This window comes from Nicotiana tabacum, chromosome 16, assembly GCF_000715075.1.
Source record: "Nicotiana tabacum cultivar K326 chromosome 16, ASM71507v2, whole genome shotgun sequence".
NCBI classification, from domain to species: domain Eukaryota; kingdom Viridiplantae; phylum Streptophyta; class Magnoliopsida; order Solanales; family Solanaceae; genus Nicotiana; species Nicotiana tabacum.
In genome coordinates this window covers 147,575,284-147,647,186 of record NC_134095.1, presented here as the reverse complement: position 1 = coordinate 147,647,186, position 71,903 = coordinate 147,575,284, and the positions used below count along the sequence as shown (strand labels likewise).

The window sequence follows — 71,903 nt, the reverse complement described above, 5'->3', positions numbered from 1 at the left end:
ATATGAATAATAAATTTACAATATTATAACGAAAAATTATAATACGAGGTAAAATTATTATATAAAAAGATAGGATAATTGATAAGATAAATTATTTAATAATATTAAAAGATGAGAGGAGAGAAAAAGACGAGGAAATAATGCGACCACACTAACTAGGTCGCTACATAAAATAACTCATTTTACTGATTTAACGATACAATATAATAAAATTTAAATAATAATCAAAACAAATATCGTATTTAAAGTTGTGACGACCCGGTCAGTCGTCTCATGAGTTACCGCTCCGTTTTCCCCATTTCTGCTTCTTTATGCTTTGTTTATCCGTGCTATGTGATATCGGGTTGGTCGGATCGAATCCGGAAGGAATTTGGTAAGGTTTGAGACATCTAGTCTCTTTTAAGGAAGTTTAAGTTGAAAAAGTCAATCGGATGTTGACTTATGTGTTAGAGGGATCGGATGTGAGTTCTGATGGTTCGGTTATCTTCGGAAGGTGATTTGTGGCTTAGGAGCGCGATCGGAATAAATTTTGGAGGTCCGTAGTAGATTTAGGCTTGAATTGGCGAAGTTGATATTTTGGCGATTTCCGGTTAATAGGAGAGATTTTGATAAAGGGGTCGTAATGGAATTCCGAGAGTTGCAATAGTTCTGTTGTGTTATTTGGGATGTGCATGCAAAATTTCAGATCATTCGGTCAAGGTTTGGTTGGGTTTCTGATCGAAAACGCAATTTGGAAGATTTTAGAAAGTTTGGCTTGAATCCGATGTGTTTTGGTTGATTGTTGTTGTTTGAAGTGTTTCGATGATTGGAACAAGTTTGAATAAGGTATTGGGTCATGTTGGTACTTTTGGTTGAGGTCCTGGGGGCCTCGGGATGATTTCGAGTGGTTAACGGGAAGGTTTGAGACTGTGAAATTTCAGAAACTTTGTTGTTTCTGGTGTTTTCGCACCTGCGGTTTGGGGATCGCAGGTGCGGCACCGCACGTGCGGAAGAGGAGCCACAGAAGTGGTTATTCAAGGGATTCGTCAGGAGCCGCAGATGCGGTTGATGAGCCGCAGATGCAAAGCTGCAGTGCAGAAGATTTACCGCAAATGCGGATTTGGGCCTTTTAAGAGATTTCCGCAAAAGTGGATAAATGACCGCAGAAGCGGTGGAATGGTCGCAGATGCGAAAATTCCTGGACAGAAGGTATATATTGCTTTCTTCGCGAATTTTATAAAGAACTCCATTTTTGAAGATGGAGCAAGCCTATTAAGTCAAGTAAGCTAGGTCAGTACTTAAGTTGGCCATCACTGGCTAGACCTCCGGGAGGACGCCCGTCTTTTTCTCTTCTATGTTTATTGTATATATATTGCTTCCTTCGCAAATTTTTGCAAAGAACTCCATTTTTGAAGACAGGAAAGAGGCTAAGGCATAGGATCTCAAGAGGAATCAAAGGATATCGGTTGGGTAAGTTCCCTAAGCTTAATTACTTGGGTTAAGATCATTTTTCCACTGTTTAATCATGATTTTTAAAGGAATTAAAGGGCTAAAAATGGAGGATTAGGGCTTGAGTTTAAGAGGCCTTTAAAGGAGGATTTGAGGGGTCATTTGGACTCTGATTTTAGTGTTCTTGATATGTCTAGACTCGTGGGGAGACGAGGAATCTATTGATATAAAAATTTCTAAATTTCAAGACGTGGGCCCGGGGGTCGGGTTTTGGTAATTTTGGGATTTTTGGTATTTTTCGATTGTTTTCGCTTGGGCTTTGTTCCCTTGGCATATTTTGACGTCCTCGTTCTGATTTTGGATAGATTCGATGCGCGTGGAAACTGATTCGAAGGGCAAAGGCGTTGCGGAGTAGTATTTCACCGGTCTGAGGTAAGTAGCCATTGTAAATATAGAATTGAGGGTACAAAACCCCGTTATTTGACTTGTCTTGATAAACGCTGTGACACATATGCTAGGTGACGAGAGTGTGGGCGTGCACCGATAGGGATTGTGACTTGGTCTGTCCCGTAGCGACTATTAAGCTGTGTATTTGATTTGGAAACGTTATATTATTCCGTATTTTGGATATTTATACTGTATTATGGGTTGTATGCCATGTTTGGGGCCTTTTGCCAACCTGTAGAAACACTTAGGGACATTTTGACTATTTTTCCTCACTATTAGTTGCTAAAAACATATCCTCAGTCATGTCTTACCTGTTTAAATGTTTAAAATTGGTTTTATCTATCCACTTCTAATTGTGAGGACTGTTTGGGCTGAGTTCCCTAATTTCTATTTTTGTGCCCGAGAGGCTGTGAGGTTAATGATTGAGAGAGGTTGAGAACCTAATAGTGAGGATATGATATGCATATATTATGGATCGGGCTGCACGCAGCATCGATACTTATATGGATCATGTTGCACGCCGTAGCGATATATATACTGGATCGGGTTGCACGCCGCAGCGATATGTATATTGGATCGGGCTACGCGCCGCAGTAATGTGACGCTTGGACTGTAGGAGCCCCTCCGAAGTCTGTATACCCCCAGCGAGCGTAGTCGACTATAAATTACGGATCGGGCTGCACGCCGCAGCGGTTACTATGATTTCTATTATTATGAGATACTAATGAGCCGAGTGCTGAGAGTGAGTACTGTGTGATGAGAGTCGAGTCAGAGTGACTGAGAGGTTACCCGAGGGGCCATATTCTGAGTGATCCCTCGTACGAGAGGCCTTGTTATGATGTTTTCACTGATTTCACTCTTCTCTTAAATAAGCCTCTGTTTGATATACCGCTAAGTATTTGATTCCAAATGTTTAAACTGGAAATGTGATTTTAGAACGAAAACTGATTTTTAAACTGTAAAGATGACCTGATATTCTGTTGATTATCCAGTTATGTATTTCTGAACTGCTTTCATTCCTTATTTACTCTAGTTACTTACTGAGTTGGCGTACTCACGTTACTCCTTACACCTTGTGCGCAGATCCAGGTGCCCAAGCGGGCGAGTGAGGGCTTTCAGATGTTTCAGTATTTGACGGAGACTTCGAGGTAGCTGCATGGCATCCGCAGCCCTGTTCTCTCCCTCTTATCTTATTATCTTTTCGCATTTCCTAGACTATCGATGTATTAGGTATTCAGACTTGTATTAGAGGCTCTAGACTCGTGACACCAGATTGTTGGGGCTGTGTAGTTATTATTATTTTGACCTTCCGCATATTCTGTTGTTTTAACGCTTATAATGACTTCAGTATTTAAAACCTGTGTTAGAATATGGCTTAAATGTAAAAGGAAAATGAGTCGTGGTTAGTTGATTGGTTGGCTTGCCTAGTAATGTGATAGGCAATATCACGACTGGTATTTGGGGCCGTAACAAGTTGGTATCAGAGCCTAGGTTACATAGGTCTCGCGAGTCATGAGTCGGTTTACTAGAGTCTCGCGGATCGGTACGGAGACGTCTGTATTTATCCTCGTGAGGCTGCGGAACCTTTAGGAAAAACTTCATATTCTTGAAATTCTTGTCGTGCGAACTTGCTGATCCGAGTACTAAACTTCTGTTATTCCATTCTCTCACAGATGGTGAGGACACGTGCTACCGGGCGGGGTGGTCGACCACCAGTTCCACCAGTTCCACCAGCTAGGGCCACTAGAGGCTGCGGTTGTGGGCGAGACCATGGTAGGGGCGGAGCAGCTAGAACAGCACCGGCAGATCCATCAGCTGCTGTCACACCTCCTTTTTCCGCACCCGGGGGGCGCAGGGGAGTTTTTCCAATTAAAGGACAATCGAAACGGGATTTGTTTATTTATTTCAGAGTCGCCACTTGGGAGATTTAGGGTGTCCCAAGTCACCAATTTTAATCCCGAATCGAGGAAAAGAATGACTCCATATTACAGTCTGCGTACCAAAAATCCGGATAAGGAATTCTGTTAACCCGGGAGAAGGTGTTAGGCATTCCCGAGTTCCGTGGTTCTAGCACGGTCGCTCAATTGTTATATTCGGCTTGATTATCTGATTTTATACAAGTATGAACTTATGTGCAAATTTTAACTTTTAACCGCTTTATTATTATTGTTTTTACAAGAATGTGAACATCGCTTAAAACACGTCTTTGGACTGCGTCACATGAAATGCACCCACAATCCGGAATGCATTTTATTTGATGTTTTGAGATTTGGATTTGGGTCACATAAATGTGCACCCGAGTTTAAGAAAGTAGATTATTAAATACGCGCCTAAAGAGACTATTGCGTTATTATTTTGGGAAGGCCACGAAGTTCGCTAAGCGGCCCTCCTGAATTCTAAGTATTTTAATATATATATCTAGAGGGCCCCGCAGCTTGTGCATTTTTGTTTGTCGAGGCTCGTCTCATTCATTATTTTTTAAAGAATTTGCAACGTCATGGAAATGCATCTCGGGCCATGCCACAATCAATGCGCCCGTGACTAGAGACATATTTCGACTCCGTTGAGATTTGGATTTGGGTCACATAAATGCGCACCCGAGTTTAAGGAGAATAAATTATTGAAGGCGCGCCTAAAGTAACTAGCGCGTTATTATTTTTGGGTAGGGACGTGAAATTTACTAAACGGCCCGTCCCGGAATCTAAGTATTTAATACACATATTTTATGAAGGCTCCGCAATCTTTATATTTTTTTTTTTGGCGAAGCTAGTCTCGTTTTTTGTTTATTTATTTATTTTTTCTCTTTTTTTTTCTTTTAGGAAAAGGACAAGACTAAAACAACTACGTTTTTCGCTACTTCACTAGATCATGGGTTATAAATTGAACTCATTTGATGAAGCGGTTTTTTTCCTGCGGAATTAAAATTGCTACTAAAATTTTAACGTTACTACCACATGTATAAACAACTATTAAGACAAACTAAGTAATTAGCACCTTTCAGAATAGGAAATCCGATATTCAACAAATCTGATACACAAACAGTGCGTAGGAAATCCATATCATTTCATTCCAATTAAGCAAATATAACAAGTTTAAAAATGCGCATGCACCTGTTTGAAGCAAGAACAACAACCAACTGGACCGACAACTGTCGGACACCTCTCCAATAACGGAATGACGGAACTTTGACGTCAAGCTCAACGTACCGGACCTCGACAAACCAAAGACGACCAAAGACGACCTCGATGGAAATAAAAAGCTTGGACCAAAACTGTTGCTACTGCTGGATTTTGCGACGCAGCAAGCTAGCTCGAGGACATGCCACAGAAAGGGGTCGTTTGGATGCGAGTAAGGAACTGGGTTGGGTGGTTGTCGACCGGAAAATGATGATGAGGGGGACTGGTGTCGTCGGGGCAAGCATTCGACAGTAGGGTCGAGAGGCGGAGAGGGAGCTGGGGCGACAATGGTTTTGGGTTCGTTGATGGTGGGTTTGGGGTGGTTGACGATGGCTGCTGGGTTCCGACGTGAGGGAGTAGAGGTTATGGCGTCGTGGGTGTTCGTCAAGCTGGTGGAGGGGGAGCTCGTTCTTTTCTTTTTTCAGTAGGTTTTTTTTCTTCTTCTTCTTCATGAAGAAGAAGATGTACAGTACTCCCCTTTTTAAAATTCCAAAAGTTCCCCCTTTTGTCCGTTCAAGTCTCGTGCATTTGTAGCTTTGGCCAAGACAAATGAGCCCCACGCGTGGTGGGGTTCAAGGTTTATGTCCCCCACGCGTGGTGGGGTTCCCCATGTGTCCTGGACACGGTTTATTATGGGCTAGGTCCGGAATTAGGCCTAAAACCGGGTAGTTTGAACCCGAATATTATTCTTTTGTCCGGACTCGAGAAATAGGAACACGCCGTTGCTTAACTAATTATGTAAGAAAAATAGCTACTAAATAAGACTAATTATTTAAAACAAAACTATATTGTTATTTTCTTAATATTTTCGAGATTAAAATAGCTACAAAATATTAATAAAACTATTTTTGTAATTTTCGTTTTTTAAATATTAAGATAAAATATGAAGTAATATTTTTGTATTTTTCAAAGTTAAAATGACTATAGAATATTAATAAAACTATTTTTGTAATTTTTGTTTTTTTAATAAAGACAAAAATGTGAAGTAATATTTTTGTATTTTTCAAAATTATAATGACTGCAAACATTAATAGAACTATATATTTTTGCAATTTTCGAATTTATATAAAGTACAAAAATAAAGTGCAATTTTTGTATTTTCAAGTTTATGAGAGATACATAAACTAATATATATATATATTTTTTGAAATTTTATTTTTGCAACGAAATAAAGTAAAAATAGTTAAAATGGCTATATTAGACCTAATTTCACATATTCACGCTAAAAATGTGAAAATTCTCGGGGAGGGTCAAAAATCACGTGCTTACAGCTGCCCCAGTTCCCGATCAGGTCCTAGTTGTGGATGCTACAACAACACCAGCCCAGGCACCAGCTGTGCCTATTGTGATTCGAAGCCTTCAGGAGGCTTTAGCTCAGATCTTATCAGCGTGTACCGGTTTGGCTCAGGCGGTTTCAGTTACTACGGCCGCAACTACTTCTTAGACCGGGGGAGGCACCCAGACTCCCGTTGCTTGCACACCTAAGTAGGTTATGCAGGTACTCCAGATACCGGGGGCACCTCCAGCCTAGCCTGTTGCACCAGCTCAGGAGTTCGTGGTACTAGTTATGCCGGATGATGAGCAACATCGATTTGAGAGATTTGGTAGACTCTAGCCTCCAACATTTAGCGGTGCAGAGGGCGAGGATGCCAGGGTTTCTTGGAAAAGTGCTAGAGGATGCTTCGTACAACAGGGATTCTTGAGACCAGTGGTATGGCATTTACTACCTTTCAGTTTTTTGGGGTCGCCTTCACTTGGTGGGAGGCATATGAGAGGCGTAGGCCTATTGGTGCAGTGCCCCTTACTTGGCAGCAGTTCTTTGTTCTCTTTCTAGAGAAGTATATACCATAGTCATGCCGAGATAAGCTGCATCAGGGGGATATGACGATGACATAGTATGAGATGAGGTTCTCTGAGTTAGCCCATCATGCGGTTTGGATGGTTCCCACAGATCGAGAGAGGATCAGGAGGTTTGTTGATGGCCTCACGTACCAGCTTCGGATTCTCATGACTAGGGAGAGGGTGACATGTGCTACCTTCAAGGAGGTTGTTGATATCGCCGGTGAGATTGAGTCAGTTCGCCGACAGGAGCGAGAGGAGAGGGAGGCCAAGAGGTCTTGGGGATTTGGTAGCTTTAGCAGTGCTCCTTCGAGGGGTCAGTTCCAGTAGGGCAAAGGTTGTTCATTCAGGCAGGCTCATTCAGCTCGCCCAAGTTACCATGGAGCATCATCAGGTCATGGCTTTCATAGTTCTTATTAGGGCCACTCATCACTTAGTGCCCTTCCAGCTCAGAGCTCGTCTCGTGCTCCATCAGTCTAGGGTTCTTCCATGCCAGGTCTTTCTACTGGTCATTTCGGTGCCAGGGGTTCCCTTCAGTCCCTATCTCCAGCACCGGGAGTTGTTATGAGTGTGGAGAGTTTGGACATATGAGGAGGCAGTGTCCTCGTCTTCATGATGGTCAGTCTCAGCAGAGGGGTCAACCCTTGACTTCTGATCTAGTTACTTCATCACCCGCCCAACCAGCTAGGGGTGGAGGTCAGGCAATCAGGGGCCGCCCTAGAGGGGGGTTGATCAGGTGGTAGACAGGATCATTTCTATGCCCTCCCAGGCAGACCAGATGTTGCCGCTTCAGATGTCGTGATTTCAGGTATTGTTTCAGTCTGCCACAGAGATGCCTCTGTATTATTTGACCCTGGTTCCACCTTTTCTTATGTGTCATCATATTTTGCCCATTATTTGGATATACCCCGTGAGTCTCTTGTTTCACCTATTCATGTATCTACTCCGGTGGGCAATACTGTTGTTGTAGACCGTGTGTATCAATCGTGTGTGGTGACTATTGGGGGTCTAGAGACCCGAGTGGATCTTTTACTATTATGTATAGTGGATTTTGATATCATTTTCGGCATGGATTAGTTATCTCTGTGTCATGCTAAGACAGTCACATTGGCTATATAGGGTGTGGCATGGATTGAGTGGCGAGGCCTGACCGATTAGGTTCCAGCAGAGTGATTTCATTCTTGAAGGCCCAGTGTATGGTTGGGAAGGGATGCCTTTCGTATCTAGCCTTCGTGAGGGATGTTGGAGTTGAGGCTCCCAGTATTGATTATGTCCCAGTTGTGAGGGATTTTCCAGATGTGTTTCCTGCAGACCTGTCGGGCATGACACCGGATATGGATATTGATTTCGGTATTGATCTGGTGCCGGGCACTCAGCCCATTTCTATTCCGCCGTATCATATGGCACCAGCGGAGTTGAAGGAGTTAAAGGAGCAGCTTCAGGAACTCCTTTATAAGGGGTTTATTCGGCCTAGTGTGTCACCTTGGGGTGCGCCGGTTCTATTTGTGAAAAAGAAAGATAGCACTATGAGAATGTGCATTGATTATAGGCAATTGAACAAAGTAACAATTAAGAACAAGTATCATTTGCCTCGTATTGATGATTTATTCGACCAGCTTTAGGGAGAGAGAGTGTTCTCCAAGATTGATCTCTGTTCGGGCTATCACTAGTTGAATATCAGGGATTCACATATTCTTAAGACGGCTTTCAGGACCCGATATGGTCATTATAAGTTCTTGGTGATGTCTTTTGGGTTGACCAATGCCCCAGTAGTGTTCATGCATTTGATGAACAGCGTGTTTCGGTCTTGTCTTGATTCGTTTGTCATAGTCTTCATTGATGATATTCTAGTGTATTCGTGTAGTTAGGAGGAGCATACGGAGCATTTGAGAGTTGTGTTACAGAGATTTACGGAGGAGAAGCTTTATGGAAAATTCTCCAAATGTGAGTTTTGGCTCAGTTCAGTGGCTTTCTTGGGGAACGTGGTGTCCAGCGAGGGTATTTAGGTTGATCCGAAGAAGATAAAGGCAGTTCAGAGTTGGCCCAGACCGTCCTCAACTACAGAGATTCGCAGCTTTCTTAGTTTGGCAGGCTATTTTCGCCAGTTTGTTCAGGGATTCTCATCTATAGCATCGCCCTTGACCAAGTTGACTCAGAAGGGTGCTTCATTTGTATGGTCGGACGAGTGTGAGGAGAGCTTTCAGAAGCTCAAGACAACTTTGACCACAACTCCAGTGTTAGTTTTGCCATCAGCTTTGGGTTCATATACCGTGTATTGTGATGCTTTGAGAGTTGGGATTTGTTGTGTGTTGATGCAAAAGGGTAGAGTTATTGCTTATGCTTCTCGTCAGTTGAAGCCCCATGAGAAGAACTACCTCGTTCATGATTTGGAGTTGGCTGCCATAGTTCACGCATTGAATATTTGGAGGCATTACTTGTATGGCGTATCTTGTGAGATATTCACTGATCATCGCAGTCTTCAGCATTTGTTCAAGCAAAAGGATCTTAATTTGAGGCAGCGAAGATGGTTGGAGTTGCTTAAAGATTATGATATCACTATATTGTACCATCCGGGAAAGGCCAATATGGTGGCCGATGCTTTGAGCCGAAAGGCAGTGAGTATGGGGAGTTTGACATATATCTCAGTTGGGGAGAGACCTCTTGCAGTTGATATTCAGGCATTGGCCAATCGGTTCGTGAGGTTAGATATTTCGGAGCCTAGTCGGGTATTGGCTTGCGTGGTTTCTCCGTCTTCCTTATATGACCGCATCAGAGAGCGCCAGTATGATGATCTGTATTTGCTGGTCCTTAAGGACAGAGTTCAGTATGATGATGCTAGAGATGTGACTATTGATGATGATGGGGTATTGAGGATGCAGAGCCGGATTTGTGTGCCCAATGTGGATGGGCTTCGGGAGTTGATTCTGGAGGAGGCCCACAGCTCGCGGTATTCCATTCATCCGGATGCCGCGAAGATGTATCAAGATTTGAGGCAGCACTATTGGTGGAGAGGAATGAAGAAAGACATTGTGGTATTTGTAGCTTAGTGTCTTAATTGTCAGCAGGTGAAATATGAGCATCAGAGACCGTGTGGCTTGCTTCAGCAGATGGTTATTACCGAGTGGAAGTGGGAGAGGATCACTATGGACTTTGTTGTTGGACTTCCACGGACTTTGAAGAAGTTCGATGCTATTTGGGTGATTGTGGATCGGCTGACCAAGTCTGCACACTTCATTCTCGTGTGTACTACCTATTCTTTAGAGCGGTTGGCAGGGATCTATATCCGGGAGATCGTTCGTTTATATGGTGTCCCAGTTTCTAACATTTCAGATAGGCGCACTCAGTTTACTTTGCAGTTTTGGAGGTCTGTGCGGCAAGAGTTGGGTACTCAGGTTGAGTTGAGCAAGCTTTTCACCCTCAGACGGACGGACAGTCGGAGAGCACTATTCAGATATTGGAGGACATGTTGCGTGCTTGTGTCATTGATTTTGGAGAGTCATGGGATCAGTTTCTACTACTTGCTGAGTTTGCTTATAACAACAACTACTAGTCGAGTATTCAGATGGCTCCATATGAGGCTTTGTATGGGATCCGGTGTAGATCTCCAGTTGGTTGGTTTGAGCCCGATAAGGCTAGGCTATTGGGGACTGATTTGGTGCAGGATGCTTTGGAGAAGGTGAAGGTGATTCAGGAGAGGCTCTGTACAGCGCAGTCGAGGCAAAAAAGTTATGCTGATAGGAAGGTTCGAGATGTGTCCTACATGGTTGGTGAGAAGGTTCTATTAAATGTTTCGCCCATGAAGGGTGTTATGAGATTCGGGAAAAAAGGAAAATTGAGTCCTTGGTTCATTGGGCCTTTTGAGGTGCTTCAGAGGATTGGGGAGGTGGCTTATGAGCTTGCTTTGCCACCCAACTTGTCAAGTGTGCATCCGGTATTTCATGTTTCTACGCTCCGAAAGTATATTGGGGATCCGTCTCATGTTTTGGATTTCAGCACGGTTCAGTTGGATGATAATTTGACTTATGATGTGGAACCAATAGCTATTTTGGATCGTCAGGTTCGAAAGTTGAGGTCAAAAGATATAGCTTCAGTGAAAGTGCAATGGAGAGGTTGGCCCATGGAGGAGGTTGCCTGGGAAACCGAGCGGGAGATGCGGAGCAGATATCCTCACCTGTTTGAGGCTTCAGGTATGTTTCTTGATTCGTTCGCGGACGAACGTTTATTTAAGTTGGGGAGAATGTGACGACCCGGCCAATCGTCTCATGAGTTGCCGCTCCGTTTTCCCTATTTTTGCTTCTTTATGCTTTGTTTATCCGTGTTATGTGATATCGGGTTGGTCGGATCGAATCCGGAAGGAATTTGATAAGGTTTGAGACATCTAGTCTCTTATAAGGAAGTTTAAGTTGAAAAGGTAAACCGGATGGTGACTTATGTGTTAGAGGGCTCGTATATGAGTTCTAATGGTTCGGTTAGCTTCAGGAGGTTATTTTTGGCTTAGAAGCGCGATCGGAATGAATTTTAGATGTTCGTAGTAGATTTAGGCTTGAATTGGAGAAATTGATATTTTGGCGATTTTTGTTTGGTAGGCGATATTTTGATATAGGGGTCGGAATGAAATTCCGAGAGTTGTAGTAGTTTCGTTATGTCATTTGGGATGTGTGTGCAAAATTTCAGGTCATTCGGTCATGGTTTGGTTGGGTTTTTTATCGAAAACGTAATTTGAAAGATTTTAGAAAGTTTGGCTTGAATCCGATGTGTTTTGGTTTGATTTGGTGTTGTTTGAAGTGTTTCGATGATTGGAACAAGTTTGAATAAGGTATTGGGTCATGTTGGTGCTTTTGATTGAGGTCCCGGGGGCCTCGGGTTGATTTCGGGTGGTTAACGGGAAGGTTTGAGACTTGTAAAATTTCAGAAACTTCGCTACTTCTGGTGTTTTCGCACCTGCGGTTTGGGGACCACAGGTGCGGCGCCACACATGCGGAAGAGGAGCCGCAGAAGCGGTTTTCAAGGGATTCGTCAGGAGCCGCAGATACGATTGATGGGCCGCATCTGTGAAGCCGCAGGTGCGGAAGATTTACCGCAAATGCGGATTTGGGCCTTTTAAGAGATTTCCGCAAAAGCGGATGAATGACTGCAGAAGCGGTGGGATGGTCGCAGATGCGAAAATCCCTGGACAAAAGGTATATATTGTTTTCTTCGCAAATTTTGTAAAGAACTCCATTTTTGAAGACGGGAAAGAGGCTAAGGCATAGAATCTCAAGAGGAATCAAAGGATATCGGTTGGGTAAGTTCCCTAAGCTTAATTACTTGGGTTAAGATCATTTTTCCACTCTTTAATTTTGGTTTTAGTGGAGATTAAGGGCTAAAAATAGAGGATTAGGGTTTGAGCTTAAGAGGCTTTTAAAGGAGGATTTGAGGGGTCATTTGGACTCCGATTTTAGTGTTCTTGATATGCATAGACTCGTGAGGAGACGAGGAATCTATTGATGTAAAAATTTCTGAATTTCGAGACGTGGGCCTGGGGGTCGGGTTTTGGTAACTTCGGGATTTTTGGTATTTTTCGATTGTTTTCGCTTGGGCTTCATTCCCTTGACATATTTTGACGTCCTCGTTCTGATTTTGGATAGATTCGACGTGCGTGGAGGCCAATTCGACGGGCAAAGGCGTCGTGGAGTAGTATTTCACCAGTCTGAGGTAAGTAACCATTGTAAATCTGGAACTGAGGGTACAAAACCCCGGTATTTGACTTGTCTTGATAATCGTGGTGATGCACATGCTAGGTGACGAACGTGTGGGCGTGCACCGGCAGGAATTGTGACTTGGTTTGTCCCATAACGACTATTAAGCAGTGTATTTGACTTGGAAACGTTATATTATTCCGCATTTTGGATATTTATACTGTATTATGGGTTGTATGCCATGTTTGGGGCCTTGTGCCGACCTGTAGAAACCCTTAGGGGCATTTTGACTATTTTTCCTCACTATTACTTGCTAAAAACATATCGTCAGTCATGTCTTACCTGTTTAAATGCTTAAAACTGGCTTTATCTTTCCACTTCTAATTGTGAGGAATGTTTGGGCTGAGTTCTCTAATTTCTATTGTTGTGCCCGAGAGGCTGTGAGGTTAATGATTGAGAGAGGTTGAGAACCTAATAGTGAGGATATGATATGTATACATTATGGATTGGGGTGCACGCCGCAGCGATATATATACTTGATCGGGCTGCATGCTGCAGTAATATGTATATTGGATCGGGTTGTGCGCCGCAACAATATGACGCTTGGGTTGTAGGAGCCTCTCCGGAGTCTGTACACCCCTAGTAAGCGTAGTCGACTATAAATTACGGATCGGGCTGCATGCCACAGCGGTTACTATGATTTCTATTATTATGAGATACTAATGAGCCGAGTGCTGAGAGTGAGTAATGTGTGATGAGAGTCGAGTCACGAGTGGCTGAGAGGCTGCCTGAGGGACCATATTCTGAGTGATCCCTTGCGGAGAGGCCTTGTTATGATGTTTTCACTGATTTCACTATTCTCTTAAATAAGCCTCTGTTTGATATACCATTAAGTATTTGATTCCAAATGTTTAAACTGGAAATGTGATTTTAGAACGAAAACTGATTTTTAAACTGTAAAGATGACCTGATATGCTATTGATTATCCAGTTATGTATTTTTGAACTACTCGTCATTGCTTTCAGTCCTTATTTACTCTAGTTACTTACTGAGTTGGCGTACTCACGTTACTCTCTGCACCTTGTGTGCAGATCCAGGCGCCCGAGCGGCCGAGTGAGGGCTTTCAGCTGTTTCAGTATTTGATGGAGACTTCGAGGTAATTGCATGGCGTCCGCAACCCTGTTCTCTCCCTCTTATCTTATTATCTTTCCGCATTTCCTAGACTATCGATGTATTAGGTATTCAGACTTGTATTAGAGGCTCTAGATTCGTGACACCAAATTCTTGGGGTTGTGTAGTTATTGTTATTTTGACCTTCCGCATATTTCTGTTGTTTTAACGCTTATAATGACTTCAGTATTTAAAATTTGTGGGCTAGAATATGACTTAAATGTTAAAGAAAAATGGATCGTGATTAGTTGATTGGTTGGCTTGTCTAGTAATGTGATAGGTATCATCACGATCGATATTTGAGTTCGCTACAGAAGTAACAATTATCATACAATACAATTGGTAACAACCATCCAAACAAGATGTTAGATACCATTTATATTAAGTTGTTTTCTGTGATTGGACCGTTTTAATTTAGTTGCACGCAAGCTTCCAAAAGAGGAAAGTAGATAATCAATTCAGTCTGTGCAACAGCAATTCAACCAATCAATAAAGAAATCACATGCCTTTGTCACGTAGTAGGTTGACGATTTAAATCCTAGTATACATTTTTTTTTCTTTTGGTATTTTTCTTTTAATCTGTACTAATGGATATTCAATGTATTTTCAATATACATTAAAATGAGGCAAACGATAAATTATAGATAAGTTTAATTTCTATGTACGGATAATATTTACTTTTAAGTTATTTATAAGGTAATTATATATAAATTTTTATAATATATATTAGACTTATAACCCAATAAAAATAGGTAACTAACTTAGTTAACACGTTAAATTTCTATCAAGTTTATAGCGGTAGCAAAAATTATTTAGATTAAATGCAAAAACTACAAACGAGGAATAGTAAGGTGAAATAGTACTACAATTATTACGTCACAATCTCAAGTAAGTTGAGGTGAGATATATGAATTTTCACTTTTTACCTCACTTTATTTGAATTTATTTCATTTAATACAATATAAAATAACTTCTCTAGTACTAGAAGTTCTCTACATATATATTCTACTAGTATATTTTTCCTTAATTAGGCCAAAAACTCCAACTGACCATTGGAACTAAAAACGTATTTAACATGATTAAGAATAATCTATATTGCATGCATAGATCGTTTTATTTCATGTCATATTTTCAATAGATTTCCAAAAGATTGTAGGTCTAAGCATAGGCGGACCTACCCTTAGGATAATGCACATCACCTGTCCTTGGTAATTTCAGAAAAAATATGTGCCAATCAATATATATAAGACTCAAAGCTTAGGTAAAAATTGCGGGTGCCCTATTTGGTCGCCCCCATTTAACCTATACCCATTTTTTTAAGAACCTTTAACTTGTACTTGCTTTTTAAATAACGTCAGCCCTCTTTCTTCTCCTCCTTTGTTTTCTTCTTCAAGTTACAAAACAAATTGGTATTTATCTCCAAAAGCAATGCTGCTTTAGTTATAAGGTCAATTTTTTTTTAATTGAACAGTTCGGCAGTTATACTTCTGCTCCAAATTTACAGTAAATTAGTCTTAGGAAAAAGTTTAAGTTACCAGTTGGGTTTGTTTTGGATTGCTCACCGTTGGAAAGCGTTTTTGTAAGGCCAATTGTTTGTGTGTCCTTTGGAAATATATATATTTCTTGGTATGATTTTTGTGCAGTATATATTCATACGTCCCTCTACTTATTTTTGTTTGTTTGGGCACCGTTATTCCTTCTTTTGTCTCAGAGGACATATATCGAGTGGCTTTCTTAAAAACATAACTTGCTCATTCTAGTCCACTTCAGCTAACAGCCACTAGGTACAACTAAGGCAAAACAGCAAAAATACAGCTAGAAAATTATAATTGACAAATACAGCAAATTAACAAAAACTTCAGCTTTAGAACTGAAGTTCGCCAGTTACAAAGACAAAAACTTCAGCTCTAGAGCTGAAGTTTCCCAGTTACAACACAAAAACTTCAGCTCTAGAGCTGAAGTTCCAAGTTACAACATAAAAAACTAAGTTTCCCAGTTACAACACAAAAACTTCAGCTTTCTAGTTACAACATAAAAACTTCAACTCTAGAGCTGAAGTTCGCTAGTTACAAAACAAAAACTTCAGCTCTAGAGCTGAACTTCAGGCCCGACTACTAGAATGCTGAAGTTTTGCGTAATTGCCTTTGCTACTTCAGCGCCGTGTGCTGAAGTTATGCGAAAAAGCGGGTACGTTTGCAATTTTTTTTGTAAAGCGGGCACAAGTTAAAATGTGACACAAAAAGCGGGTATAGATGCAAATGCCCCAAAACTTAGTTAGCAGCATTCTTTAATTTGGGGCACTTGAGCTTTTAGTACACTATCTGGGTTCGATTCTCACTATAGCATTTGCTCAAATTTTTATTCGATAGTGTTGCGCCCGTCACTTTAAGACAACTTCTTTTAATATGATTTTAGAACTCATCCTCTTTTAAAATCTTCAATCACTATGGTCTCATCCAGAGGCGAAGTCAGAATTTCAAGCTTATGGATTCGGGATTTTAATCGCTTTAAGTTACTAAATTCTAGATTAATAATTTGTATATATTTAATGAAATTTTAAGACAAATACAAAGCTCGAACTAAAATTATTGGATTTAGCCGAACCTGCTCTCGGCACTCTCACCCGTATGGATCGGTGCATAAGGTGAAATGGTGGACTAGAAAAATTCAAAAACCTTAGTTAAATGTTCCTAAAAGGTGGGAAAGAATTTTAAACCTTATGCATAGTGCGCTCCAACGTTCCTATGGACTTTAGGATACTCGTGAATGAGCCTAAAAAACGGTCATATTTACATGTGAAGTCACTTAAATTTCACCCTCCCACTCACACCTGAGAAAAAACTACTGGACTATTTTAACCACAAATTACAGTTCCTACTCAAAACTTTCTATAAATAAGTGAAACAATTGTTCAGAAATTCAGACCAAATCATTCTCTCTTCAGATTTTTCCAATATATTTTTCATCATTGTACCTTGTTGTCTAAGTCATAAAGCCCATCCTTCCTTTTCAAATCTTTTAAGCTACTCCTATATTTTATTACTATAACAGTCATATAATATACTCTAGTTGCATATAGTACTATTTTCCTTCAAAGCTATTTCCCATTATATCTTTGTCCAACTTTCCAAACAGATCAACACCCACATCACATAATGCAGTTTCTGATGTTGGTTTTCAAGATTTTGTTCATTCTTACATTCTTTCACCTCTTTTCAACTTCATTGTCCTTAGCCCAAGAACCACAACCCGCGCCTGCAGTGTCAGAGTCAGCTTGCGCAGAGGCCGATAGGCGAGCTCTTCTTGGATTCAAAGACAAGATATTGAAAGACACTACTGATATTCTGTCTTCTTGGACAGGTACTGATTGTTGTGGGGGTGGTTGGGAAGGTATAGAGTGTGATCCTGTTACGAGACGAGTGAATAGGTTGATTTTGCAAAGACCTTCTGAGAGGGATACTAGCATTTATATGAAGGGAATTTTATCACCAACACTTGGTGATTTGCATTTCTTGGAAACAATGATAATTAGTGGGATGAAACACATCGCAGGTAAAATCCCAGAGAGCTTTTCAAATCTCACAAAATTGCAGCAGCTTATCTTAGATGATAATTCTCTACAAGGGTATATTCCTACTAGTTTAGGTCATTTGTCCTCACTTCAGACACTCTCACTAGGTGAGAATCATTTGTCAGGACAAATTCCTTCTACTATAGGAAATTTCAAGAATCTGCAGCAGCTGAATTTGGCTGGAAATTTGCTGACTGGTCCTATACCAATTGCCTTCAAAAATCTTGCTAAGTTACAGTCTATGGATGTTAGTCACAATTTGTTATCTGGGGTGATTCCGGATTTTCTAGGACAGCTTCAGAATTTGACATATCTTGACCTTTCCAGTAACCAATTGTCAGGGCAAATTCCAATTTCCTTATGCAATTTGCTCAAGCTTTCGTTTTTATCGCTTGATCATAATCGGATGACAGGAAGAATTCCTAGCCAAATTGGGAGGTTAAAGGCACTCACTTCTCTGTCATTGAGTTTTAACAAGTTGACAGGCCAAATTCCTGAGTCTATTGCAGGATTACCAAATCTTTGGAACCTTAGTTTATCCAGAAATTCCCTCTTAGATCCTTTGCCTATTGCCTTTTCCAATGGCCTCCATTCTCTTCTGTCAATAGACTTGTCTTACAACAATTTAAATCTGGGAACAGTGCCTGATTGGATAAGAAATAGAGAACTTTCTGATGTTAACTTAGCAGGCTGTAAGCTTCGTGGGAGGCTTCCGAATTTTACAAGGCCCGATTCGCTGAACTCAATAGACCTATCGGATAACTTCTTCTGTGATGGGATATCGAATTTCTTTGCAAGAATGTCAAGCTTGCAAAAGGCAAAGATATCAAACAACCAATTAAAATCTGATGTTGCTTTGATCAAATTGCCTGATGGAATTTCATCTCTTGATCTGCATTCAAACCAGCTTTTCGGGTCTTTTTCAAAGATGTTAAGCAACAAGACGAGCAAATTTTTGGAGGTGATCGATGTCTCAAACAACCAACTTTCTGGAAACATCCCAGAATTCAGTAATGGCTTAAACCTGAAAGTGCTCAACCTTGGCAGTAACAAGATTGCAGGTCAAATCCCCACTTCAATCTCAAATCTGGATAAGCTTGAGAGGTTAGATATATCAAGAAATCAAATTGCTGGTACAATCCCTATAGGTCTAGGATCATTGCTGAAGTTGCAATGGTTAGACTTGTCAATTAACAAGATTTCAGGCAAGATACCAGATAGCTTGTTGGGGATTGAAGAATTGAGACATGCAAACTTCAGGGCAAACAGATTATGTGGAGAAATCCCACAAGGCAGACCATACAACATATTTCCTGCAGCTGCTTATGCCCACAATCTATGCCTGTGTGCCAAGCCTTTGCCACCTTGTAAGGGAAAGAAACAAGACAAGTTGGGCCAGTAAATGCTGACCCAATCATAGGAATTTATGCTTGCAATAACCAAACACATTTTTTTTTGAATTCTAGTACTACTTGTACAACTTTGTCTTACTTTGTTAGTCAATGTTCCTAGAGATAAATTTGACATGAATTGGAAATTTTCATTTTCAAGTTCTCTGCTGATGTCTTGCAATCACCTTATACACAAATCAATTATCAATTGGTAAACACAAATCCCCTCAAAAGAAAGGGGGAGAGGGGGTGTGGAGGGGAGAAAATTTGACATAAGAGATGGCAACTAAGAATCATCAGAAAATAGACATAAGATTTAATTCCAAAAAGGCTTGAAAGCAAGAACTTAAACATAAGCTTCCATATATTACTTCTAATAAACCTAAGTTGACAATGATCAAAATTTACATAAGTTCAAGACTAGTCATTTCAAAAAGCTGAAAAATAGCTACAAATTTCAAACACCAAAAGCTCTATTCCTCATCTACTTCTACCTCTTCCTTCACTTCCTTCTCAGGCAACTCAACTTCATCCTGAAATTATTAATTTAGATGTAAGAATAGGGAAAGTACACAACAATTTAAAAACTTTAGACTACAATTTACAACAATAACAAAGAGAACAAGAACCCACATTGGCATTCTCAGCATCAGTGTTGGACTGTTGCAAGGCCTTTTCATATGCTGCTTTGAGCTCTGCTGCCTTATCCTGATAAGGCTTTTTCTCCTGATGAAACCATTTGAACCACACAGAGTAAGAATCACATTGGACACAATTACAACAAACTAGTAGAAACCATTTTACACATGCCACTCACCTCATCAGTCAGTGACTTCCATTTCTCACCTCCTTCCTTAGCAACCTAAATGGTTCAAAAGTACAGACAGATTAGCACTAAATGGAGCCAAAAGGCATTAATATCAGGAAGAGCTCAATTCAACATTACCATGGAGACACTTTTGCAATCAGGATTTGCAGCCTTAAATGTCTGCCTAAACTCATCCCTGCAAGTATGTTTGTTTCATGTCAGAGCATTGTATATAACTTATCAAACATACAACAGATTTATATATAAATGCAAACTCATACACAAAGGTAGAGAGATTACATGAACACAAAGAAAGCAGTGGGAGGGCGTTTGGGGGCATTTGGATTCTTTGCTTTCTTTTCCCTCTTAGCTTTTGGTTCTGTCGATTTCTCCTTACCCCTGTGCAAAATCACATAGTACCATGTTACAAATTGTAAGAATACTGTCAAACATTAAAAGATCAAGCACAGAATGAAAATGGCAAATAATATCCAAGGATCTAGGAAATTACTTTGCTGCTGGCTTCTTTGTTTCACTTGCATTTTCCACAACCTGAGCCTCTGTGTACAAACAACAAATCAGTCCATTAACAAAGTCCAATAAAATGCCTAATACAATTAATTCCAAGTGAATAAAGAGTGTAAATTACCCAAATTCATTTTGATTTTTGCATCAAGGCTACAACTGTGGAAATTAATCAATGCTATGGGTACATCTTTGTTACACTCTTCACTGCAATAATGAAAGGAAGAGAAAACCCAATTCATGTCAGTATTATCTTTCACTGAATTTCCCAACCACAAATACATTTACTTTTTGCATGGGTTAAAAAATTTTAAAAAAAAATCACCACATTTAAACTTGAAATATATATATATATATATATATATATATATATATATATATATATATATATATATATATATATATATATATATATATATATATATATATATACACACACACACACACACACTTAACTCTTACAAATAAGAATATAATGATGTTTATACTAATTCCAAGTTTATAAACAACGAAGAACATGCTAAATGACTCAAAACACACACTATCTCCAAACTGAACATTATATTTAACCTTTTTTAAAGAAGAAAATTACATGTGTACTAAATCCACAAAAAAAAGTACCAAGCAAAAAGGGATGCCTGGAAATTTACATTCAGAGACTTAAAATACTGAATTTGCCGATAAATCCATAGGATGAATAAATTTACAGCACCATAAATCAAATGGTTAGAAACAATAGCAGATAATATAGAATAGTGCATACCAACGAGCAAAAGCGCTGCCATCTTTAGCACGTTTAAGACTAGCAGCAGTAGCAGATTCAACTTCCACCCTCTTTCTTACTCTAGTTGGACCATTTGACGACTTTGATGCTCCACCACCAGCCATTTACAGCTAATTTTTTAATGAACTTTTCAAAGAGAATTTCGGAAATGTGACAGAAGTGAGATTGTTGAGGAAATGAGTGTGGGGATTTGGAGGGTTTAAACAAGGATATGAAGGGAGGGAATGTGGTTTTCATTTTTCGAATTAGGCGCCACATTGAATTTTATAAAAACCCGCCAAAGGGATTTTGGTGGAATGTGAAATGGCTCGGATCGATGACGTGGGTTGTGTATCTACTGTTGGATTGGGGAATTTTCCTTTTGGACGGCTCACGATCGTTTACGTAATAAGTTCTCTTTTTTATTTTATTTTTCCAGTGTAAACATACACTAGTACACTAACCCGCACCCCTTAATCTAATTATACCAAATGCCATGTCCCATTCCATCTCTTTTTTTTTTTTTAACCTCAATATATTCTTATAAAGGGAAAATGAAAAAAATTAAAGAAACAAAAACATAGAAATTCCGAAAATAATAACCGATAAAATATATATGGTTTATATATTAATATACAACACATTTTTTATGCATAATCTCACATCTCTATGACTCTTTAAGATACAATCAAACTTTTCTATATTAGTCATTCTTTGTAATAGCACTTCACTATAACAGACCAATTTTCTTTGGAACCAATTTTTCAAATTATATTATAATATATGTTTTATATGACAGCACTTCACTATGGCAGCCAAAAAATATTGAAACGAACAAAGCTGCTATAGAGAAGTTTGACCGTATATCTTGTGGTATTATTATCTAAGCATATTATTTATATCATACTAGAGGATAGGCTCAATCTTGATTATATTTGGCTAGTAGTGTAATTAGTTTTGGCCGACATGCCAATGTGTGCACAACATATCGGGAGAAATTCAAAAATAGCTAGATTTACAACTGGTCGTTCAAAAATAGCCAGTTTCAAAAGTAATTGAAATTAGTCACTTTTCATGTAAATATAAAATTGAGCGAAAACACTGTTCAAAACCCGAAAAATACGGCAGTATATTATGCTGGAGTTCCAGGATAAGTATGCTGGAACTCAAGCATAATATGATGGAGTTCCAGCATAAGTACACTAGAACTCCAGCATAATATACTGAAGTTCCAGCAAGTATACCGGTCCAGCATAATATGCTGGAGTTTATACACAGGTGCACTGAACTCCAATATATTATGCTGGATCGGTCTCTGTTGCAGTAAAATAGTGGTTATTTTTCATTGACTTGATAAACACTGGCTATTTTTGAATGACCAGTCCGAAAACTGGTTATACCGTGTTGTTTTTACTAAATGGACGCCCATATTTGGGCTTTCAAAGAAGGCCCATATTTGTATTCGAGCTTTCCGAACGGCCCATGCTTATTGGGCTTTCAAAGAAGGCCCACTAATTTCCGAAGACGGCCAATGTTTATTGGGCTTTTCAAAGAAGGCTTATATTTCACATCTCTTATCAAAGGAAAACCCTAGTAGCTGATAGCGTCAGAAGCAGAGTGGTCGCCATTAGAGTTCCATCGTATCCACTGCTCAGCAGCTGCTACAACTCGTCCGGCGAAAATGGTTAGCTAAAATTTTGAATTTCCTCAGCTAACGTAACTTTATACCTAGAAAAAATTGTATAATTTCTAAATCTATTTCTCTAAATTTACAGACATTCAAGAGAAGAAACGGAGGTCGTAACAAGCATGGACGTGGCCACACCAAATTCATTCGCTGCTCAAACTGCGGCAAGTGCTGCCCTAAGGTCTGTTCCTTCGTTATTATTGTTTATACAACAACAATAACTACTTGTACATCTCTATATCAAACTAGATGGGTTTGTTATATCAATCATATGTGCATAAATGATATACTTGTGAATAAAAGTACGTTTAAGGATATACACATATGCATATGATGGGCTTAGATTGTTGGAGCAAGCTTTATTTTGTTATGGTTTTGATGTTTATCTGACTATTGCTAGTATATTTTGTTTTTGAGTGCTTATTCGGTTTGTTGTAAATGTCTAGTGTTGTTGAATGGAGCTATAACTTTAAAAGAAACGAGAAATAGGTCCAGTGGTACCCGGTCCTAACTGCCCCTCTACACTTCTCCACAACAACAACAACAAACCCAGTGCAATCCCACACAATGGGGTCTACCCTTCTCCACATAAATACTAATGTCTTTGTTGGGTTTGAACCCGTGACTTGTGCGCCTAAACGACACATCACAAGTTGTGTTCTTACTGCTGGACTAAAGTCTTGTGGGCTATCTGGAGCTATAGCTTGTTATATAGGAATTGTAAGCCTGCTGTTTGAGTTTGTTCACCTGTTACTCTTTTGTCAGAGAGACTCTAGTTTTAAAGACCCCTTAATTTGTTTTATAAGACAAAGTTATCTATTACTGAATATAGCTGAATGCGTACAAGATTATATAGCTGATTCTGAGTCGTTTGGGATTGAGGCATACTTGATTGGTTGATTGAGATAAAATGCTTTGTGTATGGTTTTTGGATAATTGCTTAGAACTCAGGCAACTTGAGAAGTCATGGATCTTCACAATGTTTGATTTAGTGCAAATTTGCTGTCTAAGCTAATTAATGGAGTATCCATGCTTTAACAGATCAATATATTTTTGCCCGCGGGATAATAAGACAAGTTTTATGGCTCCTTTCTTCATCTCAGCTTTGCAGAATCAATTTGGTTTTAAATTAAGAGACCCGTTTTTCCTGAGTAGGGTAGATGTTGGAGAAATTTTTTTCATGTTAGAGGTGTTGTATAGCAGATGCAACTTCTTTGCAATTGAAGATTAATTGAATCTGATAGCTTGCTTTCTTTTTGATTTGTCTATCAGGACAAAGCAATCAAGAGGTTCCTTGTGAGGAACATCGTTGAGCAAGCAGCAGTGAGGGATGTTCAGGAAGCTTGTGCTTTTGAATGTGAGCTTCTTAGTGCATTGACAATGTATTTATATGCAATATTGCATAATGTAATAAGATGAATATTTTTGTATTTACAGTGTACACTCTTCCTAAGCTGTACTTGAAGATGCAATATTGTGTCTCATGCGCCATTCACTCCAAAGTTGTTAGGGTCCGCTCTGTTACTGATAGGAGGGTCCGCGAGCCTCCACAGCGCTTCAGGCGCCCAAGGGTACTGAATTTTACTTATACTATCTTTAATTCTTTTCTGTAGTATTTTCTCTATTGAGATCAAATTTTAGTTGTTAAAGTCTATTTCCTGCTTTGGAGAAGAAAGACGTCTTTTTAGATACGTTAATGTAGTAATAGGCTATTCTGTCAATTCTGCTGATGTTTGAATCTCATCTTTGTTGTTTCACCTAAATTCAACAAAACAATTTGTCTGCTAAAACATTAAGTACTTATTTCACCTACTTTAATGTGTGTAAGTTTTTTGAGTTATCAAGAAGTAGATTGTTCTATGTTTGTGAAGTATCATCTGCTTATGAAATGCTTGCAATTTGCTTAGAGAAAATAACAGGGGTCATATCTGTTTCACTTGCTTTTGCTGAATCAATGTAATTCTGCTTGCTTAGAGCTTTATTTCTTTGTGGCTATTTCAGGATGATGCTCCCAAGCCTGGTCAAGCTCCACGCCCTGCCGGAGCTCCTACTGCAGCTCGCACTTAAGTGCCTACATTTTGATCTACTGCTGTTAGGCTATTTGGGTTTTAGTTAATTTGAGATGAGTTTTTGAAGTGGATTTCTTTATTTAGTTTACTGGAACAATCATTAAATTTGTGCATGCAAATCTCAAGTAAACAGGCCTGTTGTTCGTCTTATTGCTTATATAGCCTTTGCAATTGAACTCTCTTTGCTTACACCCAACAAAAAAACTGTCGACTCCTTTTGAAATTTCTTCTCACTTTCACCTTACAGAAAGTGTTTTGGATCAAGTTTTAAGTTTGGCTTTGAGATAGCAACGTTTTCCGTGTCTGATATTGAAAAATCATTCAAAAGTTTTTCAATTTGACTTAAAGCTATCATAAAAGTCACTTCGTATGGAATCATTTTATGGTTTTATGGCCAATTTTTGAAACTTAAAGGTAAAAACAAAGTAGCAAAGGGTAAATACTCGAGTATACTAGCGTTTCTATTGAAAAAGAAACTCTACAGTAGGGGCGTCAATGGTTCGGTTCGACCGGTTATTTTATAAAATTTGTACCATATCAATTTTTCGATTATTCTATTATGTATAACCAAAATTAGACTTTTCAAAACTGTCCCAATCATGTCGGTTTCTCTTCGGTATCGGTACGGTTTGGTTAATTTTCTGTATTTTTTTTATATCATGTAAAATTCACCAGTAGAAGTAGAATGCAATAACATACGTTCTTTTATAAGACTTAACAAAAGATGGCAAGAGTATAGATCCATCAACTATTCTACAACAGCGTAAAAGAAATCAAACAAAGGCAAAGAAAATATAAATCACACGAGTTGAAAGATATACCAAGCTGGGACTCAAGAATAGAGTTTATAGAAGATTAAATATTCAAAAAGATAAATCCAAATTATATGAAAAGAAACATATTTAGTACATTGTAGTTTGCTACTCATAATCGCTAGAATACTTTGTGTCTTGCTAATAAAGATACTTGAAATAACTTAGTTTAAGTAAAAATAGCATAATAGGTTTTAGGAATTAGTATTTTGAGTTTAATTACTTGTTGGGTTGTAATAGTTTTCATAATTTCAAGGCCCAAAGAAAATTTAATGCATTATTACTTTTAAACTTACTAAATAAATATATTTTCTACATGTAAAATTTATTCGGTACGGTTCGGTATTTTTTCGATTTATTTTTATAAAAATAAAAAACCTACCCTAATTATCGGTGCGGTTATAGATTTATATAAAAACATACGGTTTCTTAAAAAGAAACCTAAAACTTAATTCGGTGTGGTACGATTCGGTCGGTTTTCAAATATCCATTGACACCCCTGCTCTACAGCATATGCTTGTTCTGTCCAGCCAGTTTTATATTTGTTTGAGCTGTACATATTCTCTTTTGGTAATAAATACAAATTGTTTATTACAAAATTTATTGAAGGCAAAAGAAATATTAGAGCATGGGTAAATAAGCGACTCTGCCTAACCTAAACACCTGGTTTCCCTACAGGCTGTAGCTATCAATCAATTATGAAAACAGCATCTTGATTTTATTCTTAATCCCATAAACTAAATGCTACATAGATAACGAACAAATAGTTAAATCTTTATGAATTAAAACTACAGTTTAATGGTTACAATTCATCCCTACATCAATTAAATATTTAGATTAATAGTAAGCCTCCTGCCCTTTTTATGGGCCAATCCCACCTTAAAACAAATTAAAAAGAAAAGAAAGTAAAAATTGCACGGGTCGACCAAACCTATACTCATTTTTTAAAAAAGTTTTAACTTGTACCCACTTTTTAAATAACTTCTTGTGCGTAATTGTGTGCGCAAGATAGTAGTACCACAAAGCTAACTATTGGCATAATGTGTTTAATATTAACATAAAGTACATCATACATATAGATGTATATGCGGAACAAAGTTGTACAGGTACATTCTTAAGCTTGCTAGAAAGTCCAAAACAGTCAAATTGTTCATGTTCATGTTGGCGAGATTGGATAAAATCTTGAGTTTAGGAGTTGCAACTGGTAACCCATGCTTCATCTTGCTATTCACTGAAAGACATGGAAAAGCATGCATTAGAAATAAAACATAGTATACGAAGGTAAATCCATGATGATCTACAATAAAAGCAGTGGCAAAGACAAAATATTAACAACAGGAAATATTGGTGAGGCGTAAAAGGGATTCTTGAGAAAATTGTGGCAATGCTGGAAACAGAATCCCATGGTAGCAAAAATTTCAACATAATGTAAGATCAGTGGGAACATGAGTCAAAAATGGACCTTACTGCTCATATAAAGTAATTCTTCACCATGGTCATTCTTCCATGAAAGAACCTGTTTTCCATGCAGGCTAACCTGGAGATAACAATATACGTAAGTGGCACATAAGCAAATGGGGAAATGTCATCCGATTCTAAAGTTATATCCAAAATTTAGTATCCAAAAGAAGACCAATATTTTATTGTCTCCATTGCAGAGTTTAAACAAAATATCTGAAGAAGATTATTCAACAATGAATATGAAAGTAATGCACCATTTCTATATGTAATAAGAAAGCTATCAATTGTAAGTTAGAAATCCTTATAACCCCTTTTAAAAGGGTAAGGAGAGAACAATTACACATTATATACAACACCAGGAGGAAAATAAGATGTCACCTATGTTTTCTAAGTGAACAAAGATAATTCTCAAGTGTTGTGCATATGCCCGTCAATCGAGACCTTTTGTGAGGTTCTTAAACATAATATATGAGACGACAAAGATTGTAGGATTCTTAAGAGATATAGGTCTCTTTCTTGAACACACAGGCTATGGAGAAAATGAACTAATCTCAAATGACATGCCAAAGCAATCAGTTTCTATCTATTTTTCCCACCAAAACTCATTTGTGCTTTACCCGAGCTTATTAATAGGAAGAATGTTTACAAACAATAAAATCCATACAAACTCCAACTACCAACATGAAAATTAAAATTTTATGTAGTGCCTCCTTCTTGAGAAACACTTTCGTGGCGCCCAACTTGAGTCAACCACTTCCCAACAAGTATTAAAAAATTAAAGATATTTAGGAGACTTGGAAGGAAGAGCTAATTCCCTGAATAACTATAGATTACTCGTCACTGCTCACCTACCATCAGACGGACCAATTATCTTTTGCTATGGCAATCTTCTTTATTTTGTTTTTAATTATTTTGGTTCCTAGAGATTTTTACTAAAAGTTAGAATTCGATTGTTTTACATTCTCATCATCTTTTAGCCAAAGAGGGACATCATGTAGAGTAGGAATTTCCTCCGCAAAAAATGAGAAACTTTGAGAATGTACTATTTTACTTCATAAACAAAAATAATACTCAGAAAGAGGCAAGAAAGATGAAATGAAAATCTACCAATAGATAAACTTAGAAACAAAAAGATAAAAACTAAACCAGTAACAAACATATGAGGAGGAAAACATTGGATTTATGAGTTACTTCTTCCTTCATCTACCATTCTTCCAACTTGTAAAAAACAGAAATGCCTATTACAAATAAGAATGGTAAATCACCTTACCTTTACCTATTTATTTGTCTAGTTTCATTCTTTGTGTGTATTCGTTGAATCAAAGATTTTATTTTCTTGCATGTAGATAATGGCAACAAATAGACAATGAAAGACCAACACCTGAGACGATGAAGAATGGATCTTATCTATCTTATTCTCTATCATAAAAGTATTGTTCTCAGGTTAATGCAGATTTATGCCATGTATGAGCCAAACAATAGTCAACAATTTTTTCTCATCTACTACTTCAAGTCATATCTCTTAAAATCTTTACCCATGATTAATCAGCTCACATATTCTTGAGAGTCTATGCAAAAGAATGTTGTCAAATAAATCATATAGGATTTATCACACTCCATACTGCCTAGAAGAGTAATCAATGATTACATTTAGATAAACTCGCAATCAGTTCAAAACCAATAATTTCTGAAGTCCACATTACCACCAAAATGTGAAACAAGCAAAAAAGTATTATTCCTTCCTTTTATTTCCTCCGTAGTCACCGCATGATGTCACACTTCTTACAATTTATCTTTTTCTCGGAGAGCACCAGCAGGGTTAAATCACAAGCAAGAGATTAAATTACCTTATCAGCTTTTCTATCCGGTTTCCCAACGTTTTCACTGTAAGTGCTTCCAACTTTCTGCGTTCCGTCACAACTTTCAGATCTTCAAGGCAAAAGAGCAAATAGGACACAGACTGGTCATCATCTAAAGGTGTATTTGCCACACATCGACCAATATCTACCAGTTCATTTATCTGTGACATAAAAAATTATAACATCAAAATGTCAAAATTCAGAACTCCTGAAAATATGGAAGCAGGTTAGTTAAAGAAGTCGATACCAAATATACTACACTAACACGAGCAACTAGGGGTGTAAAAACCGAACTGGAAAACCGCACCAAACCGAAAAACCAAACCAAATCGATTAAAAAACCCGACTAGGTTTGGTATTGAGTAAAATAACTGTCACGACCCAATCCCCGAATCTGGTCGTGATGGCGCCTCTCGTGAAGACAAGGTCAGCCAGACCAAAACGGAACACCTCTTTTAAACAGTTAATCATCATAAACGGTAATAACATATAATATAATACTCATAAATTGCAGAATTTAACAATTATAACCGCAAGAACCATCCCGACACATGCCCAAACCGGGGTGTCACAAGTCACGAGCATCTACTAGGGTATAAATACAGCTGAAAGCCTGGAGTGTACAAATACAGACTAATTAAATAAGGAGAGAGAAAAGCATTGTTGCGAACGTCGGCAGCTACCTTGCTAAACTCTGATGACTCTGCCTCCGATCAGCCAAAACATACCTGAAACTGCACACAAGGTGCAGGGAGTAATGTGAGTACTCCGACTCAGTGAGTAATAATTATAAATAATGGCTGAAAGTATGAAAACACGTAAAGGCACAAAGCAATTCCATATATCAAGTAGTAAAATCACTTAAAGCAGTAAATCAATGAAGAAATCAAATGATATTCCTTTTAAAACAAGTAAAACCGGTAGTTTAACAGGTAAATAACAAGTAGAAATCCGCCCCTCGGGCACAGTATCAATCGCTCAGCATAGTATCAGCCCCTCAGACTCACTCTCAATACAGTATCAGCCCCTCGGGCTCAGTATCAATCACTCAGAACAGTATCAGCCCCTCGGGCTCACTCTGTCCAAAAATCATCACAAGCCCCTTGGGCTTAGTAAAACAGTAGTAATCAGCCCAAAACATGATGTAGAAATATCATTTAAGTTTCAAATCTGAGTAAAAGTGGCTGAGTTTGTAAAAAAAAAGTAGATATCAATAGGACTGAGTTCAAATAATAAGTCAAGCAGTGAGGAAACAGTGATAAAAATCCCCGAAGGGTTCAAATAGTTGGCACGAAGCCCAAATATGGCAATCAGCCCAAATCATGATGATAACAAATGAATTTCAGTCAAATATTCGGTAAAATCATCAATCGGGATGGACCAAGTCACAATCCCCAGTAGTGAAAGACCCTCACGCTCATCATCCAGCGCGTATCTTGCCTCAATATAGCACCACGACGTGCAATCCGGGGTTTCAAATCCTCAGGACATCATTTACAACCATTACTCACCTCGAACTGGCTAATTCTCTAGCTCGCGACGCCTTTGCCCTTCGAATTAGCCTCCACGCGTCGAATCTATCCAAAATCAGAACAAATACACCACAATATGCCAAGGGAACAAAGCCCAAGCGAAAACATTCGAAAAATAGCAAAAATCCCGAAATTAGCAAATCTCGAGCCCCAAGCCCACGTCTCGGAATCGATTAAAATTTACATTTTCAGAATCCTCATACCCTCACGAGTCTAACCATACCAAAATTATTCAATTCCGATACCATTTGGTCCTTCAAATCATCATTTTACATTTTTGAAAGGTTTCACAATTTTCTTCCCAAATCACGAATTAAATGATGAATTCAGTGATAGATTCATGTATGCTAGCGAAATTTGAGTTAAAATCACTTACCCCGATGAATTCCTTGAAAAACCTTCAAAAAATCGCCAAAATCCGAGCTCTCTAGGTCAAAATATTAAATAAACCCAAAACCTCGTATTTATAGGGTACCCCTCAGGTTTCAGCCTCCGCGGGCTGCACCAAATCGACCGCGGTCCGCGCAAGCCAGTGCGGTCCGCGCAAACACAACCGCGGCCGCACAGGCCTTCCTCTACAGTGACAGGTTTTAGTATTTTGGCCATAACCTTTGCTACAGATGTCCAAATTGTGATAGCTTTACCTTTCTGTATACTAGACACGAAGGGCTACAACTTTCGTTTTTAAATCATCTTAAAATTCCTTGTGGATCAAAAGATATGAGCTTTCGAAGCTGGACCGACGATCTGCAGATCTTCATAACCGTAGCCGCGGTCACTTTTACGCGCCCAGCACTAAGCCAGCGCGCCCAACGCTAATTCTACCGTGGCCAGCGCTAACAATTCTGCCCCCATCTATTTTCTAAGTTCCGAAATGTCCGTACTCGCTCAAAACTCACCCGAAACACACCCGGAGCCATCAGACCTCAACCCAAACATACCAACACCTTCCATAACATCATTAACACCTAGTCGAGTTTTCGAATCACTCCGAACAACATCAAAACACAAAATCAACTTCAGATTCAAGCCTAAGAACTCCAAGAACTCTTAAATTATGCTTTTGATCAAAAAATCTATCAAATCTCGTCCGAATGACCTGAAATTTTGCACGCGCATCCCAAATGACACAACGAAACTACTGGAACTCTCGGAATTCCATTCCGACCCCTATATCAAAATCTCACCTATCGACCGGAAAGTGTCGAAATCTCAATTTCGCTAATCCAAGCCTAAACCTTCCACGGACTTCTAAAATGCATTTTGATCACGCTCCTAAGTCCCAAATCACCTAACGGAGCTAACCAAATCATAAAAATTCTCATCCGAGAAAAAATACACATAAGTCAAATTTTGGTCAAACCTTTCAAATTTTAAGCTTTCAACTAAGACTGTTCTTCCAAATTCATTCTGATTAACTTGAAACCCAACACCAACGATTTACATAAGTCATAATACACCACACGGGACAAGTCATGCCCGAGAACTGGCGGGCGAAATGCAAAAGCTCAAAGCGGTCGGTCGGGTCGTTACAATAACCCGAACCAAACCGACATATAAATATATAAATTGTATTTATATTTTTAAGACTTTATAGTGATTTTTCTTTAGAAAATGTAGAAATATTTGGGATCCTCTCATGTATTAAGCTTGAAAGTGTAAATTAACAAAAAATTATTGTTAGACGACTAAGAAAATAACTATCATGTGTTACTAGAAAAATTCTCCCATTAGAATATTTTAATAGATCATATATTTGTCAATTTTTTCCATATTTACTAAAATATATTCACTTATCAAAGCTTTATCTATAAATTTAACAAAGTAAGATTGAAATAATATTCTTGTAACAAAAAAACCTGAAAACCCAAAAAACCCGACAAAACCGAACCAATCCAAACCGATATAGTTGGTTTGGTTTGGTTTTGATAAAAACCGAACCAACCCGGTCCATGTACACCCCTCCGAGCAACTATAGGATATAAGATATATATTACTGAATTTTTACAGTGAGACAGGAAAATATCATTATAAACTCTTTTTCAATCAATATGTTGCAAGAAACACAAGGTTCTCAAACTTCAAATGGAGTAACTCCAAAGAATAAGACAGAAAATACGGTTCAAATCAGAAATGAAAATGCTAAGCATATTTCCACTTTAATAACAATTAAGCAATTACATATAATAAACCAATTCTTATCCTTTACAAATTCTGCAGTTTTAGGATCCCTATCTACTGCTGTAGAATGATCCATTTCAAGAACAGAAATTGGATAACATTATCCTCTCAAAAAGTATTGCTCAAACTTGCAGCACAACAGTTATTATTAAAGAGATGCAAGTGACGAATAAGGTCAAGAGGTAATTTTGATTACCTTTGTTTCATGCCTATGGTTAGTGGAACATAGTGGTTACTGGAATGTTTGTGTACAGGACAAAAAGTGAAAAGCAAGCTGCAGTGCAAAATTTATTTTCCTGCAAAACAACTGTTGATAAATATGAATTTTTTAAATAAATTTACATGTAATGGAGCCAATTAGAATTTTTACAGAACTACCACATGTACATATGTTGCTAAATTTCTAAGTTTTCGTAGGTAGGTCAGTGTTGTGAAGAGCGTCAAGTAAGGAAAAGCGAGAAGCTCCTTTTTGCTTAAAGCGAGAAAAAATGGCAGTAAGAACTAAGAAGAACTGGAGGACTAAAACGGAAAAATTGGCAGTAAGTAAGAAAAAAATTGGGCAGCATTTCGCTGCGAGTTTAAGGACCAAAACGAAAATAAAAAGAAGAAGAAGAACTGAAGGGGAAAAAATTGGCAGCATTTCGTGGCTATTTTAGGATAGAAGAAGAAGAAGAAGATGAAATCACATACCTGGCCTTGAACTCGATGAGCTTGAACTTTGCTCTGCTCCTCAATGATGTTTGGAAAAAGATACATTTTTTTTAATGTTGCACAAGATGTACACAAAACTTCTAGACCCGGCAACTCCGAAGGACGGGGCAGTCACTAAAAATACTGAAACAATCGCTACTGTCGCTTCTCGCTACAATCGTACTTCTCGCTTTTTGGAAGAAGCGCACGCTTCAACTAACGTGCTACGCTTCTTGATTTAAGCGCTGAAGTGAGCGCTTTTCACAACACTGGTAGGTTATTTCTATTTTGTGGATAAACGCATAGGAGTTGACATGACATCAGAGTATACAAACTATCTCTGATGTGGTTTTCTATTTAGTTACCTTTGTTCCATGAAAGCCAAAACTGATCGCAAAAAGGAGCTGATTAACCTGCAAATATTTTCGGGGAAAAAAAAGAAGATGAAAATGAAAATGGTTGTTGTTAAAGGATAGGTTTAGTATATAATTCAAACAATGAATGAGGAAGAGAAATTTTTGAGTGACCTTCATTTCATTTTCACTGGAGTCGTTTGCTCCAGTTTTTGTTTTAGCTTGAACAATTCACCTCGTTCAGTTGCTAGCTCTATTTCTCCATCAGAGGAAGACAAATCTTCTTTCTTTCTCTTGCTGCCTTCACCTATATCCGTTGTGGTTGGTGCAGGGAGAGAATGAATGATATTTTCTTTTTCAACGCATGATACAATATACAATTTTCCAGATGTTGCTCCTGAATTGCGTGCGAATGCTTTTTTCACTTGAATTTTGAACAGTTTTTGACTAAGCCTGCTTTGCACATCTTGCATTTGCAAGGACTCATTCTGAAAAAAGGAAATATATTAAGTTATTTTGCAAGTTCAATAGTAAAGTGATCGTGTGTGAATTGTTTACTTAGAATACATACATTAACTGAAGCTCGCTCATAAACTTCTTCTGCAGTAAGACATAATATTTTCTCTCCTTCTTTACCCATAACCATTCCAAATATTGAGCCAGAGGTATCTTGAAGATTCACATCAAATCGATACCTGTATTATATGTGTGAAAGTCAATAAGAGTTTAGGGCAGAGTCTGATTATGCTTTGGATGTATCTATAAAATTAGATAAGAAAGTACCCGGGAGTCAACATATTTTGTTGATTGCAGTTCATGTTGAATTTGGCAAAGTCCCACATTGTGGGTTAGCCATTTGGTTGGGAAATTTTTCCTATAAAAGAAGGCCTAATGTTTAGTATTTAGACACACGTCTCATTTGCCTTCTCATCTGTTTAAGACATTTGTATCTTCTCTCTTTAGTATTATTTCACTTGTATTTTTGGAGTGAAATAAAATATTGGTTGTGTCCGAGGAGTAGGCAAAATTAGCCGAACCTCGTAAATTCTGGTGTTCCCTTTATTGTTGCTTTATTGTCTTATTTATTATTTGGTGGCTGTCATAATTTTTGGTATAGTAGTTGTGACTTATTCACACTATATACATTTGGCTTCCGCAACAATTGGTATCAGAGCCAGCAGAGGAGGAAACAAATGAAGATTATCCTCTGGAAGGAGAGCCAGTAGAGGAGATTCCAACTCAGGAACCTCAACAACAACTTGAATCAATAGCAACCAGCAGGCCAAAAAGAACAATAACGAAACATGTTCGTCTCATAGAGACGGTTGCTTGTGCAACCTCAATTGTAGCTGATGATGTTCCTACTACTTATAAAGACGCTGTCCAAAGTTCAGAAGAAGATAAGTGGAGGATTGCCATGAATGATGAAATACAGTCCCTTCATCAGAATCATACATGGAGATTGGCCAATCTCCCGAAGGGAAAGAAAGCAATTGGGTGCAAATGGGTATTTGCAAAGAAAGAAGGATTTCCTAACCAAGTAGATGTTCGCTACAAAGCAAGATTGGTGGCCAAAGGATATGCTCAAAAGGAGGGAATTGATTACAATGAAGTGTTTTCTCCAGTTGTAAAATATTCCTCCATTAGAATTATGTTGGCTTTGGTAGCACAATTGGATTTGGAACTAGTTCAGATGGATGTAAAAACTGCGTTTTTACATGGAAACTTGGAGGAGGAAATCTACATGACTCAGCCAGAAGGATTCAAAGTTGCTGGAAAAGAAAATATTGTGTGCAAACTTGAAAAATCATTGTACGGATTGAAACAATCTTCTAGACAATGGTACAAGCGATTTGACGAGTTTATGTTGCGGCAAGGGTACAAGAGAAGCAAATACGATCATTGTGTGTATTTGCGCAAGCTTAAAGATGGTTCCTTTGTATATCTTCTCCTATATGTTGATGATATGTTGATAGCTTCCAAGAATTCGGAAGAAATTGATAAGTTGAAGATTCAACTGAAGAAGGAGTTCGAGATGAAGGATCTAGGTGAGGCAAAGAAAATTCTTGGCATGGAGATAATAAGAGATAGACGTTCAAAGAAACTCTGTTTATCTTAAAAGGAATATTTGAAGAGAGTACTTCAATGTTTTGGCATAGATGACAAGACTAAGCCAGTTAGTACTCCACTTGCTCCCCATTTTAAGCTGAGTACTACTATGTCGCCAAAGGATGAAGTTGAACGAGAGTATATGTCAAAGGTACCATACGCAAATGCTATTGGTAGCTTGATATATGCAATGGTCTGTACGAGACCTGACATTTCACAAGCTATTGGAGTTATTAGCAGATATATGCATAATCCAGGAAAGGAGCATTGGCAAGCTGTGAAATGGATTCTACGGTATATTCATAATACTGTAGATGTCAGGTTAGTTTTTGAGCAGGAAGATAATCAGTTTGTAATTGGATATTGTGACTCAGATTTTGCGGGTGATCTGGACAAACGAAGATCAACTACTGGTTAGGTGTTTACTTTTGCAAAGGCACCAGTTAGTTGGAAGTCTACTTTGCAGTCAATAGTTGCTTTGTCTACAACAGAGGCAGAGTATATGGCTATTACAGAGGTTGTGAAGGAGGCAATTTGTCTTCAAGGATTGCTAAAGGAGCTTGGTGTTGAACAAAAAGGTATCACAATTTTTTGTGATAGTCAAAGTGCTATTCAATTAGCGAAGAACCAAGTTTATCATGCAAGGACGAAGCACATTGATGTTCGGTATCATTTTTTACGAGAAATCATAGAAGAATGTGGAGTCACGATGAAGAAAATTCATACTACAGAGAATCCTGCTGATATGCTGACAAAAGTGGTGACTGCGGTCAAGTTTCAACATTGTTTGGATTTGATCAACATTGTTGAACACTGAAGATTGAAGATGAAGACACAACCAAAATTTGTTATTGAGAGAAGATTGAAGATGTGGAATTTTGCCAAGGTGGAGATTTGTTGAATTTGGCAAAGTCCCACATCGGTGGGTTAGCCATTTGGTTGGGAAATTTTCCCTATAAAAGAAGGCCTAATGTTTAGGATTTAGACACACCTCTCATTTGCCTTCTCATCTGTTTAAGGCATTTGTATCTTCTCTCTTTAGTATTATTTCACTTGTATTTTTGGAGTGAAATATAATATTGGTTGTGTCCGAGGAGTAGGCAAAATTATCCGAACCTCGTAAATTCTGGTGTTCCCTTTATTGTTGCTTTATTGTCTTATTTATTATTTGGTGGCTGTCATAATTTTTGGTATAGTAGTTGTGACTTATTCACACTATATACATTTGGCTTCCGACACATCGGATAACAGCCCTCTTACATCATATGGCATTGGTTCAATACGATTAAGGAACCATGATGGAATGATCAGAACATTAACAGATGTTCGATTTGTACCGGATTTGAAGAAGAATCTCATCTCTGTAGGATCCCTAGAATCAAAAGGGTTCAAAATCATTGCATAAAATGGAGTGATGAGAGTATGCTCCGGTGCACTAGTGATAATGAAGGCTAATCGGAAGAATAATAATATGTACCGCTATCATGGCAGTACAGTTATTGGGACAACGACAGTGACATCCAGTGACGACAAAGAGGCAGAAGCAACCAATCTATGGCACATGCGCTTGGGACATGCTGGAGAAAAATCCTTGAAAACTCTATCAGATCAAGGATTGTTAAAAGGAGTCAAGGCTTGCAACTTGGAGTTTTGTGAGCATTGTGTTAAAGGGAAACAGACAAGGGTTAAATTTGGTACAGCGATCCATAATACTAAAGGCATTTTGGATTATGTACACTCTGATGTTTGGGGTCCTTCCAAAATACCTTCATTGGGTGGGAAGCACTATTTTGTAACCTTTGTTGATGATTTTTCCCGAAGAGTATGAGTGTATACAATGAAGAGCAAAGATGAAGTGTTGGAAATTTTTCAAATGGAAGATGATGGTGGAGAATCAAACAGGCAAGAGGATCAAGTGTATTCGCACAGACAATGGAGGTGAATACAAAAATTATCATTTCAATAAGGTTTGTGAAAATGATGGCATCGTCCGACACTTCACTGTTAGACATACACCACAACAGAATGGAATGGCAGAACGTATGAACCGGACCTTGCTGGAGAAGGTACGGTGTATGTTATTCAATGCTGGCTTGGGCAAAGAATTTTGGGCTGAGGCAGTTACATATGCATGCCACCTCATTAATCGCTTACCATCTGCTGCTATTGATGGCAAGACACCATTTGAAAAATGGTATGGAAAGCCTGTTGTAGCTTATGACTCTTTGCACGTGTTTGGCTCAACTGCATATTATCATGTGACAGAGTCGAAATTGGATCCAAGGGCAAAGAAGGCTATTTTTATGGGAATTACTTCTAGAGTCAAAGGATATCGCTTATGGTGTCCTATGACAAAGAAAGTAATATTCAGCAGGGATGTTACCTTTGATGAATCTGCTATGGTAAATAAGGTAACAGAAGATACCAAACAAAATAAAGGTGCTTCTAAGCAGGTGGAGTTTGAGGGAAAATTTATTTTTCCTACACAAGAAGCAGAGGAGGAAACAAATGAAGATTATCCTCTGGAAGGAGAGCCAGTAGAGGAGATTCCAACTCAGGAACCTCAACAACAACTTGAATCAATAGCAACCAGCAGGCCAAAAAGAACAATAACGAAACCTGTTCATCTCATAGAGACGGTTGCTTGTGCAACCTCAATTGTAGCTGATGATGTTCCTACTACTTATAAAGATGCTGTCCAAAGTTCAGAAGAAGATAAGTGGAGGATTGCCATGAATGATGAAATACAGTCCCTTCATCAGAATCATACATGGAGATTGGCCAATCTCCCGAAGGGAAAGAAAGCAATTGGGTGCAAATGGGTATTTGCAAAGAAAGAAGGATTTCCTAACCAAGTAGATGTTCGCTACAAAGCAAGATTGGTGGCCAAAGAATATGCTCAAAAGGAGGGAATTGATTACAATGAAGTGTTTTCTCCAGTTGTAAAATATTCCTCCATTAGAATTATGTTGGCTTTGGTAGCACAATTGGATTTGGAACTAGTTCAGATGGATGTAAAAACTGTGTTTTTACATGGAAACTTGGAGGAGGAAATCTACATGACTCAGCCAGAAGGATTCAAAGTTGCTGGAAAAGAAAATATGGTGTGCAAACTTGAAAAATCATTGTACGGATTGGAACAATCTTCTAGACAATTGTATAAGCGATTTGACGAGTTTATGTTGTGGCAAGGGTACAAGAGAAGCAAATACGATCATTATGTGTATTTGCGCAAGCTTAAAGATGGTTCCTTTGTATATCTTCTCCTATATGTTGATGATATGTTGATAGCTTCCAAGAATTCGGAAGAAATTGATAAGTTGAAGATTCAACTGAAGAAGGAGTTCGAGATGAAGGATCTAGGTGAGGCAAAGAAAATTCTTGGCATGGAAATAATAAGAGATAGACGTTCAAAGAAACTCTGTTTATCTTAAAAGGAATATTTGAAGAGAGTACTTCAACGTTTTGGCATAGATGACAAGACTAAGCCAGTTAGTACTCCACTTGCTCCCCATTTTAAGCTGAGTACTACTATGTCGCCAAAGGATGAAGTTGAACGAGAGTATATGTCAAAAGTACCATACGCAAATGTTGTTGGTAGCTTGATGTATGCAATGGTCTGTACGAGACCTGACATTTCACAAGCTATTGGAGTTATTAGCAGATATATGCATAATCCAGGAAAGGAGCATTGGCAAGCTGTGAAGTGGATTCTACAGTATATTCATAATACTGTAGATGTCGGGTTAGTTTTTGAGCAGGAAGATAATCAGTCTGTAATTGGATATTGTGACTCAGATTTTGCGGGTGATCTGGACAAACGAAGATCAACTACTGGTTATGTGTTTACTTTTGCAAAGGCACCAGTTAGTTGGAAGTCTACTTTGCAATCAACAGTTGTTTTGTCTACAACAGAGGCAGAGTATATGGCTATTACAGAGGCTGTGAAAGAGGCAATTTGGCTTCAAGGATTGCTAAAGGAGCTTGGTGTTGAACAAAAAGGTATCACAATTTTTTGTGATAGTCAAAGTGTTATTCAATTAGCGAAGAACCAAGTTTATCATGCAAGGACGAAGCACATTGATGTTCGGTATCATTTTGTACGAGAAATCATAGAAGAAGGTGGAGTCACGATGAAGAAAATTCATACTACAGAGAATCGTGCTGATATGCTGACAAAAGTGGTGACTGCGGTCAAGTTTCAACATTGTTTGGATTTGATCAACATTGTTGAACACTGAAGATTAAAGATGAAGACACAACCAAAATTTGTTATTGAGAGAAGATTGAAGATGTGAAATTTTGCCAAGGTGGAGATTTGTTGAATTTGGCAAAGTCCCACATCGGTGGGTTAGCCATTTGGTTGGGAAATTTTCCCTATAAAAGAAGGCCTAATGTTTAGGATTTAGACACACCTCTCGTTTGCCTTCTCATCTGTTTAAGGCATTTGTATCTTCTCTCTTTAGTATTATTTCACTTGTATTTTTGGAGTGAAATAAAATATTGGTTGTGTCCTAGGAGTAGGCAAAATTAGCCGAACCTCGTAAATTCTGGTGTTCCCTTTATTGTTGCTTTATTGTCTTATTTATTATTTGGTGGCTGTCATAATTTTTGGTATAGTAGTTGTGACTTATTCACACTATATACATTTGGCTTCCGCAACACATACAATGAATTTCTCTTCTGATTGGATTCCTCACTTCTTGTCCACAGTTTGGACATATTAAAACGTAAAAACACTCGAGGTCACTTGGAAGTGATATTTTTGCCTCAATGAAAAAGGTGTGTCCTTATGTTACCAAAGTGAGTAATTTTTGTAAGGACAAATACTTATATCATTGTATAAAATATGTGAATAGAAATTATACTGACGTCCTGCTGTGATTGAACATTTGCAATTGGCACTATTTCTTCATCCACTGGAACAGAAATAAGAGATCCGAATGTGGATGTGCTCCTCACAATGAAAGAAGCAAGCATGTCTTTGTTTTCTACGATCCTGTCCCAAAAGTAAAAATGACAAACCTTAGAATGTTAATAATAAGAAAGAAACATGAACAATTAATGTGATGCCATTTACGTAGTTGCAGACATTGTTGTTTGTTGATAAGGTGGATTAATCTGTATGGTTGTGTTAAACCTTGTTGTCAATGATGTGCCTGCATAAATTACATTAAGAAATTACAAAATCACATTGGTTCTTTGTATAAGATGAAATATTGCTGATTTTAGTTTACCATTGTATTTCGACACCCCAATACGTCTTGCAAGAATGATGGGATACTCTTGGAATTGCCCAAGGAGTTTCTTTCCCTCATCTTCAATAATACCTTCTTCCCATATTGTGAATGTGAAAGTTTGCTTCCTGTGTAAATTGAAGGGACAAATATTTATATTACTTTTTTATATAATTAGATAATAAGTATAAAGAAGTGTCTGAAAAGCTTATGACTTGGCTAATAGACCTACCGAGTATCAATGAAGATGAGTTCCTGCAATCTTTTCTGCAGACTTGCAACATATCTTGGCGGAAAGCACTTGACAACAATTGCAAGCACATCTATTGACAAAAGGATTTATTAAAGTTAATAAGTAAATGTATAAAATAATAAATTCACAAGTTCTATTAAATTACTTGTTCATTGATTAAAGAATAAAATTTTCATACTGTGTTCTACGTTCTTAGTTGGATTCTTGATAGATCGAGAGGCTTGATCCTTAATGTCTCTAAAGGACGTCACAGCAAGTTTAGTGGGTGGCGGCAATGACAAATTTTCCAGTATCTCGCCTTCTGTAAATTGGATATGAATTCTGACCTTTAGATGTTTCGTTGGCATAATCTCTGGGATATTTAAATTTACTTTGTCTCATTTTTTTCATGCATGGACTTGTAGGATTTAAACTTCCACAAGGACCATGCATCATATGCTTAACAACCAAAGAATATAAATAACTATTTGTATTACCATCTGGTAGTTCGGCACAAACAACTTTATCATAAGCCTCAAGTGTCAATAATTTATACCCGTCAGCAAGTATAATGAGGAAATGAGCGTGAGGAAGACCTCGTTTTTGGAATTCTATGGTATACATAAAAGCAGCGACTTTTCCAAATATACTCTTTTTAACTATATCTGACTTAAGCTCTTCTACCTTTGCTTTAAATATGCGACTCACTAAATCTGGTCTGTTTTGTACTTCATCAGTTGGTAGTAAGAAATCTTCTATCTCTAGCCATGAAGGATTACATGTCATCGTTAGAAAGATATCAGGTTTTCCAAAATGTTGTACTAACGCAATGGCATCCATATATCGACGTCGCATATCTCTTGGACCTCTAGTAAAGCTAACAGGAAGGAATGTTTTTCTACCAATATTTGAAGCTTCTCTTTCGCCTAGTCTTAGAAGATCAGTATGTCCTTCTAATACCTCAATATCCGAAATAATTTTTGATTGAATAGGAAAAAGTCTAATCTCTGTGTTTCGAGTTTTATATATTCATCTACAAAATATTGTTGGAATAATCTTCCAGAATGTAAAGTTCCATTTTCTTCATCATCTCTAATTTGAAGTTTGTAGCAGTAATATTCTTGACAGGAAACAATATTTTTTTCTTCCTTTCTTTTTTCAAGATTTCTTGTTCTATGTTAAGTAGTCCATCAATTGAACACATATTAGTTACACTTGGAAGTTGCTCATGTTTGCAGGAAGCACGAGGCGTAGGAGAGCTAGTTTTTTGTTGAACCTTTTGGATGTCGCAATGCCATCCGTTTTCACCGTAGGGAAACAACAAAGGATATTGTAATGGGTCGTAGCAGCCATAGCAATAGTGAACCAGTTGGTTACTGTTACTATGGGTGTAGATACGAATATGGGATGTAGATAAAGAACATTCCAATTCTTCGTCAACCCATATTGTTGCGACTTCTGATACACTAGGTAAATTATATGTTCGTTGGTCCAAGGTAGAATCACACTTCAGTGCGATGTAAAAGTTAGATAAATCTGGAATGTCTGTCAAAGATTTCAGAAAGATGGAGTATGAATTAATTTTTAGAATGTTCATCAATTTTGCAATAACCGACCTATCAAGTTTTTCGGAAAAAGCCATCTTGTTAACTATATCCTCATCATTGTCATAAAAATAAAACTGCAAATTTTTGGCTTTGTTATCTCTGGGGGTGAGGTCATTTATAAAATGGTACATTTGTCCTTGAACTCTAAATGTATAGACACCTTGAGTTCTTTTTGCTAATTCCTTATCGTACTTTACTCCAAGGGAAGTAAATGTGAACATGTTGTATGTTCTAATATAAATACGGAAATGATTGGATTGATCGTTCACGCCAAAGTAAAGGCTTTTTAACTCAGAAGGTAGGCGTTGTGAAACTAATTTTACTGAACCATTACTATAGCAGAAGCTAGGAGTTTCATATTGAAATCTTCTAGCTCCGCAGAATTTACAATTTGGAACCCATTTTAGAATGGAAGGACAACTGGGTAGCTGGTTGATATTCCAGCACCCTACCTGTGTTGAGGTGCGTCCTGCAACATCATAAGTAGTTAAATTTTTATTATATGTTCCTGATGCCAACGTGTAATATACAGGCAGCACCTCAAAATATGTTAACTATCTGAAGATAACCTAAAATGCCGGAAGTTAATCGAATATTACAGTTCAATTCAACCAACCATTTCGGGAAGAAGAAGGTATGTCTCGGATGAAGGTAGCAGCTTGTCCTGGAATCATCCTTTGAGATTCGGAAGAAGAATGACTTTGATCAGAAGGTTTGGCGGAAGAAATTTCAGAAAGACGGCGTTTTCTCGCAGCATATTCAGTCCGACGTCGGCTTTGTTTTCTCGCAGCTAATTCCTTGTCCTCAAATCTTGCAGACTGGAAACTAATCACCATGATGAAATCTGTTCGGCTTTGTTTCCTATTGTTCATGTGTGAGACAAGAGCAAATAAGAAAAACTTCGCCAGTTACAAAATCAAAAACTTCAGTTCTAGAGCTGAAGTTTGCTAGTTACAAAAACAAAAACTTGCTACTTCAGTCCCGTCTACTAGAATGCTGAAGTTTTGCGTGATTGCCTTTGCTACTTGAAGTTACACGAAAAAGTGGGTACGCTTGCAATTTTTTTTGCAAAGCGGGCACAAGTTAAAACGTGACCCAAAAAGTGGGTATAGATGCAAATGCCCCGAAAAGAAAAGAAGATTAATTTAACCATCTTGGTAGAAATAAAGTATAAACATGAGTAGCAAATTAACACTTGTTTAGTTATCACAGTAAAAATTAGTCGATAAAATGTAGGGCAAAGTGACATTTTGTGCCAGTTGAGTGCCAGTAGGTATAGTAGAGTCAAATTTTAAGCAGGAGATATATAGATAAGAAACGAGGTAGATAATGAACGAGGATTGGAAACATGAATGAGAAAAATATCATGCACCATTTCGAAAAGTTTTCCTTTTTGTTTCTGGATGGTTTAAACAACTTAGCTTTACTCTAAATCTAGTCTATTTGAAATTACAAAATACATCAGCCACACAATCTCTCTAGGTAAAATTTTTTATCGATATCACATGTTCAGAATATAGATTTCTCATTTCTCTACGTCTAATCTTCCTCTCAAAATTATTCAAGATGCCTAGGCAAACATACGGGTATACTTTGGAGATAGGACACACGTTCTGCTTAAACAAGACTAAGGCAAGATAACAAAACAAAGACAGGTAGATTTAACCTCAAGAAAACTGACAGCAGTAAAAATTGTGTGAAGGAAATTGTGCCTATTAAATAAGGGATTAACTATTTTTCACTCTCAAAAACAAGAGAGAAAAATCAACAGATCGAAACTCTGCTCAATAACCATCAAGCCATTGCTACCTTCTTCTCTTCCTCGAGCTTCTTCAGTTCTGCCAGTCTTTCCGCCCATGCTCTATCCCTTGCAACTGCAGCCATTTTACGCTCTACTCTCTTATTCATTTTTTTCCGATGGGCCTCCTGCAATTGAGCTTTGCGCTTCTTCTTCTCAGCCTGTCCATGAAAATAAAACCAAATTTATAGTAAAGGACTAATTAACGAAACTAGGATCTCAGGAAGCAAACAAAAACGTATTAATTCAAGGAATGCACAGAGAATTTGCAGAAGTCCTTGAAAGACACTTCCTTTGTTTCTGAATAGTCATTCATACCATGCAAAATAACAATCTAGCTTTTATGAATGGGCGATCAACTTGTAGCAGGAGAGCCTTTTGATGCAATAAGCTAAGCACTTTCTTATTTTACTGTCCTAATAACTAGCTCCGCAGCAGGATAAGTTGGATTCGATTATCTGGGACAGGAGTTTATTCAAGTAAAAATGCTTTAAATGGGCATACCCCTAACATTTCATGGTGCAGGCCAGAGTGACTTAAGAGACATGCTCAGACATAGAGACGTGAAAGTACCAACATGTGCTGCGTCAAAATGGCAAACACAACATGGATCATCTGTTCAATGTTTTTTGAAATGGGGATCATCTGTTCAATGTTGTGTGTGCAGTAGACACAATATCATATCAATATATTAACCATCAGCAAAATAGCATATGAACGGCGTTTTGCACATTAAGTTCAATGCTAATATCCAGTTTCTGAAAGAGTGCTGCGGCCCTGAAATGTTTAATACTATTAAATGTGCAGCAAAACCTTACAATAATCCAATTATCTACTTATCAAGAAAAGAACACACTTTTTTGTATTCTAATGAAAAGGTAAAGAGAGAAGAACGAAGAACGCACTCTTCTCAAGAACCAAAGAGGATTCATCTCAGAAAAGACAAATGAAAACAAAAGCTGTAGCAACATACCAAAATAAACGCCTTTCGCTGCCCAATTCTCTTCTTCTCATTCCTTCGCTTGACACTTCCTTCATTGGGATTGTTTGGACTTATAGGTTCGCCAGGCACATATTTGACCCACGCATATGGACCTAAATTCCAAAAGAAAAACAAAGCTTCTAAGTTCGTTTCATTCTTTCTAGTCCAAAAGTTGATTAAAATCCTAAACATACAAAGTGTGTTTGCTACAATAGGAAATGTGTTTACGGAAAAAGTTTTCCTTTTTCAAGTATGTGGTTAGCTTGAACCGTTGATAAATATTTTCTGCAACGGAATATAATTTCCACCAAAAGAAGGGAAGTAACTTCCATAACTATGACGAAACGCGTGCCTTGACTATTCCATCAGGTACCTACCACCTCCCACCGGCACAAGTACCAGTTAATTCTGCCTACCAATGGGCCATTTTACTTTACAATCCCAAATCTTACTCTATATCAACCAACATTTAGACATTGTTGTGAACCTTTAATACTCAAATATATCATCAAACCACCATCCGCATGTCCTATCCTCCACCTTGTACGATTAAAATCCCAACCAAACACTAGAAAATGATTTCCCAAGCTAAAACATTTTCTATGGAAGAAACTTTCTATGGGGTAAATACTTTTATTAATACACATTCTCACCTTAATTTATGATTTAACTTTTTAACATTTCTTCTATGGAGTAAAAGATTTTCGTTTATGCTAAAAGCAAACAAAAACATCATAATTTGCGGAATGAAATGCCCAGCTACGAAAATGGCATAAAATCTTAAACCCTAAGATTCAAAATCAAACTAAAAAGAGTAGTAATTAATTACAACAGGAAAATGAAAATTATTAACCTGGCGGTTTCAAGCTAGCTCTTTTCCGTCGAGACTTGAGACTGGGTCTTCGCTTTGGGAAGCGAGTGTCAGTTAAGCTGTGGAAAGCACTGGACGGTGGAATCCATGGAAGTTTAGGGCGGAGATTGTTGAATAAATGACGGAGCTCCGGCGCCGGAGAGATGGTGGTCGCCGTACAGTTGAACGAAGGAAAAGCGGATGATGCTCGGGTCGATAAGAGTGCTCTCGAAACGGGTCGGATGATGGATCTTAGGGCTCCGAAACCCATGATTGTAGCTTGATTGATGACGGCGTTTCAGAGTAGTCTGAGAAGTAAGGAGAAGAAAAATGTAATGACGTAACGACGTCGTATGAAGAGTAATGGTATTGAGCTGCTACAAATTATAAGAATTGGAAATAGTTTATTTTGACAATTGAATTCCCGTGCAGTTGAATTTTATGAATCAAGAGTTTAAATTAAAATTCAAACCAATTTCGTACTAACTTTTTTTTATTAATTTTGATTCTTAATTTTAAACTATTATTTACATCTCATTTCATTTCTAATTTTCTATAATAAAGTAGGCTTGCATTAGAATGTAACTACAATCTAATTGCATAAAATAAAGAAGTATAAAATTGCAACGCTATTAGTAAATACTTATATTATTAATTATCAAATTAACATTTATTTGTAAATTAATTCACCTAATAATTATGCTTGATTGATATAATTTATTTTTTAGATCGATATAATACATATAAACCGAATTAATTGAGCAGAGTCTAGCATAAGTTAAAGTTTATCAAAATACCAAGCCGAACTAAGTTTAATTTTACCCTCCGTTAACTGAATTGAGTCCAGACTTTAATGGCTACGTTTTAACGGAGAATGAAGTTAAACAGGAACAAATTGCTTAAGTAATATTTCGAGTTAAAATTATATAATTAAACGGACATGAATAACCACATAATTTAACAGATAATAAAATTACACCATTTCACAGCTCCATAGTAAATTTAACCCTCTACCTTTAACCTTATACATTATACACAATATTGATAATATTGTTATGAAATATAACTCAAAGTAGCAATATGGAACAAGAAAATAAAAGTAATTTAGTAAAACATGAACAAGAAATGGAGACAGAAAGAAGGAAGAGATTTTCTTCTTTAATTGTGTGTATTTTTCTATCTATTACAAAGCCTTTATATAGGCATGAAAAGAAAATATGTTATGGAATATGTCATTGAACATAGAAAATATGTTAGTGAATATGTCACTAAACATTTGACATGAAGATCATGGAGGAAGAGTAGACATTCACCATAATATGATATTTATCATAACACTCCCCCTTGGATGTCCATAAATAATGTGCCTCGTTAAAACCTTATTAGGAAAAAACCCTATGGGAAAAAAAATTCTAATGAAGGAAAAAGAGTACACATATTTAGAAATACACCTTTTGGTTGCCTCGTTAAAAATCTTGCAAGGAAAACCCGATGGGACAAAATCTTGTAAGGGAAAAAGAGTACACCGCGTATTAACTCCCCCTGATGAGAAGCATCAGTTCACATCCTTCAGCCTTCGCATCCCAATCTTGTACACCAGTTTCTTGAAGGTTGACGCCAGTAGAGATCTGGTGAACAAATCAACCATATTATCACTTGATCGAATCTGTTGCACATTGATATCACCATTCTTTTGAAGATTATGTGTGAAAAATAACTTTGGTGAAATGTGCTTTGTCTTATCTCCTTTTATGAATCATCCCTTCAATTGGGCTATGCATGCTGCATTATCTTCATACAAAATTATGGGTAGTTTTTCACACTTCAAACCACATTTGTCTCAGATAAGATATATTATAGACCTCAACCAGATACATTCTCGACTTGCTTCATGAATAGAAATTACCTCAGCATGATTAGAAGAAGTAGCCACGATTGATTGCTTAGTCGATCGCCAAGATATGACAGTGCCTCCACATGTAAACACATAGCATGTTTGAGATCAAGCCTTGTGTGTGTCAGATAAATACTCTACATCGGCATAACCAACAAGGTTAGGATTGCAATCATTGCCATAAAATAAGCCCACATTGATAGTCCCTTTTAGATAACACAATATGTGTTTGATTTTACTCCAATGTCTCCTTGTAGGAGCAGAGCTATAGTTTGTTAAGACACTAACTGAAAATGTTATGTCACGCCTTTTAGTGTTAGCAAGATACATTAGTGCATCAATTGCACTAAGATATGGTACTTCAAGACCAACAAGTTCTTCATTATTTTCATGAGGTCGGAATGGATCTTTATTTATATCGAGTGATCTCACAACCATGGGGGTACTAAATGGATGTGCTTTATCCATATAAAATCGCTTTAAAATCTTTTCAATGTATGCTGATTGATTGATAAAATTTTCATCTTTCATATACTCAATTTGTAGACCAAGACAAAATTTTGTCTTTCCAAGATCTTTCATTTCAAATTCTTTTTTTAAACAGTTTACTGCTTTAGGAAGCTCCCTGAGAGTTGTAATGATATTTGAATCAACAACATACACAAAGATTATAACAAATTCAAATCCAGATCTTTTTATAAAGATACAAGGACAAATTTAATCATTCTTGTACCCTTCTTTCAATAGGTACTCACACAAGCGATTATACCACATGCGCCTTGATTGTTTCAATCCGTATAAGGATTTTTGAAGTTTTATTTAATGAATTTCTTGGAAACATTAATATGCTTCAGAACAATTTTAATCCTTCAATGATTTCCATTATACGCATATCAAGTTTTCATGTATTGCCAGGTTAAAACCTGAAATAATTATATCCACCATAAGAGAACATCTCTCCATATAATCAATGTGAGGATATTTACTAATTTTCTTGTGTCACAAGTCGTCTTTATGTCTATCGACATGAACTTTTTGCACAAGAACACATTTATACTTCCATTGGCTTTATACTTTCAAGTGTTGGGACTATCCGCCCAACTTTACATTTTTTCAAGTGAAGTCAATTTTCATTGCGTATTTTTCATTTGACCATTCATTTATCTGTCCAAATTTCATGATAGATTTGAGCTCAAGATCCTCATCAATATTAATAATATTGAGCGCTACTTATGTTAACAATATCGTCGATGATCATTTTATATCAGTTCAATTATTACACAATAAAGACATAACTTATTGAGATATCTTTATCTCATTATTTTCAGGTACCTGAGCCTCTCACAAGAGGTCTTACGAAGTATTATATCGTGGTGCTCTTCTAGAGCACTTGCCTCCTTATTATGATCATTTTGAACATTTGCCCTTCTCTTTCTTCAAGGAGTTTTATCTTTGGAACCGATTAGTCTGTTACGCTTCATGTGTGCCATAGACTCTGTCCCTCATGGACTTTATTCTGTTTGGAGCATTAACAACTGAAATATGACATTTAGCTTTAGGTCAGCAAATGCGTCTGGCAATAATTTATAAATTAATTATCACTTGAACTTCAAGTTCATATTATCACTTGAACTTCAAGTTCATATTATCACTGGCAATGTATTCATAATAATTCATTTCACGTATCACTTTCTCAGCTATCCATTTTCTCCCCCTAATGTTGGGATCACCAACACATTTCCTAAACTTCTTTGGGAACCCATCTTTGTGCATTGTGGTGGCATAATTAAATCATATAGCACATTCATATTTCTATATAGAAATTATTTGGTTCCTGACCCTGAACCGATTGTGATAGGGAGAAATTTTCATAACTTGGCTAGATGCGTACAAGTGCTGGTGTATATTAAATAATACATCTCATACCAAATTTTATTTTTGGGAGTTTTGTTCTCATAACCAATGATTTAGCTATAATTGGAGGCATACAATTTTTGCTAAACCAACTTGGATTTAAACCAGTATTATCAAGATAAATCATCATAATTTATATTCTGGAACTGTGCTCTAATAATTTGAGCAAGCAATCTTGCAAAAGTCAAATTGCAAGTTGATAACAAATGCACATGTGACCATAGAATAGATGCATCTATTAAAATCATATAATAGTAAACGGTCCACATGGCAGGTGACTGGGCCCATATATTTATCACCTTTTATTCGTTCCAGAAATCAAGGGATTCAATCCCAACCTTAACTGGTATATCATGAGAATAAGCAGCACAAGAGAATTCTTGAAGAATCTTCTATTCTTCAATATATGTCAATGTAATTCTTAATTAATTTTTTGCATCATAATTGAACCGGAATGGTCAACTGGTCATGCCAACTAATATTTATTTTAGTAAACCTCTAGTTTACTTGTGTCATATAATTCCAGCATCATGCTTATATTTGTGTAGTACAAATTAAAAAAAATCGGGTAATCTTTCATATTTACCTGGTATGATTATAGAAATATGAAGATATTCAATCTTCCTTTCATTTATAGTCTCAATGTGCCAATCACTTTGACTTATACATTTGAAATTAGAAAAGTTTCTTTTGAGACTTTACAATATCAATGGCATGAATAATTTTATTCATCCGGATAGTAACAAATTAGTTTTTTCGGAGCTCTTAACAACTTTTGTACTACAAGATCTTTTATCATACCATTCATATGGTAAATGTCTCCTTTACTGAGAAAATTATATCATAATAAATTGTCATGGTCAAAATTATTATAAGCAAAATCATTTCTTGCTTTAATTTTTCCTTTAATAATTTTTTATAAGGCATGTCAAAATATTTTGGCGTATCACATGTACGAGACCAATGACATATTCATGTAACCACACAATAATATTTATTCTCTTTATTTCACTCAAACCTCCCTTAAAGGTGAGTTGTGTGCTATTCATCCAATCATGCCTTGCATGTCTTTATTCATTACTTTTATCACATATTACCACATTCACCTTTAGGAATGAGTCAGCATTCTCAATGCTTATCACAAGTCACATTCTCTTCAAGGAATGGATCATAATGAGCGATGTGCTTCATACCAATTTGATGGTAAACATTGCCTTCATATTTTGAAGGACTATTTTGAGAACCCTTATTGTTCTCCTTTTATAATCATTGTGATGATTATTATTATTTGGAATGCTCAGTTCATTGTTCAACTACTTGTCTTCATTTAGACTTATTATGCACTGCTACCACATTCACTTCAAGAATAGAGCTAATCAAGTGGGACAATCTTCATGCCTTTTCATGAAAAATATATTATTTTTCTTTAGTCATCATTATATCATCAATATGGTACATTGAGACTCAAACCCAATGTCTTACCAATAGAAAGGCATGTTAGGCCATAATAAATTGGGACTCAAACCCAACTCTTATCATTATGGAGCATCAGGACTTGATCCTGATGTCTTACTCTCAATCAATGGCATAATAGGCTAAACAATATTGAGATTCATTCCCAAGCCTTAATTTCAATCACATGCCAATAAAGTTGTACACAACTAATTTGCAACTTAACAAATCAAATTTGTTTTCTTAAATAAGTGTACAAATCTCAAATCAGCGTAAAGCTTTATCAATTATTTGTAGCATCTATATGAAATACAACCATTTGTAGTCAGAATATTTCTTCTAAATTCTATTAGAGTTTAATTGGATCATAAAGTCATTGTCATAATATTTATTGAGCCTCTCTCGAAAATATTGTTGTTTTCGGGGTATACCCTACCTATTGGATTTGATTTAACGTCATGACTTTCCTTCACTCAATTCAACCAAGCAATTAGTGAATAAATTTATCAAAAGTACAACATATAGGTAACAACACATATATAGTACTAATATATAAATTCAGCATTTATATTACCTGAAAAGTGACATTATAGGTAACAACTTACCAGTTGTAGCTTATGCATCATTCATATAAAATACTTGAAAATGGTAAGTCAGTAGCAAGCATCAAGTAGATCATGGATACTCGAAAATTCCTCTTCTAGTAGTCATACTAATCACTGTTTGCTTTCAAATGATACGACCATAAATTATGAAGTATACTTTCTCAGTAGCTGATTTATTTTCCAAATTTCAAAGAAATAATTAATCAACCTAGATAAAGATGTGAAGTATTTCTTGTTTTCTTCAAGATGATTTATGCTTCTAATCAGTATGACATTTTTTTTATTCTCCCCCTTTTTTTTGGTACTATATGCAAGTGCAAAAATCCAAAAGGAAAAAATATTCATCCAAGTAAAAGAAAATGTTAAAAGCGGTAGGATAGATTTAAGATAGTTAACACACAAATATGCATAAGACAACTTATATAACATATCCTTGGTTACTATGACATGCCTCATATCAACAATTAACTGCTACTATGATTTTCACATATAGAACTTCGAAAATTTTATTCCATTCATGTGATATGAAAGATGTAATATTAATATGTGCTTATGTAATACATGTATGGTATGAAGTTGTGTGCATACGAGACATTAGAGGAATGACAAGTATAAGATAATCATACCTTCTTATGTTTCATTACTTACCATATGTAATTTCTCTTTACTTTCAACCATGAAATAATATATATGGCTTCTGATTGCAATATTTTCGGATGTAGGACAAGTTTGTAGATATATATAGAATTGGTTAGAGACTCGTGCTGATAACGTGTTATGACATATAACTCAAAGTAACAATATGGAACAAAGAATAAAAATAATTTAGTAAAACATGAACAAGAAATGGAGATAGAGAGAAGGAAGAGATTTTCTTCTTCAATTGTGTGTATTTTCCTATCTATTACAAGGTCTTTATATAGACATGAAAAATGAAGAAAATATGTCATGAAATATGTTATTGAACATAGAAAATATGTCAATGAATATGTCAACAAATATTTGGCATGAAAATCATGAAGTAAGAGTAGACATCCACCATGATATGATATTTATCATAACAAATATAACTTAAACTCTATTGATAATACATAACGAAATTGATTTGTTTTTTAGGTTAAGGTTCAAAATTTCGATAGTAAGGAATCTATATGCAAAATCTATAAAAGGAGGACAATATTCTCACAACTTCCAAACCTTCTGCACCAAAATTGTAATTCACCCTTTTCCTAACCAAGCAAATTCACAGTCGCCGTCACCATTCCTCAACTCAGCAACAATGGCGAAAATTAACGAAGCTCAAGTGCTCAAGGCAGTAAATGCTCTCCTCAAATGGAAGAAACTTCAATCCAAGAACCAATCTTTACTATCAGATGAAGAAGCAGAACAAGAAGAAGAAACAGAAGCTGAGGTATTAGAAGATAATTTCATTTATCTTATGTTAACTCTCAAGAAAATCCCACCAAAAGAACTCACCACCCCCCACAAAATCCCCCTCCCCCACCCCCTTTTTCACCCCCTTGAATCTTTTTCCGATATTTGTCTCATTATTGATGACAGACCCAAAAAACCCCTTAACTCAAAATCCAATCTTTATGCTGAAACAATGCAAAAGAACAAACCCCATATGTCAAAATCCAAACTTGATGTTGAAACAGTGCAAAAGAAGATAAAAGCTGAAGGAATACCAATAACTAAAGTTTTGAAATTTTCAAAGTTGAAGGCTGAGTACAAGTCTTTTGAGGCAAAAAGGGAGTTGTATGGTTCATATGAACTGTTTTTGACTGATAAAAGAGTGGTACACTTGCTTCCTGTTTTATTAGGGAAGCAATTTTACAAGAAGAAGAGGAAGGTACCTGTGCCAGTAGATTTGAGGGGGAATAGTAGTTGGAAAGAGGAGATAGAAAGAGCCTGCGCGTCGAGTTTGTTGTGTTTAGGGAGTGGGACGTGTAGTGTTTTGAAGGTTGGGAGGGGAGGGATGGAGAGTGGTGAAGTTATGGAGAATGTTTTGGCTGCTATTGAAGGAATTGTTGAGTTTGTTCCAAAGAAATTGGGTGGTGTTAGAGCTTTTCATTTGAAGTTTTCGGATTCATTGGCATTGCCTGTTTATGAGGATTTGCCTGATTCCAAGATTGAAGATTTGAAGGAGCCAAAGGCGACGAGGAAAAATTGAATAAGGATCAGAAGCATGGTGATAACAAGAAAGTGTAACTGTTCTAGCTATGGATAATTGAGAAGAAAATGAAGGATAAAAAGTGAACGGGTGGGATTTCAAAAGGTTTTTCCAGATAGAAATCGGCGTAAGTATTGAGTTGTAGGCTCACAACCAAATGTTATATGTTCTTTAGAAAATTTGGACAAAGTGTTTGCATTTTGATTCTTACAATGCTTAGGTTCAAGTAGCCAGTGAATACAACAATGTGTTTTTTTTCCTTTTGCTGTTCTTTTGTTTTCTGATTTGATCTAGTTCTTCCAACAATGCTGTTGCTTACATTGTTGTTTCAAATGGGAAATTCCAATGTTTACCTCTTGATAGATTATCAATGTGGACAGTTTAATTATGATCATAGTGAGACTCTTTATGATCATGTGTTTCAGCAGGTTTTCTTGTTATCTTGCTTTTGTTGGTACTATTTCATGTTATTGTTTCCTATCCATGGTTTATATACTACTATTATTTTCTTTTCAACGAATGTTGTGACTATGTTTCTCCTGAGCCGAGGGTCTAGTGGAAACAACCTCTCAAAGGCTGCGTACATACTATCTTTCCCAGACCCGATTTATGGGATTAAACTGCATTTGTTATTGTTGTTGTTTCAAATGCCAGTGTTTCATCCTTATCTGATTTAGTTGTTATGTTCATTATACTTGCAAATATCTCTTTAGAATTCATTCGTGTGAGAGTTTAGCTGTATTTTCTTGAGCAGTCATAAACTTTAGGAAATGGGGACTGATTCATAATCTGTCTTATTTTCAGTTGTATAAATCTAGACTTATTGATAATTTTGCTTTTGGATTCTTTGAAGGGCAGCTAAAGGAGGGTGTGGCATTTTATATGTAGATTGCGTGTGTGTCTCTGTGTGACCTATAGGTCACGAGTTTAAGCAAGGGAAGCAGCAACTAATACTTGCATTACGACAGACTGTCTACATTACACCCCTTAGAATACGACTCTTCCTCGAACCCTACACGAATGCGGGATGTTTTGTACACCGGATTGCCTTTTTATATTGTGTGCTATGTTTAATACCTTCATAATTTCTAAGCAACACCAGCACGCGTATTGTTCTCTTTCATTATCTGTGTACCAATCTATGTGTTGCTATCAAGCATATATATGAATATAAATAATAAAATATGGTTCTAAAATGAAGTAAATGTTTTATTTTAATGATGTTATAACTTATAGGCCATAAGAAAAGAAAAAGTCTTATTGCTTCTTTTTGTTTTCTTAAAAAATATTTTTTAATATCCATTCAAGAGGTCTTACTGTGTTTTTTTGTCAGTGTCGTTATAATTTTCACTAAATTATAATAAGAAGGGGAAAAAAAGAAGATAAGTTACACAAATTCTACCAAAATAATATATAGAAATATATTATTATTATTATTATTATTATTATAGGTGATATTTATCCTTTCACCTAGCTTCTTTGGCTATATTAAGTAATATAAATTGTACTTAAGTTCATGTAAAGTATAAGTAGAATATCCTTTAATTTTGTCAATTTTTTAAAATAAAATATACCATATGTTGTATGACTGTTCTTTTAATATTAAGGTGTGTGTGTATATATATATATATACACACCTTAATAGAGAATCACTAATGTATTTATTATATAGTTTTAATATATGTTTAAAAAGTTTTTATTCTTTTTCACGTTTTTTCTTTCATTCCAAAAATAGAAATGCTTTACAATATTGTTTAGTCATAAATAAGATTTATGAAGTCTATAGGTGAGATTATAATATAGCTTAAAAGAAAAAAAATATCATAATATTAAAAAGAAATAAACTGAGATAGACTGATAATTTAGACTGCGAAATAGGTATATTGAGGGATAAAGGGAGGAGATAAATTAAGAGGGGAAAAGTTATATTGTTCAAACTTCAAGGGTTGGTTTTGTAGGAAGAGGTAGACTCGTATTAGTCAATTGCGACTTGTAAGTCTCGTTTGTCAATTGCGACTTGTAAGTGTTGTTTGTCAATTGCGACTTGTAAGTGTTGTTTGTCAATTGCGATGTATAACTCTTATTAGTCAATTGCAGACATATAAGTCGCATTAATTTGTCAATTGCAGACATATAAGTCGCATTAATTTGTCAATTGCGATGTACGAGACTCTTATGATAACAATGGCCTCTCAGTTCAAAATCCCACTTCACTCTATGGCTGTCCAACGGGACGGGACAGGAGGGACGAGACGAGACGGGATGAGACAAAATTAATGGAACGGGACGACATTTAGCCGGGACGGTGGCGGAATGGGACGAAACGGGTCAGGACAAACGGGATGAAACAATAGGCCCATCCCGTCCCGCTAACAAACGGGACGGGACGGGACGAGACGGGTTCACGGGCCTTAAGGGTCGTTTAAAAAAAATTATTTAAGCATTAAGTTTGGCAACGTCTAGTTTTTTGACAATGACTAAGTTTTTAAAGTTTGCAACGACTAGTTTTTCGACTTATTTAATAAACTTAAATGTTAAAACGGAAATTAGAAAACTAAGTAAATAATTATAAAATATTAAAACAAAAGACTTGTAATGAAATATTCTAGTAATTATAATAGAGTTATAATTTATTTAATATAATTTCAAACTATTAAGTAACTAAGACAATTCATAAAAAAAATTCAACGCTTAGTGCCTTTTATTTTATTAATAGAACTTTCAAATCTCACATACAAATATAATTCTTTTGAAGAGCACATAATCTACGCAACCACCTTCTAGGAAGGGTTCTGTTTGAACTAGGCCTCTTAGTAGCCAATTACAAATTATCATACTAATATTTGTAAGCTCCTATATAGCTTCTTTGTAACTTATATATAATTTCTCTTGGACATTGTTCTGGAATTGGCAATGTTGATTGATGTTCCATGAGCTCCATGCCGTCATCGCTCCCAGTGCTAAGTATCTCATTGTATTCTTCTTCTTCTTCCCTAGTGGTAAATTTTTCAAAACCAAGATTTCTTCTTTCTGAATGAATCCAAACTCTGAATAATACGGAAATCTCTAGACTATCCTCCGCTAATGAATGTCTATGATCTCCAATTTGAAAACTTGTCGCGCTAAAAGCACTCTCCGATGCTACTGATGATGCTTGAATAGCAAGGATATCTCGGGCCATTATTGAAGGTATTGGAAAAGCTTTGCCATGCTCCCTCCACCATACCAAAAGTTGTTCGTTGCCTACTTCATCTTTAATACTTTCCAATCCTTAATTAAGATAAGAATCAAGTTCATCATCAATAGATCGAGGAATCAAATCCTGTTATATCATCCATATCTTCCATAAAACTTCTGCTCTATACTTAGAAGTAGAAGGAGCAGTTTCACCACATGTTGTTTCCATAGATTTATATTTATCAAACATTGATCTAGCATAAGAATATATACTAGCTTGGCAGTCTTCGAGAGATGGTTGTTCATTTTCTTGAATTGCTAAATTCTCATAAATTTTACGAACAAGTCCCTTTGCACCTCTTAGTTTTAAAGATGAGTTAAGTAGAGTAGAAATTAAATAAACTTGGGGAATAGTGAATAAATACTTTTTAAAATTTAAAATTATTTCATTAATGGCAGGTGCATAAGTTGGATTTGTTTTATACTTACCATATACAACAGAATTTTCATAAATATACCATAATATTTGTGTAACAGTAGGATAATATATACCCAAAAAATTATTTTGTAGCATAATAAAAATTTTCTAAAAATTTAGTAAGCCCTTTGATCTCATCCCAATCAGAATCAACAATTTGATCAGCAAGGATACCATTATGCATATTAAATACCTTTTGTATAGGCACCCGATAATCATAAGCAACTTTAAGCATTTCATAAGTAGAATTCCACCTAGTACAAATATCTTTTGGAACTTTTCTATATGGAAGGTTAGCACTAGCACATTGTTGAGCAAATTCACGAATTCTACTCGCTTTATTAGCACGAAAAATATAGCCGCAAGCATGTTGTATTTTACTACAAGCATCAGAAAATAAATTAATACCATCTTTTATAACCAAGTTAAAAATATGTCATGCACATCTAACATGAAAAATTACTGGATTAATTGGACAAAGTCTAGTTTTTAAGCTAGTAGTTGAGATTGTGTTAGCAGAAACATTATCTAAGGTGATAGTTAAAATTTTATCAATGAGTCCATAAAAATCAAGTATTTGTAGAACAATAGTTGCAATATATGCTCCAATATGTTTTGAATCTACAAATTTATAACCAATAATACATTTTTGCATGTTCTAGTGATGATCAACCCAATGACATGTAACAGTTAAATAATCACAACTATTAGGACTACAACCTATATCAGATGTGAGAGACACTTTACAATCTAAGTGAAAAATACACAACGAATACACTGAAGATATTCGGTTTGAAATTTAAAAACATCATTTCTAACTGTGGTCTTAGAAAATCCTTGAAAAACAGGATTATAAGTTTCTTGTATATAATGCACAAAAGCAGGGTGAGAAGGAAAAGTAAAAAGTAAGCCACAAACAACCACAATTTTTGCTAAGTTCTCACTATCTCTATATTTGTTATAGGGGCGTAAAACAGTACCAGAAGCAGGGTCAAGCTGCTGTTGTAAAAAATTAGAACCCCCCAGATCCACTAGGAGTGCCAGTACAGGTGCTAGGGTCCATAATTTTTCTGCCTTCTATGTTAGCTTGTATCCATAACGATTTGTGTTCCTTAAGTAAGTCTGGTTAAACCCCTGATGGGTTTACAGTACCTTAGCTTAATGTTTTGATGATATAACAAACTTACTGTCAAAGAATCAGATAAGGAACCTGACACACTTGGTACACAACTCAAACCAACGGACTTCAGCTAATATGAGTTGCTGTGACTTCAGAAGATAGAGAATCAACACAGGGACATGATACCCTTGTGTTTCCCTGACAATAGTACGAAGTCAACTATCTACAGCTGGAAAGTGACTACATGCACTGTACACAGAAACAGTGCAATACAGTTTTGCAGTCACTTCTCATTTGACCTACCAAGTTATTACATCATTCAAGTGATGTCATCCATGTTGTATTAACATAAAACATTGCAGCAAAACATTACTTGAACATTTGAGAATTCATTCAAGCATCTAACAATCAAGCATTCAATTCTCAAGTGCATCAAGAACAGAGTTTAACACTACTACGGACCAGTTCTTATATCTAATATCTTGTATGTCCTTAGTAGAGTTGTAACTTTGTAATTGTTCTTCATTGTAATTTCTACTTTGCTTATCTAGAAGCGTTACTTAGGAACCCCTTGTAATCCATAAACCTTTAATGTTTGTGTCATGACTAGAGTTAGTCATGAGTTGAAGTATTTGTAATAGGTGTATTGCAAAGTGGCTTGTAATAGGTGTATTACAAGTTAGTGCGGGATTAAGAGTTTAATTCCTAGATTGCATAGGTTGTAGTTTAAAGTTACTCATAGTGAAATTGAAATCCTACCAGTGTAGGTCGTAGTTTTTTATCCCGTTGAGCAAGGATTTTTCCACGTAAAAACTCCATGTTCTATTTACCTACTGTTTCATTAGCATTCTCAGTGAAAACTAATAGAGGACCTGGTTTATATATAATTTGGTGGACTCATATATTCTATCAATTGGAATTAGAGCAGGTTCTTTCTATCAGGTTAACACGTAGAAAGGATCCTCATGGCTACTCCACCAAATTTTGAAGAAGATTAGTCTACGTATAGACCATCCAGGTTCAATGGGCAATACTATGGGTGGTGGAAGACAAGAATGCATGATTTTATCATGGCAGAAGATTCTGAGTTGTGAGATGTTATATGTGATGGTCCTTATATCCCAACAAAGAAGGTCAGAGACCCTTCAGTGACGACACCAAAAACCAGGAAGGAATACAACGATGAAGATAGGAAAGTTGTGGAGAAAAACTTTCGTGCCAAGAAAATTTTGATGTGTGGCATAGGACCTGATGAATACAATAGGATCTTAGCTTGTCAATCCGCCAAGGAAATATGGGAAGCTTTGCAAACAACACACGAGGGAACCACTCAAGTAAAGCAATCAAAGATTGATATGTTCACCACTGAGTACGAGCTCTTCAGGATGAAGGACGATGAATCTATTCAAGATATGCACACAAGATTCACTTCCATCATAAATGAGCTACACTCGTTTGGTGAAATCATTCCCAGGAATAAGCTCGTGAGGAAAATTCTCAGTGTCTTGCTAGTTCATGGGAGAGAAAAGTGAATGCCATTACTGAAGCAAAGGATTTTCAAGCCCTAAATATAGATGAGCTAGTTGGAAATCTTAAAACTTACGAAATGAAGAGGAAGAAGGATAGTGAAAGAAGAGAACCAAAGAAAGAAAAGAACCTGGTACTCAAAGCTGAAAGCAATGACTCAAGTGAGGATGACTGTGACATGGCCTACCTAACCAAAAGGTTTTAGAAAATAGTCAGAAGGAATGGAGGGATACCCAAGAGAGGCAGTTCCAGCAGACCAAAGAATTATGACCTTTGTCATAAATGTGGGAAGCCAGGGCATTTTATCAAAGATTGCCCTCTCTTGAAGCAAGAACACTTCAAGTACAACCCTGATAAAGCAGCCAAGAGGAACCTGGTTCCTGACAAACGATTTAAAAGAAAGAATGATGATGACAACATTGTGAAGCAAACTCTTGTAGCATGGGGAGATTCCTCCAGTGAGTCTGAAGAAGAAACTGATGCAAGTGATAGTTCTATGATGGCAGTTAAAAGTGAAGCAAATAAATATGATTCAATATTTGCTTTGATGGCTCAATCAGACGATGATGAAGATGATGACAATGATGAGGTAAACTTCAGGGATGTTAAGAGAAATCTGAAATCCTACTCTCTTAAGAAACTCATGTCATTAGCAAATGTATTAATTGATGTCTATCATAGTCTTGTAGATGATAAGGATGCCTTGCCCATAGAATTAGGAGACACTGAGCAAACCAGAGATGACTTGGTAGTCTGTGTGGTTGATTTGAAGGAAACTGCAGATAATCTAGAAAATGAAAAGAAGGTTCTAACTGAGAAAATCACTAGTGTAGAACACGAAAGAGATGATTTGATGGTAGTAGTAGTTGACTTAAGAGAAACTATTGAGAATTTCAGTAAAGAAAAAGATTCCCTAGTGGAGAAAGTGACTGTTATTGAGCAGGAGAGAGATGACCTCTTAATAGTGACTGTAGACTTAAGGGAAACAATAGAGAAACTCAAAGCTGAGTGTAAGCCCGAAAATTCTGAAAAAGGGAAAGAAGTAGCTAGTGAGGCACACTTTAAGCTTGAAAACAAGTTAAATATTGTGAGAACTAGTTTGCGTGCTGAACTTGAGAAAAATAGGCAGCTCCAAGCAGAACTGGAAAGAGTAAAACATGATCTTGAGAAGTCCCTTAAGTGGACCTGGTCCTCGGTGCTATTACTGCCATGCATGTTAATAATGGTGAAAACATGCAGGGAATAAGGTTTCAAAGGGAGAGAACTCCTTACAACTCTCATAGCAAATATGTTACTATACCCGATAATTGGCTGTGTACCCACTGTGGGAACAATGGGCATTTCAAAGAAAATTGCCAAGCTAGGATTCAGTCTCTATAGAAAAAACAAAGTTTTTGCTGAAAAGGGACCAGGTGCCACTATTAAAAAACGCATGTTACCTGCATGGGCTAAAAGAGCACTTATTCATCCTCTTACTTATTACAAGGGACCCAACCTTTCTTGGGTTCTTAAATCTAACCCGTGATCTCCTTGTGCAGGGAACAATGAAAGGAAACAGTTAACAATGGTTCATGGACAGTGGATGCTCAAAGCACATGACTGGAAATACCATGGACTTTCTTTTACTAAAAGCCCTACAATGAGGGAGTGTATCCTTTGGAAATAGAAAAAGGGTACATTCTTGGTGTTGGAAAAATTGAAAAGTCACTCTCTCACTCAATTGAGAATGTGTACTATGTCAATGGCCTTAAGTACAGTCTCTTGAGTGTCTCCCATATATGTGATAAAGGAAACAAGGTAGAATTTTTGTCCAATATATGCACAGTTACAAATCTAGTAACTAGTGGAGTGGTACTTGGGCCAAAAGATAAAAGAATATTTATGTTGCTGATTTCGAGTCTCTACAAAGTGGTGATCTAAGTTTCTTGAAAGCATTTGATGATGATGCTGAACTGTGGCACAGAAGACTAGGGAGTGCAAGCTTCTCTCTACTGAATAAGATGATTCAGAAGGACCTGGTTCGTGGTCTGCCCATGTCAAAGTTCAAAGAACACAAAGTCTGTGATGCCTGCGCTAGAGGGAAGCATGTAAAATCCTCATTCAAGCCAAAGAAGGATGCCAACACCTCAAAACCACTTGATCTCCTTTATATGGATTTATGTGGCCCTATGAGAGTGCAAAGCAGGGGAGGAAAAAGATATATCTTTGTGATAGTAGATGAATACTCCAGATTCACTTAGACTCTGTTCCTTAGAACAAAAGATTAAACCTTTGAAGTATTCGTAGACTTTATGAAGAAAATCCAAGTGAAGATAGAATCAAGAGTAGCATGCATTAGATCAGATCATGGAACAGAGTTTGACAATGCTAAGTTTGATGAATTCTGTAACGAGAATGGCATTATTCACAACTTCTCAGCCCCAAGGACTCCCCAACAAAGTGGAGTTGTGGAAAGTAAGAACGAAACCCTTGAGGAAATGGCAAGAACAATGCTGATCGACAGTGGGATTGCTATGAACTTCTCGGTTGAAGCTATCAACACTGCCTACTACTTGGTGAACAGGTGCATGATCAGGTCTCTCTTGAACAAAACCCCCTATGAGTTGCTGAATGGAAGGAAGCCCAAGCTGACTCACTTAAGAATATTTGGGTGCAAATGTTATGTTCTCAACAATGGAAAGGATCAACTTGAAAAATTTGATGCCAAAAGTGATGAAGGAATCCTTTTGGGGTACTCTTCTCAAAGTAAAGCCTACAAGATATACAACAAGCGGACTTAGTGTGTTGAGGAAAGTGTACACGTAATCTTTGACGAGTCGTATCCTTCATATGAGAAAAGCAACAAGGACGATCAAAATGGAGAGCCTCTGCTAGTTTCAGGTAAAGTCATTGACATGACAAATAGAAAGGCAGACATGATGAGTCAATTGAAGGAGCCAAATGAAGACAATGTAGTGTCTTTTTCATCAGCCAGACAGCAACCAGGTACCACAATTACAACCACTAAAGCTGAAGAAAGAGTAGTTGATGCAGTCCAAAGTACTCCACCGGTAGTTGAGAGAAGAATGCAAGGGAACCAGTCAGACTTACCCAGCTCCTCTACAAATGAGGCTCAAGTGCCCAACTGGAAACACAAAATCTCCCATCCTCTTGACAACATAATTACCCCTCTGGATTCAGGAGTACAAACTAGATCAAAATCCAGAAATTCACTTGCCTTCTCAGCCTTTCTTTCCCAAATAGAACCCAAAAACATAAAGGAAGCCTTAAAGGATGCAGATTGGATTGCAGCTATGCAAAATACGTTGCATCAGTTCGAAAGGAACAATGTATGGCACCTGGTACCTAGACCCTCAAATAGAACCATCATAGGAACCAAGTGGGTATTCAGGAATAAGTTTGATGAACATGGAAACACTATAAGGAACAAGGCTAGGCTAGTGGTTCAAGGTTACAATCAGGAGGAAGGAATTGATTATGATGAGACTTTTGCTCCGGTTGCTTGCATGGAAACTATTAGAATCCTCATTGCATTTGCATCACATATGGAATTCACGCTGTTCCAAATGGATGTCAAAAGTGCATTTCTGAATGGATTCCTTAAGGAAGAAGTCTATGTAAAGCAACCTCCAGGCTTTGAATGTCATGAACACCCTGAATATGTGTTTAAATTGGACAAGGCATTATATGGGTTGAAGCAGACTCCTTGAGCTTGGTATAAAAGACTATCAAAGTTTCTCTTAGAAAATGGTTTCACAAGAGGAAAAATTGACAACACTTTGTTTATGAAGAAACGAGGGAGGAACGTGCTCATCGTTCAGGTATATGTTGATGATATCATTTTTGGGGCAACTACTGATTCACTGTGTGAAAATTTTTCCAAACTCATGGGAAGTGAGTCTGAGATGAGCATGATGGGTGAGTTGAACTTCTTCTTGGGTCTTCAAGTGAAGTAGTCCAAAAAGAGTACATTCATCAGTCAACAGAAATACATCAAGGAGCTCCTGAATGGGTTTGATATGGAAGCATCAAAAGTGATTGACGCTCCTATTGCCACTGCTACTCGACTGGACATGGATGAATCTGGCTCTCCTATAAATCAAATAATGTATAGAGGCATTATTAGGTCTCTTCTCTACCTCACTGCCAGCATACCTGATATTGTCTTTAGTGTGCGTCTATGTGCAAGGTTTCAGTCAAATCCCAAGGAATCTCATCTGAAGGCTGCCAAGAGAATTTTGAGATATCTTAAGGGAACACAAGACCTGGTCCTATACTACCCTTCAGGTGATAATTTTAATCTTATTGGGTATACTGATGCTGACTATGCAAGTTATCTTGTGGACAGGAAGAGTACTTCTGGAATGGCTCACTTTCTAGGATCATGTCTTATCTCATGGGACACAAGGAAGCAAAATTCAGTGGCTCTTTCAATAGCTGAAGCAGAATATGTTGCTGCAGCTTCCTGTTACGCTAAGCTTTTATGGATCAAACAACAATTAGAAGATTTTGGTGTGTACACTAACTGTGTGCCTCTTCTATGTGACAATACCAGTGCACTCAACATGGCCAAGAACCTGGTTCAACATAAAAGAACCAAGCACATTGATATGATACATCATTTTCTCAGAGACAACGTGGAGAAAGGGCTTATATGTATGAAGTTCTGTAGTATAGAAGACCAAATTGCAGATATCTTCACCAAAGCACTGAGTAGAGAACATTTTGAGAGAAATAGGCTGGAGCTGGGGCTAATAAAGTCTAATTGAGAACCTGATCCCCATCAGTTGGCTATGAAAGTCACATTCAGGTAACATTAGCTAAAAGTGTTTTCTGGCCAAGTGTAACTCACTTCAATACCATTGCAGGTAGACACGCATGATGATTATAAAGGCTGTAGATGCACTGCATGAGTGGTAAAAAAGGATGGAAATTTTTGAAAGACAGGTCAAGAACCTGGTTCTTGTACCACAGGTTAGTAGTCTTGTGCTTTTTCATACATATCTTAAAAGGATGCAAAAAAAAAATCGAGTGTCATGTCATCAACCTTTTCAGACCCTTTATTTCACGTCTTTTCATTTCAAATACCTTCATCTCCCTCTGAAACATTGTAACTCCCCCCAAAACTATCGCTGTTTCAGAAACGATTTCTCTCTCCCTCATAATTATCTCCTCTCCCATTAAAACCCCTTCATCTCTTTGAACGATCATATCTTCTCTTCAGTCTTTCTCCAAAACTTTCAAACTTTTTCTCTGTCATGGCTGAAGATCAATCGATAATCCCCTCCTTAGTTGAGAAACCCCTAGAGCAAATCCTTGATTCTTCCCCTTCTAGTGAAACACCTCTCACCATCCCCTTTTCAACCACCACTACAGAGGATACTCCCAAACTTGACTCTCTTTCACCCTCTATATTTCATGTCACTCTCTCATACCTCTCTCCCCCTCTAAATGTTGAGAACTTAGAAACCCCAAAACCCGATAGCCTTTCATCTCTATCGCCTGAGATTCTCACTGAATAAAGCAAGGATGGGGAATAGAGTAAGTTCCACAGGTAGTAGAGGTCTTATAGGTTAGCATTTATTAGTATATAGTTGTTTCCGCGTCTGAGTTTGTGGTACCCATGGAGTCTCAAGAGAAAGAGGTCGTAGAAAACATATTGGCCATATCTGCATACAGAATAATGTTTGGGGTGATCTCTTTTGTGCCTGAGTCTCTGATGAAAGAGATATAGTTGTTAATAGAAGAAGGAGTTGTGGTGCTCTTTGAAAATTCTGCACCAGCAGAAACTACTGGGACCCCTCTTGAAGGACCTGACCCCTCTCCTGAGGAAACAAGTCAATGATTCTCTTCCCAGGTCAGTTTCAACCTTGATACTTTTCTACACTTTGATATTAAGCCCTTGGAAATTTAGGCTCCTGCTATGAGGTCCAGTGATGAAAAAGATCAAGATAATGTTGCTCTAGATGCGTTCATTGCCAAGAGGAGGGTAATAACCATTCCTGAGCCTTCTCCTGCGACTTACTACTAGGTTGCAAGCAAATGAGGCTTTTGAATCTTTCCTGCAGAAGAGTAAAAGGAGTAACAAGAAGAAGAAAAAGAGGTTGGTGAAAAATGGAGAGGTTGTGTGTGACAAAAATATTCCTGTAGCGGAAGTAGATGAGGAAGCAGCAGAGGAACCAAGTTCCTTGGTCAAAAGGTCTCCGAAAAGGAAGCAAGAGGAAGGTGTTGCTACGCCAAGTTCAAAATTAGTGAAAAGTGGTGAAAAGTTGAAACAAGTAGTAAGTGAATAGTCATTGTCTGATGAGGATGTGTTAGTAAGGTCCATTGAAAAGGGTAAATCAAGTGTGAAGTCTAGAAAAAAGAAGGTGGAAACGGTGATGGAACCTGATTCTGCAAAAAGAGTGAAGTGTGAGAGTATGTCTGCTAAGGAATGACTGAGGTACCAAAAGGTTCTGTGGGGTTGCACTTTTGACCCAGAAATCTCTGAAATGGCCAGAATGAGACAAATAATAGACATGTTTGAGTTTCAATAGTGGGTCCATCTGTTCAAGGTAGATGTCTCTAAAGTCTATGGGGATGAGGTCCAAAGTTTCTATGCAAACCTCTTTCCTGTTGAAACTAATCATATCTGTGCTTTGGTCAATGGAGTTGATATTGTGTTGGATGTTGCTTTGCTTGGGGACATTCTTAAGGTCCCAGCTGATGGTATGTCCTCTGTCAAGAACGTGTGTGGGTCAAATTTTAGGAATGCTATTGTGAAGGAAGGCGCAGTCCAGAAGGGGGAACAGGTTCACAAGAAATCTCTGCTTCCTGTTTACCAGCTATTGTTTGAGTTGGTAAACAAGGTTCTTCTACTCCGTGCTGAGAGAAGGTCCATCACTTCCAAGTCTGATCTATATTTGATGGAAGCATTGGATGGGTTCCGAGCTGTAAACATGTCAGCCATCATGATTGAGCACATGCAAAAGGTGGCAACGTTCAAAGATGAAAACCATGGTCTTCCTTATGGATTTCTTCTAACGCATGTCTTTAAGTTCTTCGATGTGACTTTGGGACAACCCAAGATAGGGACTAAGAAGCAGACCTTCTCCCAAACTACTTTGGAGGAATGCGAATGTGTTGAAAAGGGAGGAAGAGTAGGAAGCACTTTGACAATCTCTTAGCTTATCAATGCCCAAAATAGTGCTACTGAGGAGATTAGGAATCTGAAGGCAAGGAATGCCATACCGGAGAGTCAGCAGGCCCAAGGGGCACCAGGATTAAATGAGGAGATTGCTCACCTAACCAAAGAAAATGTTAATCTCAGGCAACAAGTGGAGAACCTGAAGGAGAAACTGCTCGCAGAGCAAATGTCGGCCAATGCCCAAATTGATCTCGTTCTCACACCCTCGCTGCAACTTCTAAGCCCTCTCCTTCTAGTGTCCCCTAGGTTAACCCTTCAGTGACCAGTTTCTGGCTTATCTCTTTTGTTTTTGATGACTATGGCATTTGTTTTTGTTTTTCTTTTGTGGTGTGGATGGAATGTACTTGTACTGCTCCCGCTGATAACAGTCCAAATTCTGCCTTTGCTGTAATGGCAAAGGCTTACTTTTATAAAAACTATCCTCTTTTGCTGTTTATTGCTTATATTTCTCTGCTTCTCTTTTTTTATCATGTTTTGTGCACATATCCGACATGAGTTAGCTAGGTTAGACTTTTTTATGCTGATTGCTTGCTTGTATATTTTTAATGATCCCAAAATCGGGAAGTATAATTGAAACAAGGATCTTATTAAGGGGGATGCATAAAGTCAGGGGAAACTTGTGAAGTTCCTGCTACTTCATCTGGTCAATTTTGCTCTAAGTCATATGTTATCAATTTCTAAGTTTGTCATCATCAAAAAGGGGGAAATTGATGGGTTTATAGGACCTTAACTTAATGTTTTGATGATCTAATAAACTTACTGTCAAAGAACCAGATAAGGACCTGAAACACTTGGTTTACAACTCAAATCAACGGACTTCAGCGAATGCGAGTTGCTATGACTTCAGAAGATAGAGAATCAACACAGGGACCTGATACCCTCGCGTTTTCCTGATAGCAGTACGAAGTTAACTATCTACAGCTGGAAAGTGACTGCCTGCACTGTACACAGAAACAGTGCAGCGCAATTCTACAATCACTTCATTTGACCTACCAAGTGATTACATCATTCAAATGATGTCATCCATGTTTTATTAACATAAAACATTACAACAAAACATCACTTGAACATTTGAGAATTCATTCAAGCATCTGACAATCAAGCATTCAATTCTCAAGTGCATCAAGAATAGAGTTTAACACTACTACGGACCAGTTCTTATATCTAATATCTTGTATGTCCTTAGTAGAGTTGTAACTTTGTAATTGTTCTTCATTGTAATTTCTACTTTGCTTATCTAGAAGCGTTACTTAGGAACCCCTTGTAATCCATAAACCTTTAATGTTTGTGTCATGACTAGAGTTAGTCATGAGTTGAAGTATTTGTAATAGGTGTATTGCAAAGTGACTTGTAATAGGTGTATTACAAGTTAGTGCGGGATTAAGAGTTTAATTCCTAGATTGCATAGGTTGTAGTTTAAAGTTGTTCATAGTGAAGTTGAAATCCTACCAGTGTAGGTCGTGGTTTTTTATCCCCTTGAGCAGGGATTTTTCCACGTAAAAACTCCGTGTTCTATTTACCTACTGTTTCATTAGCATTCTCAGTGGAAACTAATAGAGGACCTGGTCTTTATATAATTTGGTGGACTCATATATTCTATCAACCCCCCGTCCCACCACTTTTTGTGTGTGCAAATTGTTGCTTACATTTTTCACATATAGTATGATGATTGAATTTATCATGTTTAAAAAATTTCCATACAAGTGATATTTTGGTACGTTCAGCCTTAGGCTTACCCCTTACAGGAGGTACAGGGGGTAAAGCTCCAGACCGAGATTGACTCTGAGTTGGAGCTTCTGTTGCAGGACTAGTGGGTGTTTCATCTAATTCTTCTTCCTCATTTTCTTCGTCCTCAAAAAAATATCATTGCCAAATTCTCTTTGCAAAGTTTCATGATCTAGTTGTTCTCCGAAATTAATATTATAACATGCGGGAGATTGGGAAAATGAAGTTTCATCAACATGAGTCATTTCATCTATATGTTTTCTAATTCTAGGAGAAGGGTTAGGATTATGATTACTACTACTTTCATCTTTACTATTTTCTTACTACTTTTTTTTTAAATAAGCCAAATATATTTTTAGGTGCCATAATTTAAATACGAAATTAAATTTAAAAAGTTAACAACAAAAATTAAATACATAAATGAAATACGAAAATATAACACGTAAAGTAAACACAAAAATTAAGCACTAAAATGATACACAAAATTATATATTAAAATTAGGAGATGGAACGAGTGCACCGTGATTAAATATTGAAACTTGAAGAAATTGCCCAAAATATTGCTCCAAATACTTGACGAATTAATTTGAAGCTTGAAAGTTGCTCCAAAAATTTGCCCAAATACTTGAAAGTTATCACTTGATAATGAGAAAATTGAGAGAATTATAAAATATAAATAGAATGTAAAATATTTCAGAGAGAATGATTGATTTTTGTGGGAAAAAATGAAAAAGGATGGGGGATATTTATAATAGAAAATAGGGTCAAAGTATAATTTAATAAACTTAGAGGTGGGGGTAGGTGGTGTTTTGGGGGGGAGGGGTGGAGGCCAATTATAGTCGTTTTGGCCATTGGGAACGGCTGTTTTTGCAATTGAAACCGTTGCCTAACGGCTAGAATTTAAAAAAAAAGGCCGTGGGACAGGCGGGAAGGGATGGGACAAATTAGACGAAATGGCCATCCCATCCCATCCCGTGTCCCGTTTAACATGGCCCCATCCCGTTTAGAATGAAGTGGGCCGAGACAGAATGGGACGGCTAGTCCCGTTGGACTACAATACTTTACTCCCCAGTCTACCCTCTTCTCCAATGCTTTCTAAAAAAATTAAAAATTGGGCTGCCTAAAGTTTTTTTTTTCCCGAGAACCAGTTTGGTTTCATGCCAGGATGGTCGACTACTGAGGCCATTCACATTGTGAGGAGATTGGTGGAGCAGTATAGGGCGATGAAAAAGGATTTGCATATGGTGTTCATTGACCTGGAGAAAGCTTATGACAAAGTCACAGTGGAGGTTCTATGGAGTTGTTTGGAGGCTAGAGGAGTGCCATGTATGATGGAGCTAAGACATGGGTTAGGATAGCAGGAGGAAACTCTGACTACTTTCCGATTGAGATGGGGTTGCATCAGGGATCAACACTTATCCCGGTGATGGATTCATTGACGCGACACATTCAAGGGGAGGTGCTTTGGTACTTGTTATTGCGGATGACATAGTCCTGATTGATGAGACATGAGGTAGCATTGAGGTCTGGAGTCTAAGGGTTTCAAATTAAGCAGGACCAAGACAAAATACTTGGAGTGCAAGTTCAGTGGTGTTACCCAGGAGGCAGACGGGGATGTGAGGCTTGATACGCAAGTCATTCCCATGAGAGAAAGTTTCAGGTATCTGGGGTCTATAATTCATAAGGATGGGATGATAGATGAGGATGTCACACACCGTATCGGAACAGGGTAAATGAAGTGGAGGCTCGCTTCCGGTGTCTTGTGTGATAAGAATGTGCCGTTGAGACTTAAGGGTAGGTTCTACAAGGTAGTAGTTATACCGACTATATTGTATGAGACATAGTGTTGGCTAGTAAAAAACTCCCATGTCTAGCGAATGAAAGTAGCTGAAACGAGGATGTTGAGATGGATGTGTGTGCATACTAGATTGGATATAATTAGAAATGAAGTTATTCGGGACAAGGTGAGAGTGGCCCCTGTGGAGGCAAAGATGCGTGAGGCGAGGTTGAGATGATTCGGGCATGTTAAGAGTAGAAGCACATATGCCCCAGTCAGTAGATGTGAGAGGATGGCCTTGGGAGGTGAGAAGAGGGGTAGAAGTAGGCCAAAGAAGTCTTGGGGAGAGGTGATCAAGCGGGACATGGCGCACCTTGAGCTAACCGAGGACATGACCCTAGATAGAAGGGTGTGACGGCTGAAGATTAGAGTAGAAGTTTAGTAGGTAGCCGTGCGTTTCCCTTTGTCTTCTCTAGTTCGATAGTATTAGTGCTAGTACTGTACCCTTTTTCCATAGTTTGCTATATTCGCATGTCTTGTTCTGTTATTACTTGCCATCGGTAATTCCGTAGTTTGCTAGTAGTACTTCATTCATATTCTCGTTTGCTGCCTTAGATTTA

At 37.3% G+C, this 71,903-nt stretch overlaps 5 protein-coding genes and 1 long non-coding RNA gene across 7 annotated transcripts; 3 read left to right on the top strand and 3 right to left on the bottom strand.

Moving 5' to 3' along the window:
* Positions 1-16,665: 16,665 nt before the first annotated feature.
* On the top strand, positions 16,666-18,846 carry LOC107760217 (uncharacterized). The gene has a single exon (XM_016578236.2). It carries the CDS (start codon positions 16,894-16,896, stop codon positions 18,709-18,711), a length of 1,818 nt encoding a protein of 605 aa, XP_016433722.1. The 5' UTR covers positions 16,666-16,893; the 3' UTR covers positions 18,712-18,846.
* A 190-nt stretch (positions 18,847-19,036) lies between these two features.
* LOC107760218 (high mobility group B protein 7) lies at positions 19,037-21,039 on the bottom strand. The gene is made up of 8 exons (XM_016578237.2): positions 20,797-21,039; positions 20,158-20,240; positions 20,020-20,068; positions 19,809-19,907; positions 19,647-19,704; positions 19,518-19,562; positions 19,334-19,426; positions 19,037-19,233 (listed from the first exon to the last, which is right to left on the bottom strand). The coding sequence occupies exons 1-8, from the start codon at positions 20,919-20,921 to the stop codon at positions 19,174-19,176; spliced, it is 612 nt and encodes a 203-aa protein (XP_016433723.1). The 5' UTR covers positions 20,922-21,039; the 3' UTR covers positions 19,037-19,173.
* A 1,305-nt stretch (positions 21,040-22,344) lies between these two features.
* On the top strand, positions 22,345-24,816 carry LOC107760216 (small ribosomal subunit protein eS26x). Its single transcript, XM_016578235.2, has 5 exons — positions 22,345-22,480; positions 22,572-22,664; positions 23,756-23,840; positions 23,921-24,054; positions 24,485-24,816. The coding sequence occupies exons 1-5, from the start codon at positions 22,478-22,480 to the stop codon at positions 24,548-24,550; spliced, it is 381 nt and encodes a 126-aa protein (XP_016433721.1). The 5' UTR covers positions 22,345-22,477; the 3' UTR covers positions 24,551-24,816.
* Positions 24,817-26,456: 1,640 nt separating this feature from the next.
* Positions 26,457-29,626, bottom strand: LOC107760220 (uncharacterized). 2 transcript variants are annotated; one of them, XR_001642356.2, is made up of 4 exons: positions 29,368-29,626; positions 28,673-28,845; positions 26,827-26,901; positions 26,457-26,595 (listed from the first exon to the last, which is right to left on the bottom strand). It is a non-coding gene; the product is annotated as an uncharacterized LOC107760220 (long non-coding RNA). The 2 variants fall into 2 exon arrangements; XR_012699850.1 differs by having other exon boundaries at positions 26,832-26,901.
* Positions 29,627-44,267: 14,641 nt separating this feature from the next.
* Positions 44,268-46,620, bottom strand: LOC107810722 (uncharacterized). Its single transcript, XM_016635532.2, has 3 exons — positions 46,259-46,620; positions 45,397-45,518; positions 44,268-44,584 (listed from the first exon to the last, which is right to left on the bottom strand). Exons 1-3 carry the CDS (start codon positions 46,524-46,526, stop codon positions 44,420-44,422), a joined length of 555 nt encoding a protein of 184 aa, XP_016491018.1. The 5' UTR covers positions 46,527-46,620; the 3' UTR covers positions 44,268-44,419.
* A 6,685-nt stretch (positions 46,621-53,305) lies between these two features.
* Positions 53,306-55,409, top strand: LOC107774981 (uncharacterized). The gene is made up of 2 exons (XM_016594642.2): positions 53,306-54,420; positions 55,152-55,409. The coding sequence occupies exon 1, from the start codon at positions 53,400-53,402 to the stop codon at positions 54,291-54,293; it is 894 nt and encodes a 297-aa protein (XP_016450128.2). The 5' UTR covers positions 53,306-53,399; the 3' UTR covers positions 54,294-54,420; positions 55,152-55,409.
* The last annotated feature ends 16,494 nt before the right edge of the window (positions 55,410-71,903 follow it).

Excerpts from the sequence above, each read along its gene's own strand:
- LOC107760216 (XM_016578235.2), top strand. Across the intron at positions 22,665-23,755 it reads GCGGCAAGTGCTGCCCTAAG|GACAAAGCAATCAAGAGGTT; the intron begins GTCTGTTCCTTC and ends TTTGTCTATCAG. Across the intron at positions 24,055-24,484 it reads AGCGCTTCAGGCGCCCAAGG|GATGATGCTCCCAAGCCTGG; the intron begins GTACTGAATTTT and ends TGGCTATTTCAG.
- LOC107760217 (XM_016578236.2), top strand. The coding sequence starts at position 16,894 with ATGCAGTTTCTGATGTTGGTTTTCAAGATTTTGTTCATTCTTACATTC.
- LOC107810722 (XM_016635532.2), bottom strand. The coding sequence starts at position 46,526 with ATGGGTTTCGGAGCCCTAAGATCCATCATCCGACCCGTTTCGAGAGCA. Across the intron at positions 45,519-46,258 it reads AGCTAGCTTGAAACCGCCAG|GTCCATATGCGTGGGTCAAA; the intron begins GTTAATAATTTT and ends TTTGGAATTTAG. Across the intron at positions 44,585-45,396 it reads AGCGAAAGGCGTTTATTTTG|GCTGAGAAGAAGAAGCGCAA; the intron begins GTATGTTGCTAC and ends TTTCATGGACAG.
- LOC107774981 (XM_016594642.2), top strand. The coding sequence starts at position 53,400 with ATGGCGAAAATTAACGAAGCTCAAGTGCTCAAGGCAGTAAATGCTCTC.
- LOC107760218 (XM_016578237.2), bottom strand. The coding sequence starts at position 20,921 with ATGGCTGGTGGTGGAGCATCAAAGTCGTCAAATGGTCCAACTAGAGTA. Across the intron at positions 19,563-19,646 it reads ATTGCAAAAGTGTCTCCATG|GTTGCTAAGGAAGGAGGTGA; the intron begins GTAATGTTGAAT and ends TGAACCATTTAG. Across the intron at positions 19,427-19,517 it reads GGAAGTCACTGACTGATGAG|GAGAAAAAGCCTTATCAGGA; the intron begins GTGAGTGGCATG and ends TGGTTTCATCAG.